A 72,089-nucleotide genomic window follows, 5' to 3' on the forward strand; every position below is an offset into this window, starting at 1 on the left:
TCATTTATCAGACCATCCAATTATAAACATGTTGGGCAGGGTGTGAAATGTTAATGAATGATGTGAACTCTAAAGACGTTTCCGGTGAGACAGAATCTGACAAATGGACAGTTCACCAGCATATGTCCTTTAAGGAAACACTGGAGTGGAAAATGCCACTGATGTTTCTTGCAGCAACAGTGGAAACTTCCTTCAGATCGCAGGCACACTCAGCTGGACGTGGATCCCAGCTCTGCTGCTTATATTCTCTGCAAATGTTCAACTTCTCTGACCCTTAGTTTCCTTGCCTCCCTACACTACTCTCATGGAACTTTGAGGGGAATTTATTCATTCACACATCTACTGGGCACCATGTTAAATGCTTTTCTTATTTTATCTAATGCAGTCTTCAGTAACCTCAATATATTATCTTCATTTGACAGGAGGGGGAATGAAAGTAATTAACCCAAGAACACATGGCTAGCAAGTTGTTGAGCCTGGAGTGAAATCCTAATCTCTCACTCCAAAATCCAAGCTTATATAAACTATGTCGTCATTTGACAAACTGAATACATGGAGGCACTCAAAAATGTTAGTTCTGTTTAGTGATCAATCAATAATTATTTAGCACCTACTGTATTCTAGGCATTCCATCCAAAGCCAAAGATTAAGAAGAACATATCAATAGAGATTTCAGTGAGGTAAAAAAATGATGTAATCTTCTATTTGTCGAGATAGGGAATGATAAAATAAAAGATCAGACCTCATTTCCCATGGAAGTAATTCTTTTTTTCAAAACAAACAAGATTTCATTGAAGTAGTATGGTTGATTTACAATGTTAGTTTCAGGTGTATAGCAAAGTGACTCAGTTATTCTTATATATGTGTGTGTGTGTGTGTGTGTGTGTGTGTGTGTATATATATATATTCTTTTGCAGATTCTTTTCCATTATAGGTTATTACAAGATATTGAATATAGCTCTCTGTGCCATACAGTAATTTCATTGATGGTTATAACCATCAATAAATAACCTTAACAAAGAATTTTCAGACATAAAATCTGTTTATCTTGATACATATCTATCTATCTCTCAAGACAATATCAGAATTATGCAGGAAAAATAGTGATAACCTGATAATTTCTGAGTTTAACAACATCTCATTAAGAAGGACTTTTGAGGTTATAGTTGAAGGATAAATAGAAGTGGGTCAGCTGATTAACGATTGAAAGGGCGGTTTAGCCAGCAAGTGCTGTACAAAAGCATGGAAATGTGAAATTAGCACAAGATGTGCAGGTAATTACAATTTGTTATTACTAGAATATGAAGAACAAGGTAGTGGTTGTTTGGAAGTCAGCTGGAGAGGCAGAGAGGCTATGGTGATTTTATTGGAGGAAATTTGCGCTTCTAGAATTTTCTTCATTGTATAGATTTTTGCAGTAGCAAAAAGGGACAAAAATAGACAGCAGCATAGCTATAGAAGCATTAGCATTGATGTCAGGAATATACTGGAACAGTATAGACCAAAATGGGATGGATAGAGAAAAAGAGATCAGAAGATAATAATAAAAAAAAAAAAAGACAAAAGAAGAGGGTCCAGATCAGCATTAGATTAGTCTCAGAAACTCCTGGTTAAGATATTTGCTCTCTATTGAGGAGGAACTGATGATTAACACACAGTTATGAGTCTATACATTTTAAATTATATAAAGAAAGAGGAGGGCTTCCCTGGTGGCGCAGTGGTTGAGAGTCCGCCTGCCGATGCAGGGGACACGGGTTCGTGCCCCGGTCTGGGAGGATCCCACATGCCGCGGAGCGGCTTGGCCCATGAGCCATGGCCATTGAGCCTGCGTGTCCGGAGCCTGTGCTCCGCAACGGGAGAGGCCACAACAGTGAGAGGCCCACATACCGCAAAAAAAAAAAAAAAAAAAAAAAAAAAAAAAAAAAAAAAAAAAAAAAGAAAGAGGAGACATTATTCAAGTAACTAATTAATGTGTTGAGCATCGACTGTATTTGAGGCACTGTATTAGGAACTTGGTTTACAAAGATGGATGAAACACGAATCCTGGCACTTTAAGCACAGGTGAGGAGCAGTGAATGAACCAGGTGAACCCAAATGACGTTTGTAATTGCCTTTATGGTTCCTAGAGCAAGTGGTCTTACTCCTTACCTTTCTAGATCTTCCCATCCTGGCTCATGGCTTTTCTTGTTTGGTACTGGTAATTCACAGCTGCAGGAGAGAGAAGCATTTCCCCACCAGCCCACCTCTACAGGACCATGCTGGGAAGGTGGTCCCCTGGTCTTCCATTTAAGGAAAGAAGATCAGACAAATAGTCTTGCTTTAAACTTATTTAACACTCCCAAATAATAAGGACATGTGGTTTTGAGAAAAATCCATTTAGCATGAATTCCCTAAGCTCTAACCTTCACAGAAATTATACTGCATTTTCAAGGGTATATAATTATGTGGAATCTGTTTGTACTCAAAGTTAGTACTCAAATCCTAGACTAAATAAATCTAGGAAAAAGATGAAGGCATTTTTCACTTCTACTAATAATTAGCAACATAGCTAATGCGGATCAATTTTAATTAGAGAATTGAAATAATAAACCAGTTACAAACTCAGCTGTTTAAGAATCAGACATATTAGGTTTTTCTGCCTCTAGCCTCTAGCACCATTGATTTTTTTTCTATTTTTTCTTATTTAAAATTTTTTTAACTTTTTTTTTTTTTTTTTTTTTTTGCGGTACACGGGCCTCGGTGGCCATGGCTTATGGGCCAAGCCGCTCCACAGCATGTGGGATCCTCTCGGACCGGGGCACGAACCCGTGTCCCCTGCATCGCATCGGCAGGTGGACTCTCAACCACTGCACCACCAGGGAAGCCCTTTTTAACATCTTTATTGGAGTATAATTGCTTTACATTGGTGTGTTAGTTTCTGCTTTATAACAAAGTGCATCTGCTATACGTATACCTATATCCCCATATCTCCTCCCTCTTGCATCTCCCTCCCACCCTCCCCATCCCACCCCTCTAGGTGGTCAAAAAGCACCAAGCTGATCTCCCTGTGCTATGGGGCTGTTTCCCACTAGCTATCTATTTTACATTTGGTAGTGTATATATGTCCATGCCACTCTCTCACTTCGTCCCAGCTTACCTTTCCCATCCTTGTGTCCTCAAGTGCATTCCCTATATCTGCGTCTTTATTCCTGTCCTGCCCCTAGGTTCTTCAGAACTATTTTCTTTTTTTTTTTTTGGATTCCATATATATGTGTTAGCATACAGTATTAGTTTTTCTCTTTCTGAGTTACTTCACTCTGTATGACAGACTCTAGGTCCATCCACCTCACTACAAATAACTCAGTTTCATTTCTTTTTATGGCTGAGTAATATTCCATTGTACATATGTGCCACATCTTACCATTCATCTGTCGATGGACACTTAGGTTGCTTCCATGTCCTGGCTATTGTAAATAGAACTGCAGTGAACATTGTGGTACATGACTCTTTTTGAATTATGGTTTTCTCAGGGTATATGCCCAGTAGTGAGATTGCTGGGTCGTATGGTAGTTCTATTTATAGCTTTTTAAGGAACCTCCATACTGGTGTCCATAGTGACTGTATAAATTTACATTCCCACCAACAGTGCAAAAGGGTTCCCTTTTCTCCACAACCTCTCCAGCATTTATTGTTTGTAGATTTTTTGATGATGGCTATTCTGAATGGTGTGAGGTGATACCTCATTGTAGTTTTGATTTGCATTTCTCTAATGATTAGTGATGTTGAGCATTTATTGCATTTCTCTAATGATTAGTGATGTTGAGCATTTATTGCATTTGATTTGCATTTATCTCTAATGATTGTTTCATGTGTTTGTTGGAAATTTGTATATCTTCTTTGTAGAAATGTCTATTTAGGTCTTCTGCCCATTTTTGGATTGGGTTGTTTGTTTTTTTGCTATTGACCTGCATGAGCTGCTTATAAATTTTGGAGATTAATCCTTTGTCAGTTGCTTCATTTGCAAATATTTTCTCCCATTCTGAGGGTTGTCCTTTCGTCTTGTTTATGGTTTCCTTTGCTGTGCAAAAGCTTTTTAGTTTCATTAGGTCCCATTTGTTTATTTTTGTTTTTATTTCCATTTCTCTAGGAGGTGGATCAAAAAGGATCTTGCTGTTATTTATGTCATGCAGTGTTCTGCCTGTGTTTTCCTCTAAGAGTTTTACAGCGTCTGGCCTTACATATAGGTCTTTAATCCATTTTGAGTTGATTTTTGTGTATGGTGTTAGGGAGTGTTCTAATTTCATTCTTTTACATGTAGCTGTCGAGTTTTCCCAGCACCAATAATTGAAGAGGCTGTCTTTTCTCCATTGTATATTCTTGCCTCCTTTATCAAAGATAAGGTGACCATATGTGCGTGGGTTTATCTCTGGGCTTTCTATCCTGTTCCATTGATCTATATTTCTGTTTTTGTGTCAGTACCATACTGTCCTGATTACTGTAGCTTTGTAGTAGAGTCTGAAGTCAGGGAGCCTGAATCCTCCAGCTCCGTTTTTCTTTCTCAAGATTGCTTTGGCTATTTGGGGTCTTTTGTGTTTCCATACAAATTGTGAAATATTTTGTTCTAGTTCTGTGAAAAATGCCATTGGTAGTTTGATAGGGATTGCATTGAATCTGTAGATTGCCTTGGATAGTATAGTCATTTTCACAATGTTGATTCTTCCAATCCAAGAACATGGTATATCTCGCCATCTCTTTGTATCATCTTTAATTTCTTTCATCAGTGTATTACAGTTTTCTGCATACAGGTCTCTTGTCTCCTCAGGTAGGTTTATTCCTAGGTATTTTACTCTTTTTGTTGCAATGGTGAATGGGAGTGTTTCTTATTTCTCTTTCAGATTTTTCATCATTAGTGTATAGGAATGCAAAATATTTCTGTGCATTAATATTATATCCTACTACTTTACCAATTCATTGTTTAGCTCTAGTAGTTTTCTGGTAGCATCTTTAGGATTCTCTATGTATAGTATCATGTCATCTGCAAACAGTGACAGCTTTACTTCTTCTTTTCTGATTTGGATTCCTTTTACTTCCTTTTCCTCCCTGATTGCTGTCGCTAGAACTTCCAAAACTCTGTTGAATAAGAGTGGTGAGAGTGGGCAACCTTGTCTTGTTCCTGATCTTAGTGGAAAGGGTTTCAGTTTTTCACCATTGAGGACGATATTGCCTGTGGGTTTCTCATATATGGCCTTTATTATGTTGAGGAAAGTTCCCTCTATGCCTACTTTCTGGAGGGTTTTTATCATAAATGGGTGTTGAAAGCTTTTTCTGCATCTATTGATATGATCATATCGTGTTTCTCCTTCAATTTGTTAATATGGTGTATCATGTTGTTTGATTTGCATATATTGAAGAATCCTTGCATTCCTGGGATAAACCCCACTTGATCATGGTGTATGATCCATTTAATGTGCTGTTGAATTCTGTTTGCTTGTATTTTGTTAAGGATTTTTGCATCTATGATCATCAGTGATATTGGTCTGTAGTTTTCTTTCTTTGTGACATCTTTGTCTGGTCTTGGTATCAGGGTGATGGTGGCCTTGTAGAATGAGTTTGGGAGTGTTCCTCCTTCTGCTGTATTTTGGAAGAGTTTGAGAAGCATAGGCATTAGCTCTTCTCTAAATATTTGATAGAATTCACCTGTGAAGCCATATGGTCCTCGGCTTTTATTGGTTGGAAGAATTTTAATTACAGTCTCAATTACAGAGCTTGTGATTTGTCTGTTCATATTTTCTACTTCTTCCTGGTTCAGTCTTGGAAGGTTGTGCTTTTGTAAGAATTTGTCCATTTCTCCCAGGTTGTCCAATTTATTGGCATATAGTTGCTTGTAGTAATCTCTCATGATACTTTTATTTCTGTGGTGTCAGTTGTTACTTTTCCTTTTTCATTTCTAATCCTATTGATTTGAGTCTTCTCCCTTTTTTTCTTGATGAGTCTGGCTAATGTTTTATCAATTTTGTTTATGGTCTCAAGGAATCAGCTTTTAGTTTTATTGATGTTGCTATTGCTTCCTTCATTTCTTTTTCATTTATTTCTGATCTGATCTTTTTGATTTCTTTCCTTCTTTCAACTTTGGAGCTCTTTTGTTCTTCTTTCTCTAATTGCTTTAGGTGTAACTTGAGCTTGTTTATTTGAGATGTTTCTTGAGGTAGGATTGTATTGCTATAAACTTCCCTCTTAGAATTGCTTTTGCTGCATCCCGTAGGTTTGGAGTCATCATGTTTTCATTGTCCTTTGTTTCTAGGTATTTTTTGATTTCCTCTTTGATTTCTTCAGTGATCTCTTGGTTATTTAGTAGTGTATTGTTTAGCCTCCATGTGTTTGTGTTTTCTCAGATTTTTTTCCTGTAATTGATATCTAGTGTCACAGCATCATGGTTGGAAAAGATGCTTGATATGATTTCAGTTTTCTTAAATTTACCAACATTTGATTTGTGACCCAAGCTATGGTCTATCCTGGAGAGTGTTCCATGAGCATTTGAGAAGAAAGTGTATTCTGTTGTTTTTGGATGGAATGTCCTATAAATATCAATTAAGTCCACATTGTTTAATGTATCATTTAAAGCTTGTGTTTCCTTATTTATTTTCATTTTGGATGATCTGTCCATTGGTGAAAGTGGGGTATTAAAGTCCCCTAGTATGATTGTGTTACTGTCTATTTCCACTTTTATCGCTTTTATCATTTGCCTTATGTATTGAGGTGCTCCTATGTTGGGTTCATAAGTGTTTACAATTGTTATATCTTCTTCTTGGATTGATCCCTTTATCATTATGTAGTGTCGTTCTTTCTCTCTTGTAATAGTCTTTATTTGAAAGTCTATTTTGTCTGATATGAGAATTGCTACTCCAGTTTTCTTTTGATATCTTTTGCATGGCATACCTTTTTCCAACCCCTCACTTTCAATCTGTATGTGTCCCTAGGTCTGAAGTGGGTCTCTTGTAGACAGCATATGTATGGGTCTTGTTTTTGTATCCATTCAGCCAGTCTATGTCTTTTGGTTCTAGCATTTAATCCATTTACATTTATGGTAGTTATCGATATGTATGTTCCTATTACCATTTTCCTAATTGTTTTGGGTTTGTTTTTGTAGATCTTTTGCTTCTCTTATGTTTCCTGCCTAGAGAAGTTCCCTTAGTATTTGTTGTAAAGCCATTTTGGTGGTGCTGAATTCTCTTAGATTTGCTTGTTTGTAAAGGTTTTAATTTCTCTGTCGATTCTGGATGAGATCCTTGGTGGGTAGAGTAATCTTGGTTGTAGGTTTTTCCTTTTTCTCACTTTAAATATGTCGTGTCCCTCCCTTCTGGCTTGCAGAGTTTCTGCTGAAAGATTAGCTGTTAACTTTATGGGGATTCCCTGTGTATTATTTGTTGTTTTTCCCTTGCTGCTTTTAATATGTTTTCTTTGTATTTAATTTTTGATAGTTTGATTAATATGTGTCTTGGCATGTTTCTCCTTGGATTTATCCTGTATGGGAATCTCTGTGCTTCCTAGACTTGATTGACTATTTCCTTTCCCATATTAGGGACATTTTCAACTATAATCTCTTCAAATATTTTCTCAGTCCCTTTTTTTTCTCTTCTTCTTCTCAGACCCATATAATTCGCATGTTGGTGTGTTTAGTGTTGTCCCGGAGGTGTCTGAGAATGTCCTCAATTCTTTTCATTCTCTTTTCTTTATTCTGCTCTTTTGTAGTTATTTCCACTGTTTTTTTCTTCCATGTCACTTATCTGTTCTTCTGCCTCAGTTATTCTGTTATTTATTCCTTCTAGAGACTTTTTAATTTCATTTCTTGTGTTGTTCATAATTGTTTGTTTGCTCTTTAGTTCTTCTAGGTCCTTTTTAAATGTTTCTTGTATTTTCTCCATTCTGTTTGCAAGATTTTGGATCATCTTTTCTATCATTACTCTGAATTCTTTTTCAGGTAGCTGCCTATTTCCACTTCATTTGTTAGGTCTGGTGGATTTTTGCCTTGCTCCTTCATCTGCTGTATGTTTCTCTGTCTTCTCATTTAGCTTAAGTTACTGTGTTTGGGTTCTCCTTATCGCAGGCTGCAGGTGCGTAGTTCCCGTTGTTTTTGGTGTCTGCATCCAGTGGCTAAGGTCGGTTTAGTGGGTTGTTTAGGTTCCTGGTGGAGGGGACTAGTGCCTGTGTTCTGGTGGATGAGGCTGGATCGTGTCTTTGTGGTGTGCAGAACCATGTCTGGTGGTGTGTTTTGGGGTGTCTGTGACCTTATTTTGATTTTAGGCTGCCTGTCTGCTAATAGGTGTTTTTGTGTTCCTGTCTTGTAGTTGTTTGGCATAGGGTGTCGAGCACTGTAGCTTGCTGGTTGTTGAGTGGAGCTGGGTCTTAGGGTTGAGATGGAGATCTCTGGGAGAGCTTTTGCTGTTTGATATTATGTGGAGCTGGGAGGTCCCTGGTGGACCAGTGTCCTGAACTCTGCTTTCCCACCTCAGAGGCACAGGCCTGACACCCATCCGGAGCACCAAGACCCCATCAGCGCACGGCTCAGAAGAAAAGGTAAAAAAAAGAAAGAAAGAAAGAAAAAATAAACAAAATAAAGCTATTAAAATAAAAAATTTAAAAATTAGTAAAAATTAAAAAAATTAAAAAGTAATAAAAAAAAAGAAAGAAAGAAAGAAGAGAGCAACCCAACCAAAAAACAAATCCATCATTGATAAGAAGCACTAAAAACTATACCAAAAATAAAACAAAAAACGGACAGGGCCCTAGGACTAATTGTTAAAGCAAAGCTATACAGACAAAATCACTCAAAGAAGCATACATATACTCAGTCACAAAATAACAAAAAGGCAAAAACAAAATCTATATATAAAAAAAAGGAAGAGAGCAACCACATCAATAAACAAATCTACCAATGATAATAAACTCTGAACACTAAACTAAGATAAACATAAAACCAGAAACAAATTAGATGCAGAAAGCAAACCCCAACTCTACAGTTGCTCCCAGAGTCCACCGCCTCAAGTTTGGGATGATTCGTTGTCTATTCAGGTATTCCAAGATGCAGGGTACATCAAGTTGATTGTAGATATTTAATCCGCTGCTCCTGAGCCTGCTGGGAGAAATTTCCCTTTCTCTTCTTTGTTCTCACAGCTCCTGGGATTCAGCTTTGGATTTGGCCCCGCCTCTGCGCGTAGGTCATCGGAGGGCGTCTGTTCTTCGCTCAGACACGACGTGGTTAAAGGAACAGCTGATTGGGGGCTCTGGCTCACTCAGGCCAGGGGGAGGGAGGGGTACGGATGCGGGGTGAGCCTGCGGCGGCAGAGGCTGACGTGACGTTGCACCAGCCTGAGGCGCGCCATGCGTTCTCCCGGGGAAGTTGTGTCTGGATCATGGGACCCTGGCAGTGGCGGGCTGCACAGCCTTCCGGGAGGGAACATGTGGATAGTGACCTGCGCTTGCACACAGGCTTCTTGGTGGTGGCAGCAGTGGCCTTAGCATCTCACGCTGGTCTCTGGGATCCGCGCTGATAGCCGTGACTCGCGCACGTCTCTGGAGCTCATTTAGGCGGTGCTGTGAGTCCCCTCCCCTCACGCACCCCACAACAATGGTCCCTTGCCTCTTCGGCAGGTCCAGACTTTTCCGTGGACTCCCTCCCAGCTAGCTGTGGAGCACTAGCCCCTTCAGGCTGTGTTCACACAGCCAACCCCAGTCCTCTCCCTGGGGTGTGACCTCTGAAGCCCGAGCCTCAACTCCCAGCCCCGTCCACCCTGCCGGGTGAGCAGACAAGCCTATCAGGCTGGTGAGTGCCAGTCGGCCCCGATCCTCTGTGCGGGAATCTCTCCGCTTTGCCTTCTGCACCCCTGTTGCTGTGCTCTCCCCCGTGGCTCTGAAGCTGCCCCCCTGCCCACCCCCATCTCTGCCAGTGAAGGGGCTTCCTAGTGTGTGGAAACTTTTCCTCCTTCACAGCTGCCTCCCGTCCGTATTCTTTTGTCTCTGTTTTTTCTTTTTTTCTTTTGCCCTACCCAGGTACGTGGGGAGTTTCTTGCCTTTTGGGAGGTCTGAGGTCTTCTGCCACCATTCAGTAGGTTTTCTGTACGAGTTGTTCCACGTGTAGATTGTTTTTGATGTGTCTTTGGGGAGGAAGGTGATCTCCATGTCTTACTCCTCTTCCATCTTCAAGGTCTTCTCAAGGAAGTCTACTCAAAGAAGATTTTCAAATTAGCCCTAAGAAAAAAATCCAGCTCTGTGTGTTATACAAATGACACACTTAAAGTGATTCAGAAAGGCTAAAATAATAATAGTAATAATAACAATAATAGTAATGCAATTAGGCAAAAGTCTATCAGGCAAATAGAAAGAAACAGAAAAGCAGGATTGCTATTGTTTCTTGAAGTATTGGAAGTTTCTATGACTATATTTAAAATTGTGTTTTTTTAAAACAAGACAAACTCCCATATTCAGTTAAAATAATCTAAAAATCTGTGACATGATTTGATTATTTAAACAGAAAATTGATAATTTAGTGTTTTAGATTTTTGCTCATAATGTTAAGAAATACTATGTATATACTGAAAATGTTTCTTAGTTTGAAATCAAAGTAAGGCCCTTTCAGAAGAAAATAGTGTTACATAATATGATTAGAGAAAGCATTCTCTGATACAGGTTGTATTTTTCTTATTCACGGAAAAAAACATTAACACACTTCATCCCAAAGCACAGGAGACAACTTGATTTTTTTATATTGTGATAAAAAAACACACACATGAAATCCACCCTCAACCAACTTTTAAGTGTACAGTACCTTATGACCACCGAAAGTAGAATATGGTGGATCTATTCTAAAACCTTGCTGCAGAATTATATCACTTAATATGGTACACTTCCTCATGACGAAGCCCGATTGATCTATCCTTCTAAAAATATTCTACTTTATTTCAGAAAATATTCCAGATGAGCTTCATTCTCAAATTCTTCCAAATCAATTACGTTTTCATTAGTGATTAATCCCTCCACAAAAAGCTATTTTTTATTTCAACCAAAATAGTAGTATTTTATTTGAAATTTCTCCATAATAACTTAGCAACTTGTCACAGCTAATTCTAAATATTTTTAAACTTTTAATTAAGTACACAAAAAGATGGCCATCATTACAATGGCATATGTCACAGGAAGCAAAGTGGATTCATCTTGTTCAGCTAGGCTGTGTATACCAATTGCAGATGGTATTTTTTAAAACTATAATTAGTTTCCAGATTAACCATGCAAAAATCCTAGTTCTCTGTGCCATTTCTCCACTGAAAATTATGCAAAGACTCTCCTCTGATTATTGGACATATCCAGATTCCTTTAATGTGGCATTCAAGCCTTTCTGAAACCTAGTTCCAACTTAGCTTTCCTGCCAAGCCTCAATACCTAGGGACAAAACAAAAATGTTTGCTTGTAGTCACACATCACAGAAGTCAGTGATTGGAGAGAGTTGTGACATGGATCAGGATTCACACAGCAGGCCAGGAGAGAGGTGGGAGACAGAGCCTGCACTAAGGGATTGCTCTGGCGGTGGGGTCGCCAGTCATCCTCAGGAGATGCCCAGCACCAGACAACATGAGGTGAGACATGAGAACTGGTTCACATTCGTAGTTTGTGAACAATAGCGGGTCCTAGTCTACAGAAGACATAGTGGAGAAGTAGCTGGTCAGAGTAAGAAGAGGCAAGTCATGCTCCCAAAGGAAGTAAAGGACAGACCAGGTGCTGGGTTCCATCTGAAGGGCGGCTCCAGAATCTGGTGGAGACAGAGCAGCAGTAACGTAGGATTCTAGTGCTCATGAAAAGTCACTGGATTTTTAGGTCTATTTTTGAGGATGACTTAACTTTAAGTTACATCAAGTAGCAGGGCTGGGATTGTTGATGTACCTCTTGCCTTAGTCAGGACTGGCTCAATAGAGCCACTCAGGAAAGAAACATCAGAAAACTTCGGTGTGGGCAACCAAGAACATTAAAGGAGGAGGAAATGATCAGAAGTTGACTTCTCCAACCTTGCCTCTCACTCCTCCAAACTGCCACCTGCCTCCCTGAGTTAGCCTTCTCTGCACATGATCTTCTTCCCCCCATTCTTCCAGCCATTGTGCATGGTGTACTGTGCTAAAGTGAAATGTCTTTCCCTGTGACTAGCAACTGAATTTAGTTCCACAAATGTTTATTAAACAAATGCTGCATGACAAGCGCTCTGCTATAGAGATAAAAAGATCCAGTATCTGTTCTCAAGATGCTGTCTAAATCCCATATTTTCCTCCTGAACTTTCACTGTTTCCTCTTTCTCTGCTAATTTCTTAAACCATATGACTCCAGATACTTTACATTTTTAGGTCAATGGTAATATTGTCTATCACCAACCATTACAATTGGATTGCAAATTAATATAGGTATTATGTATTAAAACATCTTTCCTCCTAGCATTGTAGGCAGAGTAAGACCTTAGTAAGTACTAGTTGATTTATTGGCTCTTTTAGTATTAAAGTTTGGTAGTTATAGATTTTGCTTGCCACTAAAGCTTTCGCATTTGCATATCTATGCAATTTTGTCAGATATTTTAAAATCTATTAAATACTTTAAAATTTTAGAGAAAAGGTTTGAACTATGAAAACAGAAGCTCTGTGACAAATGGTTCAACCTTCAAGATGATATTTATTTATATCATTAGAACTTATGTAGGGGATGTCTCAATTTTATGGTCTAATTGGCACAAGTTTGCTTTCAGGCCTAACAAAGCCCATGGCCCTGCAAAGCTGAGGAGAATTACCTAAAGTCTTTGGATGTATAATTGAATAGCTCAATCTTAAGACAATGTTAACTTGATCTTTTTTGTTGTCTTGTTTTATTGCCTGTAACATTATTTATTGCCTGTAATGTTGAATTCATACTTATGAGTTAGATTATATTAAAATTTTAAACAATTATCTTAATTAGATATTATGCAGTCACTAATGAATCATAACAGAATTTGAGAATGAGAGACTCAGATAAACTCCTTGGTCAGTTATGGAGAAAATTATAATTGGGGAAATGTAATCCAAATATAAGCTGGCTGTAAGAGACTCAATACATAATGTAAGAAGCAATTATACTGGCCTTCCAAAAAATTATAGCACTCTGGTTTTTCCCTTCAAATTTAGAATTTTTCCTTAATAATTAATCAGCTTGGTATTTGAGGTTAGACATTTTCCAGTACTATTGAATTTAGGTAGGGTACTCTCCTTGATAACCAAGTATGACTAGATTCTCAGGTGGAATGTAATTCTTTTTTTTTTTTTTTTTTTTTTTTGCGGTACGCGGACCTCTCAGTGTTGTGGCCTCTCCTGTTGCGGAGCACAGGCTCCGGACGCGCAGGCTTAGTGGCCATGGCTCACGGGCCCAGCCGCTCCGCGGCATGTGGGATCTTCTCGGACAGGGGCACGAACCCGTGTCCCCTGCATCGGCAGGCGGACCCTCAACCACTGCGCCACCAGGGAAGCCCAGAATGTAATTCTTGAATAGATTTTCATAGTGTTAAAGCATTATTGAAAAAAGTTTGTATTATACAAGTTGCTCTTATTTGTTGTTTTTATCTGTAGAATATTGGGTAAAACATAAGATCTTTAGTGAAATGATGTTTTTTCAATCCCTTGTACAACAGCTGTGTATATTGCACTTACTACACTTCTCTGCAAACCCCACTAAGGGTCTAGGCATAGACTGAAGGTAATTCATTGCATCTGCTTTGCACAAGGGCTTAGTAAGAATGTCTCCATTTTTTTTTTTTTTTTTTGACGAATCCTACCTAGACCAACACATACATAGCTATATTTCCCTTTTCAGATGAGGTCTCATTTAAAAGGAAAAATACTCCTGTGTTTCTCCTATACTGCTTACACAGAACACTTCTGTGACCACATGTGTCGCAGGAAGCTATTTTCTGACACCACATGGGTGTCCTACCACTCATTTCAATTCTAACACTAACCAGTGTTAGCGCAGACCGACAGGTTAAGGGCTCAGTCCTACAAGACTGTCCCTCACTTCAGTGATCCAGATGCCAATGGCAAGTTCAGGTTGTTACCTGGGCTTCTGATCAATAGGCTATAAATCAGGGTTCCCATAATCCCCTCCTCTGATTCAATAATTTGCTAGGATGGCTCACAGAACTCAGGAAGACACCTAAGTTAACTGGTTTATTATGAAAGATATAATAAAGGATACGGATAAACAGTCAGATGAAGAGGTACATAGGGCAAGGTCTGGAAGGTCCTGGGTGCGGGAGCTTCTGTCCCTGTGGAGTTAGGTGCACCACGCTCTGGGCCTGTGGATGTGTTCACCAACCCAGAAGCTCTCCAAACCCTTTTGGGATTTTTATGGAGGCTTCATCACGTAGGGGCATGATTGATCATTATCACAAAATCGTGACTCTCCAGCCCCTCTCTCTTTCCTGGAGGCAGCTCTTGGTCTTATGACCTGCCCCATCCTAAAGCCACCCAGGAGCCCATCAAGAGTTGCCTCATTAGAACAAAAGACCCTCCTATCACCCATGAAATTTCAGGGGGTTTAGGAACTCTGTGTCAGAGACTGAGGTCCAAGACCAAATATTAGAACAAAGAATGCTCTTAATGCCCTTATTACTTAAGAAACTACAAGGGTTTAAAAAAAAGAAAAAAGAAAGAAACTACAAGGGTTTTAGGAGCTCTGTGCCAGGTACCAGGGGTAGAAACCAATATATAGATTTTCTATTATTTCACAGACTTTCTTCCACAAAGAACTGCCTCAGTTTGCGTTATTTTCTCATGCAGATCAGTACAGCTGCATATAGGTTATAATAATTAGTCTCTTTTTAAAATAAAATTGTTTTTTTCCAGATCCCTCTTCTGTTTCTTTCCCTTTTTTTTCTATCTGTTGACCTGGTAGGTGAGTAGAAGGGACATACCCTTACTCTTCCATTTGGGAGAGGATTTTGCACTTATTGAGTACCTTACATATTGTGGATCACAGGGGTGAGTGACTGCCCTACTTTCTGGTAGAAGCAGCAGCACAAACACCTGAAGCACCTCAAGAGGAGGAAGTACTACAACGTGTCACCATGATTTTAAGTCCCCTGAGTGACACCCTCCTCTGCAGTGACTGGTGAGAGACACATCACTCCTTAGGGAAGAGTTAGGGCTGAAGAAACAGGACCCAGGTGAAGCTCTAATAATAATAGCAATAATATGGCAGTTAGTAATTTTTAAGTGCCTGTTTTGTGCCAGACCTTATCCGAAACACTTTCCATATATTATTTCATTCAATCTTTAGAACAATTCATTGTTAAGTCATCTTATTATACCCATGCTCTTTCTCATGAGAAAAGCCAACCATATTATTAGAGTTAGGTCCTTTTCTAATTTTATTGGTGGAGATTATTTTGTTTGGCTTTCTTTCTGAAAACCTCTAATGAAATGACCATAGATCCAGAATTGAACCTATAGCTATAAAAGTCAGATGCTTTTGAAAATGCTGACAAGACTATTTTCTTCTTTCGAGTACTTTTCCAGATCCCAAAGGGAGGTGCAACTTCACCGAGAAGTCTTGAGTATGATGCTTCCTGTTTTATACCAACTTCTTCTTCCAACTGAGATTGGCTCAAGCTCTCCATTTTTCATTGAACTGTCAAAGAAACTTTCCAATGATTTTTCTGAGACTTCTGCCTCAGAAGTCTATTTTGCTTGCCATCTATTTTTTTCACAGAACCATCTGAGAAACTTTTCTTAAACTCAATCCTGTATATGGTGCCTTTCTTTCAGAGAACTTCATGCACTGCTTACAGAATGAAAAAGAAGATCCTTAGGGTGACATTCAAGGCCCCATCCTCTAGCCCCATCTACCTTTTTAGCATTTTCACCCTTTCATTCATTCTACACTCCACCACCCTGGCTATTTTTCAATCCTAAAGAAATCTTATGTTTGCTACTGAGAGGGGTAAAGGGAGCAGACTTTCTAGCCAGATTCCCAAGGTTCAAATCCTGGTTCGGCTTATTCCCAGCTGCGTGACTTTAAGCAGGTTACTTAACCTCTCTGTGCCTCAGTTTCTTCTTTATAATAGGGGTAATTATAGTAGCTTTCTCCTAGGGTTATTCTGAGGACTAAATGATTGAGCTGGTAGATGTAAAGCACTTAGGACAGTGGTTGGCATAAGGAGAGTGTTAGATAAACGTCATTTAGTATGTTCTACCTCTGCTCATTCATGCCGTCAGACTGACCTGGAATATCTCCCATTTCTACCTCTCACAATTGGTCCTTCAAGAGGCTACTCAGATGCTCTCTTCACTGTTAAGTCTTTCTAGAGTCACCCCCTCCACCTCAGTAGTTTTTTTTTTTCTACCCCCTCCCCATCTATGCCTATATCTTATTAGATTTGCACTTACGCCACCTGTCACATTGTGTTTGCACATAGTATTTTCTTTCCCCCAGGCTTTGCTCTTGTTCCTTGAGGGCAAAGACAATATGCTCAGTGTGTGGCATAACAGACAGACCAATATTTGGATTCCCAGAAAGCTCGGTTCAAATTAATTGAAGCATGTTGAAGGCCCGATTACCTAATGCCTGCAAGCCTTAGTTTACTCATCTTTAAAGTGGATAAATAATAGCAACTTCATATGATTATTTCATTTTTAATAATTGTCGTGATATTAACTCTAGCCCCCTTGATATTTTGACAAGTTTTATAGCCATTTTCTTCACTGTCCTTATATATTACTATCTAGGCAAGCATGGAACTTTAGGAAGATTGTATAAAAAAATGGTAAGGATTTTATCAATAACTAGAAATATTAACATCACGATATACTGCCCCCCACCCCCAAACACTTGAAATCATACAATTTCCTGGAGAACATTTTGTGCTTTTCTTTGTTTCTATGACATGGCCTTGCTCTTTCCTTAGTAATACCATCAGTTATAATCTGAGCATCTTTTACCCCACGTCCTCTCAAAGCAAAACTCTTCATGAACCAACGTTGCAGACAAACAATCGTTGATTATCTTAAATCCTATAAGTTTTTTTTTTTTTTTTTTTTTTTTTGCGGTACGCGGGCCTCTCACTGTTGTGGCCTCTCCCGTTGCGGAGCACAGGCTCCGGATGCGCAGGCTCAGCGGCCATGGCTCACAGGCCCAGCTGCTCTGTGGCACGTGGGATCTTCCCATACCGGGGCACGAACCCGTGTCCCCTGCATCGGCAGGCGGACTCTCAACCGCTGCGCCACCAGGGAAACCCAATCCTAGAAATTCTGAAGTTTCATGGCTTAACAATATTAGAGGACTTCTTTCTAGAGTTAATTTACTTAAAGTCTACTCAATATAATATTTCCCTTTATGCCACTTTCTGTATAGGCTGTTCTCAGAAAATCAATTAACATTTCTGTTCAGTGCAAATATCTTTGAACAGAGCTCAAATGTTCTCTGTACTTTCATCAAGTATCATTCATCTGGGGCAAGACATGGTAGCTTGTATTATTGCTTACAACTTTCAGATAAAAAAATTAAAGATGAAGAAATTTAAGATTAGATTGAGGAAAGAAATACATAGCAACTTCGTATCTGTACCTCTTAGTGTCTATTCATTAGGTTCAAGGTTTTTTCTCAGCATGTATTTTTTCCCTCAAATATTCTTCTCTACCTCCATATATTTTGCAGATAATTCATTGGGAAAATACAAATAAAAAATATTTGGGGGTTATATTTTTCTATTTCAGCCATTGTTTTCCACTAAAAAAACTTTGACAGCTTTGACAACTTTCCTTTAGAAATAACAAAATGGAAGAGTAGCATAAATAAATATGTTTATTGCTGTTGTATTAGTAAAGTTCTCCAGAGAAATAGAACCAATTGGAGATCCATATCTATATCTATATCTATCTATATCTATATCTATCTATCTTTTGGGGGAGATTTATTATAAAAATTGGCTCACGTGATCATGGAGACCGAGAAGTCCCAGTCTGCCATCTGCAAGCTGGAGAACTAAGAAAGCTGGTGATATAATTCAACCTGAGTCCAAAGGCCTACGAACCAAGGGAGCTGATGTCTAAGGGCAGGGAAGATGGATGTCCTAGCCAAAGCAAAGAGCAAATTCATCCTTCCTTTGCCTTTTTGTTCTATCCAGGCCCTCAGCAGACTGAATGGATGCATGCCACACTGGTGGGGACAATCTTCTTTACTCAGTCTACTGATTCAAATGTTAATCTCTTCTGGAAACACCCTCACAGACACATCCAGAAATAATGTTTTACCAGCTATCTGGGCATTCCTTAGTCCAGTTGAATTGACATAAAATTAAGCATCACAACTGTGTAATCTATAATAAAATTGATGAACAAAACTGAAAACTGCATGAATGTTTAGGGTTGGGGAAATGATACTTTTTTAAAGTCACACAATCCTAGGAGTGTCTAGTTCCCCCTCCGTCCCTGTTGTATAATTTTGTAATTTTTTGTAATTTGTAGGACTTTATCAGAGAGAGGATTATGATTAGTGGTGAGAAGGGTGTTTGAGACATTTTTATTGATATAACTTAGAGTTACTGAAGATGTAGCATACCAAGACAGAAAACATCCCTGATAAAGTAACATTCTCAGAGTTGAGTCTAACTCTTTGATTCTGAGTATTACTTTGCTGCAAGTATCCAAACATTCAACACATCTATGCTTCTGGAAATTTTAAAATTTTGAATAAAACCTGTCAAATATAGCAGACATACATACATATACACACAGGTGCACGTGCACATACACACATACACACACACACACACCTGCCAAGAAATACTCAGAATTGAGAGTTATTAATAGGTTATTTTATTTGACTCAAATCTTATTGTAAACATCACACAAAAAGTTGTCTCCTTACGTACTCAACCTTTATGGAGACAACAAAAAACTAATTTAGGCTAATTGAAAATAAATTCTGAACTGACAAATACATATAATCTATGGTAACATATAGCATAGTTATTAACACTTCACTCCAGATGATACACAGTTAAGTTTTGTTATTAATTCCAAGTTAATCTAAATTGAAATTATTGAAAACTTCTGGTCAAATGTTTGGTTTTTTCCTTTCTTTTAAAATTACAAGTCTTTACTTCCATGATTTTTTAGAGATCAATTTAAAAACATTTATTATCATATATATTGTGTAGTTTAAGTTGGCTGTACCACAGTGACTAAGAGAATACCCCCAAATAATAGCTTAAACAAGAAAGAAGATTCTTCCTCATGTAAAAGAAGTCTGGAAGCAGGCAATTCACCATTATCTGATGCCTCCTCTTTTTCACCAGAAATACAAGTTCCTTGTCATGGTCTTCAGCTTCAGCTTCTGGCTTTCATGCTTCAGGTTACCTCGTGGTCTGAGATAGCTTTGGGGGCTATAACCCTCACATCTGCCTCTCAAGCAGCAGGCAATTAAAAAAGAGAACATTGGGCTTCCCTGGTGGCGCAGTGGTTGAGCGTCTGCCTGCCGATGCAGGGGACACGGGTTCATGCCCCGGCCCGGGAGGATCCCACATGCCGCGGAGCGGCTGGGCCCGTGAGCCATGGCCGCTGAGCCTGTGCGTCCAGAGCCTGTGCTCCACAACGGGAGAGGCCACAACAGTGAGAGGCCCGCGTACCGCAAAAAAAAAAAAAAAAAAAAGAGAACATTGCCACTCTGAGTTAAACGTGGGTTTTATAATTAAGGGGGGATGAAGTAATGTATGTTGAGTGGGAACCAACAGGCTTTGTATCCCTCCACATAATCTGCAAAATGCAGGCTGCTAATCAGTTATTATAACCAAAAGCTCACTTCTTTATTTGTATCATGCTGTGGCTCTGAGCAGTGTTTGTGTGTTTTTCACTCAGCTGCCTTTGTGTTTTGCCTCTGAAATGTAAGGATTTTTAACTGATTTGCTTTCTGGTGGAAGAGTAACCTCCTAATTAAATTGGTATTGGAAAGAATACTTCATTATGCAGAAATGTGGATACTGTAATACTTCCTACTTAAAACAATTAAATATCTTCCTTGGCAGGCATATTATTGTAAGTCATCTCATATGTGATAATTTTAAAGACTATACAGTAGTGATATTCAGAAAACAAACACAGACACAGGATAGCTATGTCATATTTTTATTTATTTGACATCATATACCACTATTTGTCAGGTACTCATTTTAAGTCTTTTGCAAATATGAGTTCATCTGCCTTTTTCCCTGTCATTCTCTTGAGAGAACATATAGAGGAGTTTCCCAGAGGCCACACGATTTGTGATGACATCAACTCTCTGATGGCTAATGCAATGTGTGCTTGTGATTCTTGCACTTAAAACATTTCTCAGTTTTAATTTCTTATACCGTAGATATCAATAGATATAATTTACATAAACCATAGCTCTTTAGGGTCCTCAAAAATATTTGAAACTGAAAAAGAATCCTGAAACAAAAAACAATCACTGCTAGAACATTTGACTAGATTAAAAATTTGATTAACACAGTTCTCTATAATCCATCTATCAATCAACATTTTAAAAACCTGTTAACTACATTCAGAGTATAGAGTGCTAAGGTGGAAACTAAGAAGTATGAGATAATAGTTCTGTCGAGATAGCCAAATAAGTGTGTGTGTGTGTGTGTGTGTGTGTGTGCATGAATCAATGAGCTACTAGAATGATGATACTAAGTAATAAACCACACCAAAGCTAGTGGTGTGAAGAAACATGCACTTATTACTCAATATTACACACTAATCTATATAGATTGACTGTCAGTTTCTGCTGATCTTGGCTGGACTCACTCATGTATCTGTAGGCAGCCATGGATTAACTGAGGGCTGGGACTGGGAATGCATCAGATAGGATGAAGGAAGATGCAGCTCTTCTTCCCACATCTCATTCTCGAAGAGGGTAGACCAGATAGGTTCTCATGGTTATGAGAACAAAGGTGCAAGAATGGAGATGCTAGGACAGGCAAGGGGAAGTGTGCAAGGGTTTTCCAAGCCTCTGACTGGTATCATGTCTGCTAATAGTCCATTAGCCAAAGCAAGTCACATAACCATGCTCAGAATCAACACTTCACCCACCATGAGAGAGAAAGAATTGGGCTGGCAGTGTGATCAGTGTACCACAGAGTATATATATATGAGAAAATATAATTCAAAATTACGTTTGAGATGCATTTATCTGTAAAGAAAAATGTGACACTGTAACAATAGGAAGGGTATAGTACATGGCATCATGTTCTTGATTTCTTTGTTCCACAAATTCATAAATCAATCACCTCTAAAGTGAGAAATGGGCATGTCTAGCATAAGCAACTTATGATGGCATTTTATTTTTATAATTTTTATTTTCTTCATGTTTAAAATTACCTTCTCTTTAAAAAGGTCAATTTTTAAAAAAGGAAATGTAATATCTATTTTCACTATGGTGGGATTTGAGGAAGAATTATTAATGTGGTAGCATTACCAAAAATAATTTACAGAATCTCATGACTCAATATTGAGAGACAAGTTTGCTGTATAATAAATGTAAACAAAGCAATGCAGTACTAGATGGGAAATCCAACAGGTATCCCTCTTTACTGAAGGTTGGTCTCTTCATTAAACTCTACCCTCTTTCTAATCTCGAGTCCTTTGCTTCTTTGCCCCATGGTGTCTAGACCCAGCCTTTTTCTGGGGACTTTCACCTGAACTCACCTTCAATATCTTTGCTCACCCGTGAGAACCCTTAAAGCCATGTCAAATTTTCATTCCAAACTTGCATCTTCTACTTTGTCTTTGTTGCTTCTTGCTAAGTTTATAGTTTTTTTACTCTGTGCTTCCTAATTTTAACACCTTCTTTGAAAAATTGTGTCTTTTACACACAGTGATTTTATTAAGATGTTGGGGGAAGCCATGCCAGATTCTAAAATGGCATTTTTCTTCATTTCTCCCATAGTCGTTTTTTAGTATTCCATATGCTCTTTTGAAACCATGCTACCCTAAATCCCTCCTTCTGCTTGGAAGATGGGATTGGTTTAAGGACCCCACACTGTAGTGTTAGTGGCTGGAACTTTTCATTTAATAAAAGACAGATGGAAAGGGTGAAGAATTAATACCTAATGGTAGAATATTAAATTATTTGGAACCCATGTATGAGTTTTCTTCTTGTTCATAATAAAAACAGACATTTACTTAATGCTTTCTATTTACCACGTACCATACTACATTATCTCATTTAATTTTTACATCAATATTTAGTTGTTATCTGTATTTCCCACTTATAGACCTTGAGGCCATGGTCAAACAGCCTAAGGTTATAATGCTAATAAGAGGCAGAATTTCAGGCTTTAGAGATTGCAAGGATATTTCAAAGTTCCTCCCTTAAGGAGGGCCTTTCCTGAACCCTCAAGAGCACACCAGGCAAACTGAGTATTGGACTTTCAGAAAGAGATGCTCTCCTTGATCTTTCATATCAGAGTGTTTCTTTTTATCCTTATGTCTGATTCTCTGCCCTTCTATGAAGTGTAGAAGCTTCACCCTCTTGCTCTTCCTGCGCTGACTGCTCTTGCCCTTAGATTCATGTTCTTCTTTTCCTTCATGACTTTCTCTGCCTTTCTCCTCACTTTTGCCTTCTCCTTTCCCTCTGTTCCTCTCTTCATCTCCTCACTTTAACTCTACTCTAGAGAATTTTTGTTTGCATTCACACTATCCTGTCACAAAGCAGTTCCTTTTTGTTTATATCTAGACCTAAATATTTAAAAATTAATCATGGTTTTGATGCATTGGGCAAAGTCATGATGTGAAAGAATCTAGTGGAACCCTTTTATGCAGAGTAAAGAATGCTTTTGTATTGTGACAAATCACCTTCTAGTTTTGGGGTCTCAAAACGTTGAGATTTCCTTTAGTCGTCTACTTGATAGGAATTAAAAATGGCCTTAAATGTAAGTTTTGTTTTTTGTTTTACATCACTGGTTATTTGCTACTTCATACTCAGCATGCCTCAATCCAAATTCATTACCTTTTTTTTTCAAGGTCCTTTGCTCATCCTGTGCGGATGGTATTACTAGCTTCATATTTGCCTAGATTAAAATCATCAGTCATTGTCACTTTCTCTTTGGTCCTCTTGCTCACATTTAAGGCTCTCTTTCTCAAACTTTTTTGTCATTTTCTTTCTCCCTCCCATTACTACTGCCCTGTCTTGGTTCAGCATTTTTATTTTTTATTATTGTTGTCTTCTAACTGGCTTCCCGGTCTTAAATGCTTTTTTTTTTTTTTTTCAAAATACCCTCCATGGTTACTCATTTGAAAATGCCTGGCTGAAGCATATTACTCTCTTGGAATACTTTCAGTAGCTCACCATTGCCTACAGAACAGTTGAAGTCTATTCTTGAGGGTGACTTGCCAGGCCTTTCTAACCACGCCCCAGCCTCAGCTTTCTTTTTACCCTTCATACACCATATGCTCTGACTCATATTTATGATTTCTGCAATCCCAGCAAGCACATTAATCTCTTCCACTCCCCATTCATCACCCAGCCCCCTGTAACACCCCAGGACACTCACAAGCACAGAAAAGTTTAGAAAACTAATGAGCTCAGAAGCGAGAAGCTCCATAGGGGGACCCTGACCTGGAACAGTGGTCACCAGCACCCTCATTACATAATCGTTTGTGAATTAAATAAACAACTTCCAGTAGTGGACTAGGCCTAAGAGTGCTTACTCTGTATGACATCCCACGTGTTTGAGTCTGAGGAATTTGCCATTCCTGGCCAACTATTTCTCTCCGTGGGCTGAGCTCCACTTTCGTACCCACAGCCAGTCCGCATCGTGGTTACTTCCACCATGGCTGCCACCTGAAGTCCTGCTGTAAACCCGAGGTCAGTTCCCCTCTCGCCACCCCACTTTCTCCTCGCCTTGCTGCTGGGCCTCACCCTCCAGTCAGAACTTGTGGGTGTCTCTACTCACCAAGATGGAGCTCAAGTTCTCTTAGCTTGCAAAGGACATTTGGTTTAAAAGGATACTTAAATCAACTTCCTGTAACTTGAAAGTTTTCTTTATTGTTAAAAGTTATCCTTCACTATACCTTTAATGCTAACTCATCTCTTCTTCCACCACCCCTGCTTGAAACTAGGGCCCTGTCTCTGGCAAAGTAATTGCAGGAACAGAATAGAGCAGTGAAATATCTCCTTACTTCCCTCCCCAGCAGCTTTCCTGTCTAGATAGTTGCAGGAGAACTTGCTGAATGATGCAGATGAAATTGTGTATACGACCCTATTGCAACAATAGCGCTTCAGATGCTTGTCAAACCTGGGCAAGTTCTTCTTATTCCTTTTCGCTGACTTCTGCTTTTATATATATTTGGTAATTTCAATGGAAGTTTGTTTAGGGGTGTTTACAGTCCCTGAATGTCAGCTGTTTCCTTGTTCATGGGCATGGCACAATTCAAAATGCCATTGCTATTTTCTTTACACCTCCAAAAGAAACCAATTATCTCATCTTAACTTTTTTTTTTTTTTTTGAAAAGTGAGAACATGCTATTTTCAGTCACAGGGAGGAATGCAAAAGTCTATGCTAGTGAATATTCTAGTTCAAGCCTTGCTTTCAATCTTTGAAGATTTTGTTCACTGTCAAGGTGTTTATTCCTTTCTTGCTTTGCACCTCTAAAGTGGTTTTCACATCATGCTTTAATGGCACTTTTAATAGTTTATTATAATCGTATACTCTTCCGGATATGGGATTTTAAGGGCAGGGGTCATGGTAGCAAACTTTGCTCTACAGTCTAGTGCATTATCAGATAGAGCTAATGCAGCAAACAATGGCTAACTCATTTATCTTTATACCCGTGGAGCTGAGCACAGAGCTCCTGACAGATGGTGGGCTTTAGGAATCGTGGACGGAATTGGTAAATCAAAGGCCTTTAAATAAAAGTTCTTTGGGGGCTTAGGAGATAATGAATGCCATGGAACTATACTGGCAGTCAGTACCATCTTTTGAGACCTAGGCAACATACTTTACATACAATCTGACTTTAATTCAAATCTCATCCTAATACTATTCATCAAGTATGATGGTCTTTTTTTTTTTCTTTTTAATTATTTGGCTGCGTTGCGCAGCATGTGGGATCTTAGTTCCCTGATCAGGGATTGAGCCCACGTCCCCAGCAGTGAAAAGGCAGAGTCTTAACCATTGGACCTCGAGGGAAGTCCTGATGGTCTTTCATTTACAGTGGAAAACAGAGGCTTAGAAGAGTTAAATAATTTATCCCAAGTCATCAACTATCAGAAAATAGAATAGACCCTCATCCTAGCACTACATGAACTCAAAGCTCATATTCTTTGTTCAAGGGTTACATTGCTTCTCAATATATTTTATGAATGAAAAATTCCAATTTAAGTTTAAAAAAATAGGCTGACATATTGATCTGGTATGGATATTTAAATGACAGCTTTAACTCAGGAGTGCTCTTTCTTGACGCAGAGATGCACTTTCCTCAATCTCTATTCCTACCTTAATAATCTAGGCTTAAGTAAATAGTCTTTTCTTTCCGAAGTTATAACAAGACGGTGTAGTATCTATTCAAGATTCTACATTTCCTGAGCTATGTCTGTGTATTACACTTTTAGTGTGTTTTCATGGATAGGGAAAGCAATGCTTGTTTCTCAAAGATTCAAAGACATATTTATAGGTTCTCTAATTGTCCACCATAGAGATAATCGTAGCTTATTCACCATTTTTCTATTCACTCTATTGTTGGGATATTTGGATAATTTCAGTGTTATAAATCAATGTTGAAAATAAAATCCTTGCATATAATTTTTGCATCTGATTATCATTATTATTTTTTTGGCCACGCCTCGGCTTGTGGGATCTTAGTTCCCTGATCAGGGATTGAACCCGGGCCACGGCACTGAAAGCGCCGAGTCCTAATCACTGGACCACCAGGGAATTCCCTGCACCTAATTATTTTCTTAGAAGTAGAATTATTTAGAGAATACAGGCTCTTTTTAATAGCCTTCTATAGATATTTCCAAATTGATTTCAACAAAGGGTGTACATATTTACATTCACATCAGCAGTTGGTAAGAGCATGGGTTTTAGTGGTTCTTTTTTTCATAATTTTAAAAATTTGCTACTTTGATAGGCAACAAATGACACTTAGATTACTTTATTCCTATAAAGGCAGAACAATTCTTCATATGTTTAATGCCCACATATATTTCTTTTCCTTTAAGCTGTCTGTGCATGTCTTTGTCACATTTTCCATAGAGATTTAATGGTTTTTATGTTTATCTACAAGAGTTCTTTATATTTTAAAATGTATCCCTTTGCTGTATCTGGTATATCCTCCAGTTTCTCCTTCCTCAAGTCTCTAGGCAGTTAGGATGGGAACCATTTCTGCTATCTGGAACTCATTTCCCCTCCAGTTTTCCTCATTTCCTGTACCTTAGATTCTTCTTCTATTAATTTGATTTCCTGCCTTCCCACAGTCTACACCTTCAGCATGTTTATTTCATCTGTTTATAACATAGACAAACATATTTTTGTTGCTTTTATGCAAACATGAACTCAATTTTTGTCGATAACCTTTTATGCAAGACAATACTTCATTAATTGAGATTATACTTCTTGTGGATTTATGTTTTTTCAGTGATTGGACAGGATAGTGGAAGAACGCACATATATGTTCTACTATAACACCAAGAGTTATGCTTTGTTTAACCTTATTTCACAAAAATATAATGAATTAGACATCACTGTTCCCCCTTTTTCAGATGTAAACACTGAGGCTCAGAATGTTAATATTTTACAGAAACCCACAGGACTCCCAAGGCAGGTATCTGTTGTCTTTATTATGTTGCTTCTTTGCACTATATGTGTATAAAATGCCAACTTTCTAAATTAATAGTGTAGAAAAAGATGTTCAAGGTATATTTAAATTAATTTAGACATACAGTTTTCTTTTTTTTATAGAATTATGTTAATACAGACATTTTATTGAATAAATCAAGTTATCCAAGAAATTTGAAAATAGCTTAGTTTCAGGCCTTTGCTATATTAGAATATATTAAGGTTAGTTTGCTTGAAAATACTGCAAATTCCACCTACCCCAACTGAGAGTAGCTAACCTCCCCTTGTCTTAATTTGGGAGCCCTCCCTCTGCCCATGATTGAGTGGGAAGCTCTGTCAAAGCAGTGGTTGAAATATAAGGAAGCCAAGTGTGTTTTGGGGAGAGGATTAAATTCAAATCCCATCTCTCAAGCTGATACAAAATAATTGTAAATTCTGGGGAAAAACACTTAGTGGAATATGTCCCATGACCTTTGAGCTGTATTCAGTTTTTCCTAAACTAGAAGGCCTGGAATCTATACTCCCTGGTAAATGTGTAGATGTTTCCTCGGGCTTTTCTCCACTTTTATTTTTCGATTCACTGAGAGTACAGCCTACAGGGATATAATTTTTCTCCATCTCTGAACCCATCCTCTGTGAAAAGGACACTGAAAATAATCTATGGTATTCCCTTAAACTCATTTGAGCCTTTTGAAACTATGTTCAATCAGCTTAAGCAGGGAACAACTGTATAAACTTAAAGAACATTGCTATATCAATAATAATATATAATTATAGTCCTATTTAGAAATAATCCTCTTTACTAAAATTTATTTCAGCATCCCTAAGGATAAAATAGAATTTAAGGTAAGATAAGATTAGTTTTAGTTAAGTTACTTGGAGTTTTAATACTGCTTAGTCCTAGGCACACAGACACACAAGCATGTTCTAATTTTCTGTAAGGAAGCTTGTTTATATCTAGCTGTTTTTTTCTATTGTTCTTAAAGGCTGTTATGCTTCCTTAGAAAACTAATAAAAAGAATTGATTAGATCCTGGTTTTAGAAATACATTTGATTTTTATTGGGTTATTCTATAACATATGTTTGCTTATTCCATATGTCTTAATACTTATTTTTTCCTTTAATACTGAAATGCAATTGTTATATGAAAATATTTAAATGGTTCACAATATTTCTCTTTTCTCCTTAATACATGCAAATAATGCTGTATCTTAGTAGCCATATAAATAATGCTTATAACTTACAAAATATTTTACAATTAAAGTCTCTTCAAGAACAAAGTAAAACACCCTATTAGATTTTATGGAAACTTAAATTAGAGCTAATAAAGCCCTCAGATTGGGTCTGGATAAATGCTCATAAAATTGTGGCAGTTAATTATGGTTCAAATGCTTGTGTTCCTGGTGGCAACCTTATCTCATTCTAATCTTAACTTCTTTTCTTTCTTTTTTTTTTTTTTTTTTTTGCGATACGCGGGCCTCTCACTGTTCTGGCCTCTCCCGTTGCGGAGCACAGGCTCCGGGCACGCAGGCTCAGCGGCCATGGCTCACGGGCCCAGCCGCTCTGCGGCATGTGGGATCTTCCCCGACCGGGGCATGAACCCATGTCCCCTGCATCAGCAGGCGGACTCTCAACCACTTCGCCAACAGGGAAGCCCTTAACTTCTTTTCTTAATCAACACATGTATCACACGTCAGGAACATTTTGACCTTCAGCATAACTAGCACCTATGAGAATTTAGAGCTTTGGGTTATACCTGAAAAGTTCTATCAAATTGCTCACCTGGCAACTTTGTGCATTCATTTGTGTTCCCAGAGTCTATTTCCTACCCAGACATAGAATGAACTTGGAAAATATAAATCAGAACAAATCCCCAACCTGCTCAAAATTCCTCTAAGTGATTGTAGTTAGAATAAAATGAAAACTCCTTGCCATGGACTATTGGACCACATATGATCTGGTTCCTTCTCATAGCCCACGCTTCTTTCCCAACCACTCCTTTTGATTCATTCTTCTCCAGACACTCTGACCTTCTGGCTCTTCTGCCAAATAGACTGAACTTTAGTCAATTCCTGGCCCTTCACATTGATGGACTTGCCTTTCTGATCTACAGACAGCTCACTCTAGAAGTCTGTGCTCCAGTATTACCCGCTTTGGGATGCTTATCCTGACCACCCATTGGAAACAACCTTTGCTTCTCCATTATACCTTTCCCCTTATGATTTATTTTCCTTCCTAACATTAGTTACTGCCTGAATCTATAATATTATTTATTTGTTTTCTTGCTTATTATTAGCTTCCCTCACTGGAATGTAAGCACCTTGAGGGCAGGATCTTGGTAATCACTGCATGTGCAGAGCCTAGAACAGAGTATGCTGCAGAGTGGACACTCAGGACGTATCTGGTGAATCACTCAATTTGAAGTAAAATGAGCAATGTTTTACTCGCCTGAATCATAAGCTGGTATTCTGAACCCAGTTTCTTATCACTTTAGAGTGCTCCCTCTCCCAAGTTAGATCTTCTATGTGCTCTTTTTCAATATCTACCTCTTTATTATAAACTTCTTTTTTAATGTCAGATAGCCTCAATTAGAATTCTATTTCCAGAACTTAATTTTTAAGGAATTTCTTTCTAAAACTCTTGTTTTCTCAAGTTTATAGTAGAGATAGTAGTAATAATTACCTCAGGGCCATTGTGAAAATTTATTGTGGATATTTCTTTATTCTTATATTACTCAACCACTCAACAGCATTTGGTATACTACATCCCCCTTGAAACACTTTCTTCCCTTAACTTTGACAATAAGCTACAGTAAGTCCCCTAAATATGAATGAGTTCCATTCTGAGAGTGCATTCATACTCCAATTTGTTCGTAAGTCCAACAAAATTAGCCTAGGTACCTAACTAACACAATTGGCTATATAGAACTGTACTGTAATAGGTTTATAATACTTTTCACACAAATAATACATAAAAAGCAAACAAACACAAAAAATAAAGAGGAAAATTTAATACTATAGTACAGTACCTTGAAAAGTACAGTAGTACAGTACAGCAGCTGCTGCTTCTTAGCAGTACCAGCTACATCACCTCTACTTTTACACTTGCTTCCAGATATCCTGGGCTTGAAATAAAGATACTATACTACTATACTCCATACAGTACTGTGCGGTAAAGTACACAAAAGCACAACCCCTTGTAGAGGATGCACACACGTGACAATGTATGCCAGACATGTGAACTAGCTTACGTGATTGAACATGCGAACGTACGTTCATGTCTTTGAAAGTTCACAGCTCGAAGGTTCATATGTAGGGGACTTACTGTACTCACCTGATTTTCTTTCCATTTACCCAGCTCCTGCCTCTCTATTTCTGTCTGTATCCTGAAGCTGAGGTGGGCCCTCTTCTGTTTCCTTCTCCTCCCCTTTCCCCTTCTCATCTCTCCCTTCCTTTCCTCCCTTTCCCTTTTCTCCTCTTCTCTCTAATAGGTCAATCTTTGGTAATCCAAACCATTTTCATTCTTTACATAACATCTATTTCCTGGTATGCTCCAAATGTTTATCTCTTGCTTTGACTCCAGATTAATAAATCTGGCTGCTGACTTGATATATACACTTAGATGTATGTCACTTTACTTGTTCAAAGTTAGATATATATCTTGCTTTACTTGCTCAAAACAGTTGTCTTGATTCTTCACCTCCACCTCCCTCCATCCACAGTTACTTCCTTCTATTTTCTATTCGTAAATGGCACCATCATGTTTTCAGTTGCTCAAACCAAAAACCAAGTCTTATGCTTGCTGTCTGCTTTTCATTACCCACATCCAACTGACCAGTGAGATTTTCATGTTCTACCTCCAAAGTATGTGTTCAGTCATGCATCTACTTTTCTTTATCTTTTTCCACATCACTGGGGAAAGAGTCTTCCAACTGGTCCAACTATGTTCATTATTGAACCACCCTCCAAATCTATTTTCCACCATGCAGCCACAGAATGTTCTTTCAGTCATGCTACTCTCTTGCTTAAAAACATTTCAGTGATTTCGCATTGCAAGTTCAGTAATACCAACTTCTGTACAGGTCTACTAGGCCCTCCACAGCCTGGTCTTCCTTACCTTTCCTAATCCATGTCTTACTCGTCTCTCTTTTCATCCAGATTTTAGCCTAAATGTCATCTGCTCAAAGAGGGCTTTCAGCCTCCCCTGTGCTCCCTGCCTCCAAGTTCTGTTATATCTCCCAACTTATTTCCTTTATTACAGTTGCACAATCTGAATTTTATTTATTTACTGGTTACCTTGTTCACTGTCCATATTTCCTACAACCCTCATATCCATGAGGGCAGAGAACATATCTGTTTTGTTCGCTGTCGTGTCCCTGATGCTTAGAACATTTCCTGGACCATTCATTCAGCAGATGTTTGTCAAATGAATAAAATGGGATAATGGATATAATATACTTAGTATTGTGTTGGCAAATGGAAAGTACTCAATAAATGTTAACTCTTATTATTTAAAGTACTGTTTCTCTTTTACACTATGACTTCAATGTTGTATCCTGTAGTGGTGGTGAGGGAGGATTGATTATAGTTTCAATTCAGTGCTTAGTTCTAAGTCTAAGCACTTAGTCTGTTAGATTTCCTTCTCCCTTTGAATTAAGCAGCACTCTCAGCTGGGGAACTACTGGGTCATATTATGGCCTTCAGCCCTGGTAAACACAGTTTGAGAGACAAGTAGTCATGCATTAATTCATTCATTTATTCAATTTTTGTTGAGTACCTATTATGGTCTCATGTCTACTTTAGCTTTGTGTAAAGTAAAAATGATTCAATTCATCCCAAACGTCTAAGGTCATATTAAAGGGACTAAATAAATCACAAACTGCAGAGCAACAATACATGAATAATGCAGACAAAGAGTGCAGGGAGGAAAAATGTGTTTCCCATGAATAGCGTCTGGCATGAGCCTTGAAGCACAGGTAAAGGGGAAGGTTCCCGTGATGACCATTCCAGATACTTCAGTGGGCCTTTTATGGGAAACTTTTTTCCAAATATTCTTTTTTGTTTGTTTGTTTCCTATACTCCCCTTTCTGGGACAATCGTGGAACTCATCATTCAATTGAGAAATAACATATTTACCCCCAGACAATGACCAGACTGGGTTGACTGTGTCCATTCATTAATTCCCTTTCTTTATATTTCTGTTGTTACCGACTTTTTTCCCCTGGCCCTTGCTCCTCCAGTCCACCTTCCATTTTACTGTCACAGTAAGTTTTTAGAAAGCGGAGACCTGTTATGTCACTGTGCTCCTTAGAATTCTTCAACAACCATTGATTTCTTTTTGGTTTGTGTGTATGTATCTGACTTGGTTAGATTCCGGCTTTGTATTCTTGTGACACTACGTCCTGTGACACTACTTCCTGTGACAGTGGGTCTTTTGGCACAGTCTTTCCCATTGCTCTCTTCCTGTGGAATCTTGGTCTTTCATGCCTGTGTTTTCAGTCCCTAGCACAGTCCATGATGTGCACCAGGCCTCCTCCTTAGAGAAACCTTCACTCTTCACTCTAATGAATGACCCTCCTTACCCCAACCTCTCCCTCACAATTTGATGTTTTGTGATCTTCATAGATACTAGCATCTTGGGAACTATCTTTTATTAATGTTTAATTAAATGAGCTGGACTTGGTGAGGTGAAATTATGAAATAGTATTCATTTAATCCCTTCAAAATCCTCAAACACTGTAGGCTCTTCATGCCCTGTCTCAGGAGATTCCTCAGACAAATCTCATAGATTTTCCCATCTCACTTAGGTATTAGAACTGTCTCATATTTTGTTGTCAAAAATCTTAAATTTCGATTTCTTATCCAATTTAAAAAATTCTCCCCATTTCCTCAGTTCAGAACTGCACTTGACTCAGAAAGGTGCACTTTGAGGGGGTAGGGTTAGGTCGAGGGTCTGCTCTTTGGCTTTGTGCTTATTCTTTTCTTCCCTTCTCAGTGTATGGCGCTGGATGTGTTAGGGCTGAAGCTGGGGCCCTTGTCATTCTCTCTTGCCTGTCTTGGTAGATGTCCTAATCCTGACTTTCCCTGAGGTATATGTTCTACACTAGTTCCCAGAGTTACCCCATAGAACAAAACATCAGTTGCCTGCAGTTGTAGCTGGCTGACCCACACTTTGGTGACTGCCTTCTTTTCCCTGTCATTTTTCCTTACTTCTCTACCAATGTTTCCTGCACTTTGCAAATAAACTACTTATTAAAATATTTGTCTTAGGATCTTCCTCTAGGGCAAAGATTGGTTAACCTTTTCTGTAAAGGACCAAATAGTAAATATTTTAGACTTATTGACCACATCAGCTCTGTCTCAACCACTCAACTCTGCCACTGTAAGCCCCAGAGCCATAGATAATCTGTGAACAAGTAAGTATGCCTGTGTTAAAAATTGTCAGAGAGGGACTTCCCTGGTGGTGCAGTGGTTGAGAGTCCGCCTGCCGATGCAGGGGACGCGGGTTCGTGCCCCGGTCCGGGAAGATCCCACATGCTGCGGAGCGGCTGGGCCCGTGAGCCATGGCCGCTGAGCCTGCGCATCCGGAGCCTGTGCTCCGCAACGGGAGAGGCCACAACAGTGAGAGGCCCGCATACCGCAAAAAAAAAAAAAGAAAAAAAAGAAAAAAAAAATTGTCAGAGAAGTGATAGAACCACTCACTATAATGGTGAATTTGCCCTTTTCTTTCTGTATGTTTATCCGTTTTTGCTTTATATATTTTATTGGACCAGTAGAAGCTTAGAGCTGTAATATCTTCCTGTTGAACTGGACCTCTTGTCATAATGTCCCTATCAATTCCTAATGATGCTTTCTGTGTCAACATCTATATTAGCTGACATTTAAATAGTGACCACAGCTTTATTGTACCCAGTACTGTCCTGATATATAGAAGAAAATCTTCGATCCTTTTATATTCAGCTTTTCCATATCCTTATGTATTGTGGGTGTGTTATGGACTAAATATTTGGGTTTCCCCAAAATCCATTTGTTGAAGGTTTAACCCCCAATGTGTTGGTTTTTGGAGATGAGCCTTTGAAAGGTAATTAGGTTTAAATGAGGTCATGAGGGTGGGGCTCACATGATGGAGTCAGTGTTCTCCATTCTCATGAGAAGAGGAATTGAGACTAGAGCCCTCTCTCTCTCTCTCTCTCTCTCTCTCTCTCTCTCTGCCATGTGAGGATAGTGAGCAGGTGGCCATCTACAAGCCAGGAAGAGAGCCCTCACCAGGAATTGATTCTGCCAGTGCCTTAATCTTAGACTTAGCCTCCAGAACTATGAGATTTAAATGTCTGTTGTTTAAACCAGCCAGTCTATGGTATTCTGTTATAGCACCCTGAGCTGACTGAGACAGTGTGCCTCTTGTACACTGCATATAACTAAATTAAAAAATGTTTGAAATTCTCTGTATTTTACTTGGCAAGGTTTTTTTCCATTTATTTTGATTACTGACATATTTTTACATGTCTCTATCATATTCCTTTTGAAAATTTTCCATTTTATTCCACTTCTTTCTTTTTTCTCTATTCTTGCCTTTTTAATCTTTTGATAGGCTATCTTTGCTCTCTTATTTCATCCTCCTTCTTCTGTTTCATAAGTGTACATATTTATCTTTCCAGTTATTCTTGAAATATTATAATATATATCTGAGTCTGAATATTATATCAAAATTCTTCTCCAAAGAAACATGAACCATAGAATATATAGACTCTAATCACCTTCTCCTGACTTATGTTATTACTGTCCATTGTTATTTTATTAATCCCACAAATTAGATATTTTCCTTTTATTTCTTAATTCAGATGGTGTTTATTGAGAATTATCTACATATTTGCCAATTATTTTGCTCATCATTTCCTCTTGCATCTCATAATATTTTTTTCTGTCATTTTCCTTCTACTTGGAGTACAGCTTGGTAGGTCTTTATGTAGATCTGTTGATAGCAAATACTCTTAGTTTTTGACCATCTTATTCCAAAAACTAGTTTGGCAGGTTCACGATTTTAGGTCAGCTGATTCTCTTGGCATTCCAATAACATCATTCAACTGTCTTCTGATCCTGAGTAAATTCTTTAATCTCTCTAATACTTTATTTCTGCAGTTCAATGAACAAAATAATCCAAGTGTAACTATGCACTGTCGCTCTGGGTCATCTGGACAAAGAGCTTGCTGAGACCCAGGTCTTCATTCTGTCAGTGGGAGCAGCTACTCCTGGGACTGTGTCAGTTTCTATGATACAAGAGGCTGGGATATCCCCTGGGCTTCATGGTTTCTGGGATCTGGGAGCTGGCTTTCCAGACAACTTCTATAAACTGCTGGCAACCAAAACCAGACTGTACCCAAATATAGTCTGATTATTTCCCTCTGACACAACTGCTCTATTCTACATACCCTGTTAAAGGTAAAGAATATGGAATCCCAGTGAGAGTTCAGCCGAGTATCCTGCCCAGCATGTGTCACTATGAGGTAAAGAGCAGGTGGGAACCCATGCCTTCTGGATGCTGACTCTGACCTTTGACTTCTTCCCCTTTCCCCAATAAAGCCTGTTGCTTAGCCAGTGCTGTGTGATTTTTCAGAGCTCATCTTGTACCTGAGACAAGAGATTCCTCATCTATATCATGGTAGTACCAACACCATTTAGTTGATATAAAGGTTAAATGGCATCATACACGTTAAGTACCTGGTACATAGAAAGAGCTCAGTAGTTGTTGGATGCTATTTATGTTGCTAAAAGTATGAAGGGGACTTTACATTTATTGACTGCTTTTTTAAATGTTTCACCTTTAATAGTATATTGGAGTTCTATCCAAGATAGATTTCCCCCCATATATTCATATGTTGCCTAGTAACAGTCACTGGCTTTTTAGAGCAAAAAATATAATCAACAATAGTTTCTAGCCAACAGACTCTTTGCCAACACTTGGATGAAAACACTTGCTTATAAATTAATCCCATCTCGGTTATTAATTATGAAGTGCTTTAACAAACACAAAATGGGTAATGACTGTTTATTGTTTTTCATTTGAGAGAGTACACCCACATCACAGAAGCAGAAAGAATCTGAAATTAATTAGCAGTTGATCATGATAGCGTGTCATCCTATGCAACTTATACAGCACCTGCCCTGATTATTTTTGAATCCATGAAGGAGAACAAGCATAGCAAACTGGCCTTTGACAAACAAGCAACCAAATTAAAAGGCTATCAGGGACAGCAAATTGAACAGAAACAAATCAGAAAAAGTACTGTTTGCTAAAGTCGACAGATTATTACTACAAATCAAAAACACTGGTGCATAAAATAAATTAATCTTTCAAACATATATTATAGGTACAGCTTTTTGTGGAGGGCCCAGTTCAGCAAATTTTACCTACTCTTTTTAGTTGCTTTTGGGTCCATATGGAAGACCAGATGCCATTGCTGTCTCCAATAGATTACAGGTTATTGGGAAGGCAAGACAGGATACTAAACAGTTAACTTTAAGAAAGACATTATAGAAATGACAGGTTTGTTCAACAAAACTTTAACTATTGATGGGCCTTAAGTTGCTTTTTAAAAGTATAGGACAGAGATGAATAGAAAGTCGATGGTGATTTCATATCAGAGTCACTGCATTTTGTAATAGATGTTGTCTGATATTTATGTGTGTGTGTGTGTGTATGGGGTTGCAGAGAAAACCAGAATATTATTAGGCATTTCAAAGCTTTCTGGATTTAAAAATTTTTACTGTTGGGCTTCCCTGGTGGCGCAGTGGTTGAGAGGCCGCCTGCCGATGCAGGGGACACCGGTTCGTGCCCCGGTCCAGGAAGATCCCACATGCTGCGGAGCGGCTGGGCCCGTGAGCCATGGCTGCTGAGCCTGCGCGTCCGGAGCCTGTGCTCCACAACAGGAGAGGCCACAACAGTGAGAGGCCCGCGTAATGCAGAAAAAAAAAAAAAAAAAAATTTTACTGTTGATAAAGCTCTTTATTCTAATTCTTTGCCCCAGGGCTTCTAATGAATTTCTGGTAAAGTAGTGCAAAACTTTAAGTTTATATACTATAGTAGGTGAAGACAAAGCCAGTTTTTCAATATATCTGTGCATTTCTGGAAGTTTACATTTGTTTAGTTTATTAGGCCACTTGTTCCTTATTTTGAACAATGTTCCAAGCTCAGGGTTCAACCATGTTCATGTCTCCCAAAACATCTTGGGTCAAACATGACCTTGACTGGAGTTCAGAAACTGAGGCTCAGAAAAATTGGGAAGAACGCCAGAAGAGACTCAAGTTTCTTATTATTGACAATAGAACAAACAGAAAAAGAATAGATGGGCTACTTGATGTCAATGGTAAAATTTTGATTAATAATAAAGAAACTAGATATTTTGCTTCTGTCTTTTCTATCGAAGTGAATTATTTTCTGAAAGAGAATTCTTAATAACATATCTAGCCTATGTTTGAGCAAGTCTACTGATGGCAAGATCACCCCCTCTTGAAGTGGTACATTCATCTTAGTGCAAAAAAATATCGAAGAAAGTGGCTACAAATGAGGCTGAATATGTATGAAAATGTAAACAACAGTAGGAGGTGCTAGAGGAGAGGAACATTTTTCTATAAACATGAAAATGTCAAGTTCATAACTCTAGACTTGGGAGTTTGGTGTTAATCTTGAAAATCTAGAAAATATTATTTACAGAGATTTACTGGTATGAAATTAAATGTAAGATTCTAAACTTGGATCCACTACAAGCTTCATGAATAAATAAAGGAGGGGATTTAGCAGCATCACATATGAAGGGGAAATTTTTCTAGTTGAAATTGAAAGTTCAGTATGAGTTAATAATAGGGTTGTCCAACAAAAGAGATGGAGCCATTTTCGCTCTTAAAATTTTCTTTCAGGAGATAATTTTCCTTGTTAGAGAAGACAGAAGCATAACAGAATGCATTTTCTTTTATTATTCATCAGAATTATAGCACCGACATCCAGAAGTCACTCCATCCCTTCTCCGTTTGCTTTATTGCTAAACACAGCCATTTTAGGCTACATTAAAAGAAATGTAGTGTCTAGAATGGTGACATGATATTCCCTCTGCTATCTGTTCTAACAGTATTATGTTCAGACCACACTTGGAGCATGGCATTCAATTTTGGAAACCAGATTCTAAAGGCTGCATGAACAAACTGTAAATATTTCAGAGAATAGCCAAGAAGATGGAAGGATGCTTGATGCATGAGTTGCACTGCTTGTTCTCTGTGTCTACAGACAAGCAAACCAGAGGAAATGACTAAATTTAAATTTTGCCTAGACACAGGGAAAACCTCTGTACATCAAAGTGATAAGGTCACTTGTTCATTTATTCATTCAGTCAGTCAACAATATTTATGAGCATTCAAAATGTGCCAGGAAGTGTTCTAAGAATAGGGGATGCAGAAGTGAACGCAGCTGTCAAAATCCCTGAGGGTCCCAAGGCTGGTGTGTGTGTGTGTGTGTGTGTGTGTGTGTGTGTAGGCAACAAAAAAATGCATAGCTAAACAAGAGCAATAATCAGAGAATAATAAGAACTGTGCAGAAAAATAACATCAGGCAACGTCACAGAGAATGACCCAGTGGCTACTGTTGACTAGCTGAGAAAGGCCTCTTTGGAATTGCCATTTATTCTGAGATCTGCATGACAAGGAGATAGCTCTGCAAAAATGGGGGTTGGGGGAGGAGGTAAGGGGACCTCAGTGCAGGGACTCTACCCAGAGAGAACAAGCTTGTTGAGTTTGGGAAACCTAGGGTGTGGGTGCTGGTAAAGTATGAGGATGGTAAATGAGTCACAGAGGAGGGAAAAGGCCAGCTCTTGCTGGGCTTGGCAAGCCACAGTGTGCGGTCAGGATTTGATTCCAGGTGCTATGGGGAACCTCTGGAGGCTTTAAGGCAGGACTCTGAAAGATTGTGATTCGCGGTCTCCTCATCTCTAAGATGGGGTAATAATATATCATCTCAATATACAGTTTCTTTTTCTGAAAATAACAACTTATATTAAATGCTCAATAAATGTTTATTAATGCTAATCACTATTTTTCATAATAGTAGTATACCATAGAAGCTTGTAAAGCAGATATCTTTGAGATTTAGAGAAGAGTAAAAGTGCCAACTACTTTTTGTTGCATGCCAACTGTATGTTTATATTATCTAATTTAATCTGCACTCCAACTTTCTGTAGAAGAAACTAACTTTTAAAGAAGTTAAGAAATTTGCTCAAGGTCACAAAGCTAATAAGGATAGAGCCAGAATTTCAATTTCACTTTGATCTTTCTGACTCTGAAGTTAATACTCTTTTTCTGTGCCAGGCAGCCACATGGAGAATGTGTGCCTTGCATTCTCTTGATGGCCTGTGGTTGTAGCAGATGATCCCTTCTCAAAGGCCTCTGGCTTTTATTCAGCCTGGATTTCATGAGCAGTTTGACACATAAATCACTACACAGTCTGCAGTAATTTATTCTGGGCATCATCATATTTGACTAAATGATCCTATAAAGTAATATTTATAATTCAAGGATTCTGTCCTCTACATCTCTCCATTTTATATGTAAGCATCAAGAGGAAAACCATCAAAGAAATAGTAATCGACTGAGAGAAAGCAGTGGTAAAGGCACTGTTTAAATTCTAGATATTATTATAATTGTTATTTAATGCCTTATTGGGAGATGAATGTAGTGATAAAAAGAACATTTCTTCAGCTAACTAAACTGGTGCATTCTGCATGAAAGGCAGTTGTTTCAAGGCACTAATACAGGAAAGAGGACTGGATGAAGGGCTGCGCAGTGGGAATTGAAAAAAGCCTGGGACAGGGAGGCTGGTACTTAGGTTTCATGGGTTGGAGAAGCCAACAGAAACGGGATGGTCCTGCTGGGTTCCTTCAGGTGCAGGTGACCTGAACTCCTTCCCCTTTTCCCTCCCTCATTGTCTCTTTGTGGACCCTGATGGTACTGGCCTTTGCTTTGTCAGCATTTGGTAGGTTATTGAAATTCTCTTGTCTTCAGAGATGGAGAAATGCTGACAAACAATAAGGCAGACATCTGTAGTTAATACACAGAAAATAAAAGGTCTGCCCTCATCTGCCTTTGCTCCTCTATCATTAAATCAATTATAATAAAGGGCTTTGCTGCAAACATTGCTATTTCTTCTGTTTGAATTCTAAACATCTTTCCACTGAAACAACCGACATTAGTTAATAGGACTATTTCTAGTAAAGCTTAGCCCTGACGACTCTGAATCATCCAGCAGGTGTCATGCAGAATGCAGACATTTAATCTATATGCACAAATGTCTCTCTCTTTTTCCTTTTCTTATTCATATTACTTTCTTACTTCCCATGAGACTAGAATCAGGGGTTTGGATGTAGAAGATTTTACATGGTTTAGGGTTTTTTCTTTTTTTTTTTCTATATACCAAACACTATTCTAAGTTTTTCAGTAAACAACCAGAAAAAAGATCCCTGCCCCTGTTGGGTGGAGGCCCTTCTAGCATGGTGATAAGCAACAAAGTATAAACATAAGAAACCCCTAAATTAGATAGTCTGTTATGATGATGTTAGAAGATGCTACTGGAAAAAGAGAAAGGAGAGTGAACACTCGGAGGAAGTGAGGATGAGCCGTTGGGTATATTTAGACACATCTTTTTTTTTTTTTTTTTTTTTTCGGTACGCGAGCCTCTCACTGTTGTGGGCTCTCCCGTTGCGGAGCACAGGCTCCGGACGCGCAGGCTCAGCGGCCATGGCTCACGGGCCCAGCCGCTCCGCGGCATGTGGGATCTTCCCAGACCGGGGCACGAACCCGCGTCCCCTGCATCGGCAGGCGGACTCCCAACCACTGCGCCACCAGGGAAGCCCCTAGACATATCTTTTTTGTTCAAAAGGATCAAACACCAGTGTTCAGGGTAAAAAGGAAAAGTTAATTATGTCTATGTCATAGAAAATATATGAACTCATATGCCTGTTTGTGCAGAAATGTCTAAAACAGATTTTGCTGGAAGTCGTTTTCCCCTCGGTTAACCACATGCCTCATTTTAATTACCATCATCCATGTCTCAGAAGGGGCGCCATCTCCTCCACTGCTGGATGAGCATGTTGTATTGATATCCCCCCTTTTGTTCTGAGGAGTGTGCATTCAATCTGATTAAAACAAACATTAACTAAAACAAAAAAATCCCCCATACTTGGATGAGAGAAACCAGAACCTGGAATCAAGTCTCCTTAGAGCACAATGAGTCCTTAGAGATTATTCAGTCACACCCATTATGTGACACCTGGGTATTTTGGCTCCAACTCAGTGGATGATGGGACTGTCATGGTCTGAACGTGGGTTGGAAGAGGATTTCCAGACACAAGGCAGAATGTAAAGAAGTTGGGATTTATTACAGGGAATGGTCATTGCCAGAACAGCGGGCCAACTTCCTATTAGTCTGGGAGAGTCGTTTTCTGATTGGCTGAGGCACATATACCTTCCTTCTGTAGGGTGGGATTGGGACAGGACAGAGGCCTTTCCTTATGTGGGACAAGAGAGGAACAGGTCCCATGGCCCTTGTGGGCCCAGGAGTTTTGTAACCATTGCAACATGGCAGGGAGGGCGATGAGAGTCCGGTAGGGTGTGTAACACTGAAACTTTTTTAGGCGGGGTTGACCTTTGTCCTTGAAGCACCATTGTCCTTGGAACACCACAGGGACCACTGGAGCTGATTTAATACCTCTGACCTCTAAAAGAGTGGCAGGATCCCTCAGGAATCTAATTTGTCTGGAAGACACGCCCTAAAGAGCTCTTGAGTCTTAAGTGGGCAGGACACTCAGAAAAATCTTCAGGAAAGCCAAACATTTTATATTCCAGCACACAGCTTCTTGAAGGAATGATAATAATTTACCCACTCTCTAGAGACCAAACCTGGGCAAACCCTTTCAACGTTTAGAGAGGTCCAAAGAGATATAGCAAAATAATAAATGAGCTTGTACCTCTTCTAAAATATCTCAGATTGAGGTCACCCACTGTCTGAACCCTTTCTCTCTGAAGTCTAGACCTCGTTCCACAAAGTATGATCCTCAGAGCAGCAACAGTGGCATCACCTGGGAGCTTGTTGAAATATACAATTTTGGCGCCCCCCCCCCGGGAATCTGTATTCTAGCAAGTTCCCCAGATAAGATAGGTGGAGAGTAAGGCTGAGATTCACTGGACTAGAAAACTTCTCCTGACCAGGGCAGAGCAGCCCCTACTTTGAACTTGACCTTTGAATCCTGAATAAATGCCTGTCAACAGCCAGCCCCATCCTCGTTCTGTAGAAACTTAACTAATTCTGCCTAATACATATTAGACCAGTTTGATTAATTACTGTGTCTGGTGCCCAGTTTTAGTAGGGCTCTTCAGCAGATTCCTGAATGCATTTCCCTCATAGGGAGGGGTGGATGAGGATTCAAATGGGGCAAAGGAAGACGATGCCAGTTTATGTAGACATCTTGGTCTGTGACCAACCCTTCCCTTTGCCCTCTCCCCTGTGGGAAGCCATAATGTCTCAATGATTTTCCCTCCCCTAGAGAGCCTGGCTCTTCTTAAGACAGCATTCAACTATTCCTCCTGTCATACATTTCACATAATTGGAAAGATGAGGGGAAATCGTATGCTGGAGGGAGCTTGGATTGGGGACAAAAATTGGGAAAATTCTCCTATTTGCTCTGCTGAACAATGATTAGTATTTAGGCTGCAAGGAACAAGGTGCTTTATTTGGGGTCTAGGGAGTTGCAATTTGGTAGACAGAGATTCGGGTACAACCGAAAAAAGTGTTCCAGGGAAGAGAGTCAGGGGCTTGTAAAGGCAAAAGCCACAAGGTTGTTAAAATTGTCTTCCAAGAATTGTAATTGCTCTGATGCAAATATTTATTTGCCCTTAAGAGAGGCTCTCACCAGTTACTTAGGGTAAGGGGCCGATAAGTATCTTGAGATTCTGCAACACTGTGCAGATGTTCTGGATGCCTGTGTTAAGATAGTAAGTGGTCAAAAGTTCTGATTCCATCCAGGCTGAGACGTGTATAAGTCCCACTTCCTTAATGGCCTACCAGCTCCATTTTAGAGCACCCTCTTAGCAGCCAACTCTATTTTGATTTTCCTTTCCCAGCTCCAATGTGTTAATTCTTTTTCCTTCTGTATTCTGTTCCTCTCTGAGCTATGTCAACTGACTTCCCAGCCATTCCTGTGTCTGCCTTTCGGAGATCCAAGGCTTGGTCTTGTGCACCTGACCATTAATTCTGTGGCCTTGCCAAAGAGCACCCTTGTCTGCCTCATGTTACCTGACTTCACTTATCAGGCATTATTCTTGCGGCTTCAGAATCTCACCACACAGGTCTGCACTCTCTGCCTCATTTGCTAGACAATAATCCCATGAGATACGCATCACGATTATCTCCATTCTACAGACTAAAACACCAAAACTCAAGAAAAAATTAAAGTGTTTCCTCAAGGTGACACACTTTGAGCTTACTGCTGAGGGAGACATATCAGATGATAGATGACTTCAAGAGAGTGAGGCTGAGGGCAGTCATCAGTTAGATCCCTTAAACCATAACTTGCCTAATAAATAATATTCTGTAACCTTCCTTCACCAATCAAGCTCGCCTTAATTGTGCTTGCAAATTGCACACACCCCCAGCTTCATGTAGCTTAGACAATATATCACAAGACTCCTTTAACCACCCCGTAGAGATAACACTTCTGATTTATAGATGCTATAGGAATGGTTGCTTAAATTGTTTTTCGGAAACGTGGAGCTAGTCTTGCCCAGATCAAACCGGTCAGACCACCAACCATTCAACTGGGCCTGTGCAAGTGTCCAGTGGATGACCTTTTGATGTCAGAGATGCAAAAACTCCACCCTCAGCTCACGCTAACACTGCCGTTTTCTGAACATGCATCCAATGGAGAAGCGTGTAACTCAGATACACCTGCACAGAATGCTGATTACTTCACCTTTTTCTTGCTTCCAATCATCTTTCCCCATGCCTCAGACCACTCTGCTTTTTTATTTCATAAATATCCTTGGGGAGGTGGATCTGAGACTTGGTCTCCCATCTCCTCACACTGGCTGCCTTGTGAATAAACTCTTTCTTTGCTACAATCCTCGGCATCTCAGCCTTTAGCTTGTTTTGCATTGGGCAAACATACCTGGTTCAGTAACAAGAGTGAAAATTCAGTTTAACCTCATTTTGAATTTTTAATGTGTATCATTTTAGACAGATTGTTTCACGAAATCATAGCTAACATTATAGGACCCAAACCTACACCAGTGATTGGTCTAACGCTTTACATATATTAACTCATTCTGCACAACAGTCTTATTATAGAAGCACTATTATATGACCATTTATGGATAAGCAGACTGAGGCACAGAAAGGTATCTAGAAATTACCAGAGCTGGGATTTGAGCCCAGGCCATCTGTCTCCACTCCAATATACCACCTTGTAATACTAAAAAATATGTAGGAAGTACTTAGGAAGAAATAATTATGGGTGTTTTCAGTTATTCCTAAAGCCCTAAAGGAGGTGAAAGTTTTGTAAAGGGCAGGCAGCTCAGTTTTAGAAGGGTCAGATGCAATAATGCCTTGTTTGTACAGAGCTTTCTTTCAAATAGATCAGTAATTTCCTTCATATCCCTGCCTACCTTCTGACCTGAGGCCTTTTTTGTTAATACGGAAAAGGTTAAAGGAGTCAAGAGGAAAAATGCATTCCTCTATTTAAATGAACAAATGAAGTGGTGATTACTTCTGAATACTCAGCTAAAACCCTTAGCAGTTAGATGTGAAACAGCCAGAGATTAGGAGGGTTTAAAACTCTCAAACAAATCTGTGAGAGATGGATCAAGGTCCCTTCTGCCTCAGAGCTGATTGTAGGTGGATGTTTAATGAGCAGATGATACGTCTCCCTGAAACAGATAAAAACACCTTTGAAGTGGAAATTGGCATTTATGTACCTCTTCAAGGCTCAGCCTTTATATGTGGTTGTGTGCTTCCTACTCCTGTGCCAGGAAGAGGAAAAGAGTCTGGTGGTAACAGGAAGGTCGCAGGGCTGTGTGAGATGAGCTGATGTCTTTTTTTTTTTTTTTTTTTTTTTTTTTTGTGGTACGCGGGCCTCTCACTGTTGTGGCCTCTCCCGTTGCGGAGCACAGGCTCCGGATGCACAGGCTCAGCAGCCATGGCTCACGGGCCCAGCCGCTCCGCGGTATATGGGATCCTCCCAGACCGGGGCACGAACCCGTATCCCCTGCATCGGCAGGCGGACTCTCAACCACTGCGCCACCAGGGAGGCCCTGAGCTGATGTCTTGAGCTGCAGTGGAACTGACCCAAACCCGACAGCTCAGCTCACCCCATTCACTTAGACATGCACTGGGAGAGGGCTTCTGGAAAACGCACTGCAACCTGGTGCCCTGCTTCAGGTTGGTACTTACTGAACCACCTTGAGGTGCTTAAAAGTAAGCCGAGGAGGAAGAGTTCTGGTATGTTCCCCAGTAAGGATGGAAAGGCACCTCAGAACCCACCTCCTCCACCCCGGGCAGTCAGAGACCTGGAAGGGCCCCCAGTCCTGCTGATGTTTTGCTGCAGCATCAGTAGATGGATGCATTCTGGGGACTGGGGTACCACCCCCCATGGGAAATCCCCCTTATTATGCTTTGAGGGTTTTACGCTTTGCTCAGGGTTTGGGAGTGGAGGAAGGAATTGGTGCAAGTCATCTCAGGATGACCCGCGTCACTCTGAGCTCCACGCTGAGGGATGTGTGTTAGTTATGATACAAGTACACAGGGCTTGTTCCTGTTCAGTGGAGCTCAGCGTGGTCCTGACTTTCAGTAATCTCTCCAAAGCTGAATGGAAGCTGAGAGGGAAGAAAGCGAGTAGACACAGCACGTGAGCTCATGGGCCAATCTTCCTGGTAGCTTCTGGGTTCCTCTGGTTCTGCTCATCCTCTCCAGACCTGGTGCTCCAGGATGCCCCTGGGGCATGCTCAGTGCTACCAGAGCTGTTTGAGGCAAGGCATTGGCAGGAAGAGGGCTTCTCCCTTCATTTATTGGAAAACGAATGACTACCTGGAATCCTGCTTCTTGTTTGCGTCATTATTCTGGTGTATGTATTTACAGAACACTTTTTGATATTAAAGAAATTGGGAGTGAAAGCTGGGCTATGGGCACTTTAGCTGTAAGAGGTACCAACTAAAACATCTCTTAGTCATTCTTAATGTACTATTACCTTTTTTCCTTTTTTGGGTCCTATTATTCATCTTCTGATTCCTTATGAATAGGATAAAACAATCAACAATGCTTTATTTAACAAGTTCTAAGATTTCTCCATGTGAGCCGCCATGGAAGGCAAGTACAAAGTTCTTGCTCTTAGGATCTTGATGGGAGTACAGGACATATACATATATAAACAAAAAGGAGCAATTATACTCCAATAAAGATGTTAAAAAAAAAAGGAAAAGGCATTCTGTTCCCATTTGATATAAATATGTAAAATATAGCGAGACAGCATACACACAAAAATATCACCTTCCTAAATATCACCTTCTCAATTTTTCTAAATAAAGTAAAATTTCTATCAGAAATATAAGATAAAATAAAACTGGATTGTCCACATGGAAGCACATATCCATTTTAAGCCACTGGCTTAAAAATAATGTTAGTCACCAAAGGTTCCTTGATGACCGATAAAGGGCTATCTACATAGTTATTTTCATGTATTCTACGCTTTAAGATATCTCAAAGTGACCCCTCGTATTTAGGAAGCAGTTGCCAGTAAGAAAACAACTGGAAGGGGCATGCATAACATTTAAAAAAATTTTTATGTTATACTGGAGTATAGTTGATTAACAATGTTGTGTTAGTTTCAGATGTACAGCAAAGTAATTCAGTTATACATATACATGTATCTATTCTTTTTCAAATTCTTTTCCCATCTAGGTTATTACAGAATATTGAGTAGAGTTCCTTGTGCTATACAGTAGGTCCTTGTTGGTTATCTATTTTAAATATAGTAGTGTGTATATGTTATTAGCAGTCTTTTTTTTTTTTTAATTGAAGTATAGTTGATTTACAATGTTGTGTTAATTTCTGCTATACAGCAAAGTGATTCAGTTATACATATATGTATACATATCTATCTATCTATCTATCTATCTATCATCTATACTCTTTTTTATATTCTTTTCCATAATGGTTTATCACAGGATATTGAATATAGTTCCCTGTGCTATACAGTAGGACCTTGTTGTTTATCAGTTCTGTATATAATAGTTTGCATCTGTTAACCCCAAACTCCCAATCCATCCCTCCCTCTCCCACCCTCCCCCTCAGCAACAACAAGTCTGTTCTGTATGTCTGTGTGTCTGTTTTGTAGATAACTTCATTTGTGTCGTATTTTAGATTCTGCATATAAGTGATATCATATGATATTTGTCTTTCCCTTCTGACTTACTTCACTTAGCATGCACACTGTTTTATATCACAAATATAAAACATGTTTCTTTAAGGTACTAGCAGTAGCAATCTAAGAGTCTAAACTCAGGCTGCCTTCCATTCTAACAAGGGGCATTTTGGTGTAAAGCTTAAGGACCTGGATTGCACCACTTTGTAGCTGTAGGAGCTACAAAGTTCCTAAGTTCTAGGATAAGTCATTAATAATTGCTAAACTGTCTCATCTCCTAGAAATGAGGAAAGAATGGATTCTAGGATTATTGTCAGCATATAAAGTATACAGAGTATATAAAATGCTTAGCTCAGGGCCTGGCTCATGATAAAAACTCAATAAAGTGTGCTATCATTGCCATTATCATTGATATATGTGAAGAATCTGAAAAGTTGGAGACTTTTCACTTTAATTTGTGCCATTTTGGTCCAGAACAGTTAAGATTGCATATTTCACACAGGTGTTAATGAATACAATTTAGTTTAGTATCACTACAAATTGGAATACATTTATTTCCTCCTATAAGTGTTGCCCACTGAATAGGCATGTGTGAAGAGCTATCTTATTTGAGTCTTCTTATAGTAGGTCAGAAGAAGACATGATTCTCAGGAAATGGACATTTACTGGTTCTAGTCATAAGTCATGTGATAGATAATTAGAAGTCAATGAGGGCAGTTGCCTTTTGTCAGTTTATTAAAAAGAGCCTGGAGTTTGAATAAGAAAGATGAACATACTTGTAGATTAAGCCTCTAAATAGCATTCTTTCCCAACTACATCACTGGAGTTTGAATTGCACTTATGGCATAACTAATCAAAATATATGTTCTTCTCATCTAGTGCTTCATTAATTGTTACTCGTTGCAGGTATTTGCACAAGGTGCGGGCTTCCTTGGGGCTGTAAGAAAATGGAGGGTCTGACAGCTGCTTAGTAAATTAACAGCTGAAAATACAAAATTTACAAACTGAGAATATAATTTAACTTTCATCATGTTTATTTATTAACATCCACCAAGTTTTCCATACCTTCCCTGGGCAGTAAAAAGCAGTTCATCAAATCTCTTTTCAAGAGGAATTCAAATCTTCCTCCACAAACCATGCTTGGCTAATCTAAGTGAAAATTGTTTTAAAATAAATACATTTAGAAATGCACTAAGGGGATACTTGAGGAAGATTGGTATAATCAGGATTAGTTCAGAAAATTCAAGATGGGAGCCTACTTTTTATTAACTAATTATTTTCTTTCAATATGCTATTCACTCTTGGGGGAGAAATACTTCACTTATACTCTAATATTTTCAAAATTTTATTGGAGTTCTTAGGTTATGTCGTAGAAGAATATTTAGTAGGTTTTATGACTCTGGCCTTTTGGATTCTCCCATAGTCCCAGAGTCACAAAGCAACCCAAAAGGTTTTACTTCTCTTGGGGAAAGACAGATAGATATATAAACTCTAGAGGTGGGTTATCTTAAAAAAATAAACATTGACGTCTCATATTTTCCTCTTTTATGTTTAAAGTTTTAAAGTAATCTTTCAATGGTCAGGAATTGTTACTTTCAGGAAAGCCAATGACTGTACATCAAAGATTAAATAGATTTCCTGAAGAATCTGTTTCTAAGATCTAGAGATGAGCAGAATTTCTAGAAGTGAAAATGTTTGGATTCTTTCCCTTATTATAATTTTAGATATATGGAAACTCACTGGAGAGTTTTCAAATACTTAATGGATTATAATGCTTTTTGCCATTGGAGGTATGCATACTTCCCACATGCCTTACAACCAAAGGATTCTGTGATCCAAGGGTCACAACAAAGAGAGGTGGTCTTTTCACTGCAGTGGATGTAGCAAGTAGTTTGGGATGATATGTGTGAGACTTTCATTGTTGAGGAATACCATCAAGTTATTGAAATACTGTGTAATTATAGATAATAAAGCAAAAAATAATGTTTTCTTTACAATTTCAGGGTGGACATAGAGTCAGATTCATGGGAATGGAGATGGATTGATTCTCTATGATAACTGTAATCATTATACTTGGAAAGCTCTAGTTGCTATTTAGGACAAGCGGTTGTTCTACGGCTCTGTCTGAATATATTTCAGGAGAAATATGTTCCCAAATCTAACTTGGTTGTAAGTTTCACCTTGCCCCCATTTTGAGAGTTCACTTGAGGCAGCCTCTGGGGAGATGCCTCCTCAGAGAGGGAGCTCTATGGGGTTGCACTGTGTCCAAATTGAGAACTATGTTTGTGCATGTCAACAGGCCCATGCACAGAAACAAGCAACAGTGTTATTTTTTGAGATAATGACCTGCGCCATTATTCATTTATTGCGTTTCTGCTCCAAATTCAACCTTCTTTATGTGCCCTGTGATAAGGCGTCTCTTCTTCACAGTGAGTGTGATGTTCACTTTTCTCTGTAAAGGGCTCTGGTGGGACACTGCAGAGAAGGGGCTCTCCTGCTGTTTCCTGCTGCAGCAGATGGAGGGGGGTGGGTGGTGTCAGTGGTGTCAGAGTACAAACGTTTGGTGGAGCTGTGCCCCAGCCATGGGCCTGGAGTCCTCAGCCTCCCTGCAGCCTCCACTTGCTGATAGCCTTTCTACACCCCTCTTGAAATGAGAGCTGGTGTCCCAACAGCTTCCTGCCTGTACCTGTGTCCAAAGGCCTCCCAACTGCACTGGCTCCCAGATTCCTCTGCAGCCTCGAGGGCCCCCACCCCTTCGGCATGCCCACACCCCTGGTGCTCATCAGCTGTTCTTCATCTCCATTCTGGAGGGTTATATCCTGCTCACCCATGAGCCTGTGGACCAACTTCAGGCTGGACAAACCAGCAAACTTTTCTCCCTTCCTTTGGGCTGAAATATACCTTCTCTAATGGGGTCTGATCCCCAGCCTTGGCAAGGGGATCCCCCTCCCAAGTTTGTTCTTCTTTGAGTACTCTCCCTCTGCCCTAGGCTACTTTATAGAGTTTCCTTATATTTTATCTTTTATCATGGTTTATTCTTTATATTAATCTTCCTCTGTTTAACCCATTATGTGACTTCTATTTCCCGATTGAACCCAGGCTGCTACACATCAAACCTCAATTGTTCACATGGGCATACAAAAGCGACTTCTAGATAGCATCCTGATTGAAATGGGAGACACTTTTATGGAAGCCAGCATAGTATGCTGAGTGCGATGTTTATTTTGGGTCAGCAGATGTCTCATGTTGAGACGTTGCTAGAGGTGATCTGTAGATGGGTGCTTCCTGGGACCATCCTGCAGGGTTGATGCCTCCCTGGGTGTGGCCTGTAGAGAAGCCAATGGAATTTCAAAGGCACTACCTGGGACTATGTGGCAAGTGTGAGTAATAAAGAAGAAGACAGTTATTCATCCAATAAGTTTTTACACAGTGCCTAGTATGTGCCGGGTACTGTCCTAGGTAGTGAAGATCCAGGAGGGTAAAAGCTACACAAAACAAAAATCCTTGCATTTGATTTTACTCAGATATTCCCTTCACATTATCTTTTTGCCCACCTAACACTTCAAGTGTGTTTCACATTGTACTGGTTATTCTTACAATCAACAGAATAAATCATTTCACATAAAGTGATTATAGAGGTGCTAGAAGTGTGTGGGGGGGCAGTTTGCAGTCATGGGTTTTGTGCCAATAGCCATTTTGAAGGTAAACTTATGTAAAAAAATCTTACTTCTGGACAAACATTTCAAAGAGATTTTACTGCCTTCAAATGAATGGCAACAGGTGAATGGAAAACTAAACCTAGATGGTGTGTGGAATTGGCTTTGAATTTCTCATTAATTAAGAGTGCTCAGGGACCTGGCTGTTCTAATTACATTTGTTGGGAAACTTGATCATTTGTGAAATGAAACATGAAGCTATACCACTTCCTTAAGAAACCCAAATGAGACTTGGCATGGTCCATGGAAGAATCAATATGAAAATTACCTCTTGCCAATAGGAGGCTCAGTGGGGTAGGTCCTCACTTCTTGGATTCTTGTAGGATTTTCTTTCAGGTGTATTTATTGCATCCATTTGAACTCTGCTTTGTTAGTTATGAGAGGAACTAAATCTGTCATCAGTGGTTTGATGACAGGACATTTTAACAGGGCACCTCAGGATGGCTAATTGTTGATTTTACTTCCAATTAACAGTAACTTTGACTTGTTGGAGGAATTCACATGTGTTCACTGAAGATAATCAGTGCTTTTTTTTAGAGGAAGGAACTGATGAGAGAATATTTTTAGATTCTCTTGTTTTTAGTCCAAATGACCTGAGGTTGGAGGGAAACTGATGTTTTAACCTTTTCATTTCTGTGTTTTCACCTCTCCTGTGTATTCACATTCTCTGGGCAGGTGTGGACCCACAAGTACACTTTTGTAGTCTATCTCTTTCTCTTCTCTTTCCTTAAAGTAGGAAGGAAGAGGGTGGCCAGTGGAGGAGGAAAACTTCTCAGGATATATGATGTGATAGGAAAAAAGATGCAAATTTCTTTTTTTTACTCAGGTAATTTAGTTTTTCTGTAGATAAAACTTAGCTAGAAAAATTACTACCTCTTTCTGAAGTTTAAAGCTACCTGATGTTTGGGGGAAATATTTACAACTCTTTGCACAAGGTAATAATATTTAAAATTGTGTTAAGATTTCATGTTATACACATTACAAATAGCTATTTCCTGGAACTGATATTTTCATGTTTAAATTCCATGATTAGAATTTAATTCAAAATCCCTATTTAAGTGATACTACAGAGCTGGCAAATTAAAACGTGTATAGCATTTAAATGAGTGACAGTATTTCAATAAAGTGCTTATAAGGGTCTTGAACTCTGGAATCATTTTATATTAAGAATTTGATTAATCAGCCTAATATATTTTAATTTACTGTAAATATAATTTTTAAAAAATCTTAGAATATTTCCAAAAATAATTTTATTAAGCCTTTAATGTATGCTTGTTAGAACCATCATAACCTGTAGTAATATTATCTTCCACTTAGATCTTCCTTTTATTGGTCTCTGAGTTCAGACCTTGATACACTATGTAGACTCAGTAAAGGGGAAGCTGCTATTATCTCCATTTTCAAATGACAGTCTTGGTATGGAGAATCAGGAAGGGTACCATGCATGCAGTGTTGTTATTCAGAGAACAGAATAGGATAACTGCCTTTAGAATAGAAGGATTAAAAGATCAGTATTAGAAGAAGTCCTATTTTATTGAGGCAAGATAGCATGGAGAAAAGAAAACTTACCCTAGAGATCTTGATTCTAGTTTCCACTTTGCTAGTAACCTACTGTGTGAACCCGAGAAAGTCAGTTAACCTCTCTGAGCCTTGGTTTCATCAGCTATAAAGTGAAGGGATTGAATTAGATCCCCTCTAAGATGCTTCCAGTGATCACATATCATTACACCACTTGGGAGGATTTAGTTTTCATGTCTGTGAGATTATTAATAGCCAAGTGCAAACCAAGGAAAGCATGTGTTTAAGTGATTTGCTATCCTCAGATTTAGTAGTCAAATTAGTAGTGTTCCAGGCTCTGCAATTTTTATATATCCGTATAGAAGAACTGACTTCACAGTTCTGACATTCAGAGCAGCAGGAAAATAGCATAATCTATTTCTCCAGGAATCAGGAAGGGAAATCTGGTGATTTGGGCAGTTCATCTTGGCTTCTGGTAAAAAGCAATTGTATCCAGGAACTTTGAAAAATCTGCCCTTAATAGCTTTAAGCAGAAAGGAGATTTAGTGGAAACAGCAATGAGAAGATGTTTTCTCCAGTCCAGTTCAATATACACATATTGAGCTTCTATTAAAGGCCTACAACCTTTTATTTATAAATCTGAAATTCAGAAAACTCTAAAAAGCCTGAATTCATTTAGTGGCAAGACCTAAGCCAAATGGATATGAGGCTACGTGCATTTTTTATTTTTCTCACTTTGTGTGAATACTCATTTCTCTCAAGGAAGAAACTGCACTGTATTCGGTTTGGGAGTGTCACCTGAGAACCTGCCAGGAATGTTCTATAAGATGTGGTACATGGTCTGTAATAATATTCCAAGCTTGGGAGATTTTGAGTTCCAAAGCTCATCTGGTTCTAAGGGTTTGAGAAAAGGGTTTTGGACATGTACGTGATTAGGGTGAAGGTGGGCAGAGTATGGCTGGAGAGGAACTGGGTGAAATGCAAAGGTACCCAGGATCAGGTCACTGTTCTCAGAGTTCCCAGACATAGTCACCAATGCAATATGGCACATTTTATAGGAGAGATAGGTACAAAATTTAAGGGCACTCACAGAGCAAGTATTGATATTTCTGCTGGGATTTCAGGGTGTTTCACAGAGGAGGGGAGATTTGAATTAGGTCCTGAAGGATGAGTGGGTGTTTCTCATATGGAAAGGTATTCTAAACAGAAAGAAGAGAAGCATGCCCATTCATGGTGCCTTGGGGGCCCCTTGGCTCCTCTGGGGTTGAATTAGAGAAGCCGTGGAGAGGATGTAATGGGGCTGAGTGTTTGAAAATGAAATTAGGAATATGATCTAGTACCTTGTATATCATTCTCATAACCATTCGTTGACCCCTCTTAGGTTGGGTTGCCCAGAGGCAGGCCCCGAGAGTGGTGTTCCTATGTAAAGGCTTTGTTATAGAAGCATACCCAGGAGACCTCCTGGGGGTAGGGCAGCAACACAGGGAAAGGTGCTATGTCAAGTAGGGAAGTATTCTTCTTGGGCAAGTTCCAGAGGTGGCTTTAGCTTGATCCTGAAGGAGGCAAGATAGTGAAATACTCCTGCACCCATCAGTCAGTCACGGGGTGAGGGCCATTGGACTGCAGTGGGTTGGTGATGTACATTTTCAGGCACTTCATCTGTCTTGGCCTGGGTTCTCCCCAAAGCAAGAGTACGTGCTGATGAAGGGGAGGTGGTGGGTGGCATGGACTAAAATGGTGAATGGAGATTCTAGGAGAGGGGGCAGACTGCCAACATTTTCTGCCGTAATACTGTTCGGTGACCTCTTATTGCAACTTACTGCACTGAGTACTTCAATCATCTCATTCACTTCTCATAACAATTCAGCAAGATAGGTAATATTTTCCATTTTATGGATGAGAATTCTGAAGCTTGGAAGGTCTAGTTAGTGGAGTTGTGTGCTTAGAACCCAGCTCTTTCTGGCCTCCAACTCCTTGTGGACTGCAGGATTCCCTAGGTCACCATGGCTTCCCCCCACTTTCCATCCAAGCAACTCTAATAATCTGTTTTGCACACTGTTTCTCTGCAAACCCTTTTCTCTGAAGGAACTTTTCTGAACTTTAAAAAGTTTCTAAACTGCCACAAATAATGGATAGCCAACAAGTAGATATATATGCACCCAATATAAGAGCATCTCAATATATAAGGCAAATGTTAACAGACATAAAAGGAGAAATAGGCAGTAGCACAATAATTGTGGGGGACTTTAACACCCCACTTACATCATGGACAAATCATCCAGACAGAAAATCAATAAGGAAACACAGGCCTTAAATGATACATTAGATCAGATGGACTTAATTGATATTTATAGAGCATTCCATCCAAAAGCAGCAGAATACACATTCTTTTCAAGTGCACATGGAACATTCTCCAGGATAGATCACATGCTGGGCTACAAAGCAAGCCTTGGTAAATTTCAGAAAATTGAAATCGTATCAAGCATCCTTTCTGACCACAACGTTGTGAGATTAGAAATCAACTACAAGAAAAGTTTTTAAGAGAAATGTGATGAAACACTGCTAGAAAAATACCCTTTCTTTCATTCTGTTTGAACTTTAGTTCTACTTAATGTATTCAAGGGCTCCTGAATCAAGTTTTATGCTACAATAAAGCAGAATAATTTCCTTATTTAAGTTTGGCCCAATTGAGAATGTTATCACATCTGTACTGATGCTTATCTTGTTGTTATTAATTTTGTTTTTCATTTGGAATTTCTTCAAAACTTTTTAGGAACCAAGTTAAGTTTTCAAAAGTCCATAAATACAAAAAAATTAGTTGATACATTCAGTTTCTAAAAGTTCTGTATTGTGTCCAGTCCATCAAGAATTAGAGAAATTCTAATTCTGGTAGTTGGGTAGTTGGGTAGAGGGGAGTAAATTATTATGATTATATCTCATCGCTGTTACTGCAAACAACGCAAACAAAACAAATCCTAAGCTGTGGTATTTGAGAGTCTGAAAAAAGATGTTTCTTTAGAAATTAGTCATTTAATATTACATTTTTAGCTGAAAGCAAGTAAATCTCCTGAGAATTGAACTCAACAAATATTTATGTAGCATCTAGTATATGCCAAGCACTATGAGTGAGCACTGTTAAAATGAGTGACAGTGATTTCTTTGCTGACTACAGTGAGAATGGCAAACTAAATCCCTGTGAAAAATATTTTCATGTGAATGATGAGCTATTAAAATGTCACTAACTGCCAAAATGGAATTCATAGATGAGTCTTCAAAATAGAACAAGTATACATAGACACCATAAGCAGCATAATTAAGAATTTTTTTTTTTTACATTATTACAGAATGGCCTTTTTTTTTCTTACTTAAAAACACTTGGAGAAGAGCATTGACTTTTAGTGACTTCTTTATTCCTGTTAGAGTTATTTCAGAAATATTATTTTATTGTCCACAGGAAACAACAGTACTGCAAGAGTTTTCACTTTAAATGCTTTCAACCTTTTACTCAGCTTCATTTCATCCCATCTCTTCTGGCTTTTCTGTCCTTTCTGGTTGTATTTTATCAGTTGTATCAACATTGATGAGCCAAGAGAAAATAAACATTTCTGAAAAATAAATCTGTTCCTGTATGTTTCTCCCAGACTGCCTTCCAGATTCACTGCCAGCATCAGCACACGGGGTGGGAGAGTCACGCAGCCCAGCCAAGCCAGCTGCAATAGCTCTACCAGGACCCTGAGGAAGAGCTGGGATTTCAAACCTGTGAACGGTCGGTATAAAGTATTTTCACTATGCGTGTTCACCAGAAAAGAATACAGGCTTGAAATATAGTCATAGAGCCTATGTCATCTTGTCCTCCCTCTCCAAGAAGGAGAAGAGCTTTCATCTCGACTGCACTGCCAGTCTCTTCCTGTCCCATCCACCTCGGGCTCCCCTGCCTTTGCCACTGTGCTATGTTGGGCTAATTCTGGCTCCTCCTGCAATTCGGCAATGCCAACACAGGTGTTGAATTTATATCCCCTTCACTTATTTTAAACCAACCCCTTCTCAAAGGGACAAGTAAAATTTTATCTCTTCTACTGAACTTTTCCTGCCAATTCCAGGACACACAGATGTCTAATCTCCATGAATAGTTTTAGAGCCAGAATCAGTGTTAACATTTTCTCCAAACCTTTTCATGTGTGTTAGTTTAATTCTTCTAATTATTCAAAGGCAGAAGCTATTTTTATTCTTTGGGTTTTTGTCTAACTACCTAGTTCACAGTTGGGTGCAAACAATGCTACAAAACATAAATCAGCTCCTGCTCACCAGGATTCTACAGTCTAGACAAGGAAAGAGGAGTGCAAATATGTGTAACAAGACTGGTGTTAGAGATGCATTTATTCATTCATGGTTTCATTACTGAGCACTTCTCAGGTGGTGAGCAACATTTTCACAGCCCGTGCAGGAGCTTGTTTCCTGTGGAGCTGGGCGGGGTGGGTGTCCGGAGGACTGCAGAGGACCGAGCTGACAGAAAGGCAGTCTCTCTCTCTCTCTCTCTCCCTCTGAATGACAAGAAAAGCAAGAAAGAAGGAAAATAAGATGATGAGATGATGAGTAACTATGAAAGAGATTGAGTTCTAATTTCTCCGGCAAAATCTGAGAGGCTTTGGCTGTGGAAATGTCTTTTTTCTGTAGGCAGATAGAATATCTTGTTTGCTGCCTCCCGTAAGGTGGAATGTACAGAACTTATAGTCCAGGTAACTGGAGGTGTGGAGAGTAAAAGTGGAAACAGAAAGACCACAACCACAACCACAACCAAGTGTCTTTACACTTTGCTTCTGCATTGGAGACCCTGGAGTATTGGGTGCTGAACTCAGAAGCAACAAAGCCCCACATCCTCACTCACCAGCAGGAGAAAAGTCATCTTCATTCTTTCACTCTCCATGTACTCTATTCCCAATGCACATTGGTTTCTGCCTACAGCATTTTACAGAAACTGTTCTTTAAAAAGTCAGAAGTTGCTCTTCAGAAAGTCAGCGGTTGCCAAATGGGTGTTTTCTGTACACACACTATCTGGCTTCTCTGTTGAACGGGATTCTGCTGATCTCTGCTGTTCTCCTCAAAGTATCACTTTCAAAACTTGAATTCTGGGATACTACAGAGTGCTCCTTTTCTCCTCTGGACCCTCAGTCCTTTTTTGTGTCTGTCCTCCAAGGCTCTGTTTTCTGCCGTCAGCCAGTATTTCTCACCCATCTACATACTCTCCTAGGCTGATCTCATCAGGCCTCATGGTTTTAAGTACAACCCATATGCTTGCTACTGACAAATCTTTCTTCTGTCCAGATTCTACACCCAGCATCTTCAGCTGTGTGTCTTATATGCCCCTTAAACTCAGCACAGCCTAAATAGAACTCTTCATTTCCCCCTGTAAAGTATTTCTTTTTCTAGTCTTTATTTCAACTGATGAACTGATGATAACACTACCCATTTAGTTCTTCTAACCAAAAACTGTTTTTGAGACTTCTTTCTCTCTCACCAGCCACATCCCATCAATCCCTAAGTGTTCTAAAATTATGTCCCCACCTGTCTGTCTCTATTACCTGTGTTCTCATTTGCTTAAACTCTTGCTGTCTTCCTAGAGGGTCTCTGGGCATTCAATCTTTCTTTCCCTTCAACTCCATTTTCTACACAGCTAGCAGACTAAACTCTTCAAACACAGGTCGATGTTCACTACCCTTCCTAAAGCCTGCAGTATGATTTAATTGTCTACAGCATCAGTTTTCTTACTGTGGAATAAGAGGCCCTCCATCGGCCCCCACCTGCTTCCAGTCCCATCATCTCTCCAGCCCGCACTGCTGTGTGGCATGTGGCTGACCACGTGGTTCCATGCCTCTGTCTTTGTCTGAAACGCTGTCACCCCTTCACCTCCTCGACTAGCTGATTCCTGCTTGTTATGGCTACTAGGAAGTGTCTCCAAGTGTTTCATGGTTGTGACCCTTTGGGGATCTGGAGCAACTTGAAAGAATATGAAAGAATTCAGAGGGCATTTTTTGGCAGATTCTGTGAGATTATAGTAGCCACATGCTATTCTACATGACATGGCCTACATGTCAGCAAAGTCTGGATTTAAGCCTGGTGTAGACAGAGAAGCATTCACAAAAGCTTCATCAGAATGCTTCCCCAGTTTTACCCCAAAGGCTACCCCTTCCCACATTATCATGAAAATTCATTTAGTGAAAACTGGTAGAAGGAGAGGATTTTGTTCCTATCTTTTCCAAGATACTGTTTGTCCCTTTCTATTCCAAATAGGGCATGGCAACATTTTATGGTGCCCCCGTGCCAGACATTTGAGTGATAATTGCTTAAATTTTATGTACTGGAAATGTATATATACTCTTGCTTTTCCACCCTCCATGTTGTTCATAAGGAACTAAGATTAAATAAATGCCTTCAACCCCTAAAAGATCAATTAGTTAAAAATGGAGGAAACATGAAGTCCTCCATTTATGCTTATTCTCCTGTAAGATCCCTGGGAAGAGACTAGGGATAGGTAAAATGCTTCTACCCAATTCTTAGAGTTCTTTATGATTAATCGTATGCCTCAATATGATTCTTTATGTTATACCACTATTCATGCTTGAAGATTCAGTTTATGAATGAAGGTGTCTGGGAAAACGGTCATGGATTTCCAGACTAGGTTTTGTTCACTTATCCTCATCCCTTCCACTATTTTGTGAATACCTCTATCTTTGCACTTAAAACATCTAATTGCATGTCTTTCTTTAATATCTCTACTTCTTCTATTACCATGCGTTACTTGAGGGCAGGAACCATGTCATATTTATTTTTATTGCTCCCAAATTTAGAACAGTGTCTAGTAGGTACTTGATAAAATGCTTATTGAATGAGTATACACATTGTTTTTGGCTGCAATGAAGTTTAGGTTTTAAAGAATCTAGTAATTCTCAGTGCCTGTAGATGTCTATAATAATCAATAAGCTCCCTCTCTATTTCAATATGTTTTTTTTTCTGATAATAAATTTCTTACTGTCACACTGAGGCAAGAGTTTCTGTATTTCCCAGAGGTACTAGGTATAGGGAAATAAATCACCTGGCAGTGTTCCATGGAGCAAATAGCCTAGAAGAATCTGTGTGGGAAGATTGATTATAGATTGCACTGGCTGGGATATCGCACAGGCTGGGATGTATAAGTGACAGTGAGCTGACTTGCAAGCCTGGATAGAGTTGCCCTCAGAAAGTAAAACTGGAAATCAACACCCATTGAACTGGAACAAAAATATACAAGTCAGCTAAGGAGATGGCCGACCTACTCCTGAGGAAGAGGAGCACATGACTGAAACCTACTGAAGATGTTATACCTGAAAGAAGGCGATCAAGCAACTGAGGGGCTGGACTGGAAAGGAAATGTGAAAGCGGTGCGTACTGTCCCACGTCGCTCTTGTGCTCTTCTAACCTCTTCACGGCAAGAGAACTGAGCAACAGGGGTATCCCTTCTGTGGAGACAGCTGTTTCAGGTTGCCTTTGCCAGGGTGGTGGTGTAGATCATTCCCATGGAGGAAATGGCCTGGGCAACACGAAGTCCAGCCTGGCAGGAACATAGCAGTGATGAGGAGGGGGCTGGCGCAAGTGGCCAGGGGATAGACTAGTGTGTGTGGGGGAATGATAATGTCCCATTGATTGTAACTTTTTAGGTTATAGGGGCCACTGAAGGTAACTAAAGCAGAGACTAGTGTTAAGATATAAGATCAGACTTCAGTTTTTTTTTTAATACAGAATAAAATGAGTAATGAATGATTAGGGGAAACTATTAGAGGTTTTTGCAATACAGAACAGGTGGGAAATGATTAAGGCCTAAAGTAAGCTGTGGACATGGGAGAGTGTGGAGTATGATCTATGTGGCAAAGTAAACACCAGACAAAAAACATAAAGCACTTCTAACATCGATGACTAACAACCAATCTTTCACATCACTCAGCTACCTCAACTTCACTTTGGATAAGTAGAACACCTGTGAATGATGCTGTCTAAAACTACGAAGCACTCTTTTTTAAAATTAGTTTTCACTGTGGTAAATGTGCATAACATGAAGTTTACCATCTTAATCCTTTTTAACTGTACAGTACAGTTGCACTGAATACATTCACAATGTTGTGTAACTATCACCCCTATCCATTTCCAGGACTTTTTTTGTCACCCCAAACTGAAACTCTGTACCCATTCAGCGATCGATAACTCCCTGGTCTTTTCTCCCCACAATGTGACGCCCGGCAACCTCTATTCTACTTTCTGTCTCTATAAATTTGCCTATACTAAATACCTTGTATAAGTGGAATCATACAATCTTTGTCCTCTTGTATCTGCTTATTTCACTTAGCATAATACTTTTAAGATCCATCTATGCTGTAGCCTGTGTCGGAACTTTATTCCTTTTTGTGGCTGAAAAATATTCCATTGTATGCCTGTACCTCAATTTGTTTATCCATTCATCCATCGATGGACATTTGGGTTGTTTCTGCCTTTTGGCTACTGTGAATAATGCTGCTATAAACACTGGCACACAAGCAAGTTTAAGTCCCTCTTCTCAATTATTTTGGATATATACCTGGAAGTTTTAAAGCCTTCCTTCACTGGGATAGTGTGTAGGAAGGAAGTGCCGGATGTGTGGACCATGCCATCGAGAGCTCTGAGTCCCCATTGCTGTTCTCACTGCTCAGAAGAGAGTCAGATCATCAGCTCATTCATTCTGGGACGTGACAATGCCTTGCATTGCAAGGAAATGACACTTCTGTCTCTCCAAGTTCAGGACAACAACTGCGTGTAACGTTTTTCCTCACTCAGCAGGCTACACATCCAACAGAGTCCTTCACACAAACACCTGGGCTTTTCTCCAGCAGGACACAAGCATGCAAATATGTAAAAGGTTCTGGGCTGTGGAGGCTGACTCCCTGCTGTGAGAGCCTGGAGAGCATAGAGACTAAACATCTGTTTTTCAAATTGAGTTGCTTTGTCTGTTAATCTAGCACAATCAGCTCCTGGTGCTGTGGCAGTTCTATAGATAGATGGAATTAATCAGAGCTCTACCTAACAATCAGAACCTCAGCTGCACACTCCAGTTCAGAAACCATGTAACCAGCAACCCCTTTGGGCATGTAGAATTTGCCAAAAGGCAGCCCAGAGTGAGATTGAAGTGAAACTAGCCCCTGGTAGGTCCAGTAGTTTTTTTTTTAAGAAAACTTCAAATCTGTATAAGTTTTGAAGCTAAGATGCAGGAAGAAATGTTGAAGGTAAGAAAATGTATCAGAAGTAGTTTCTCCATTATAGAGTCCCTGAGGATAAAAACAGAAAGAAGATTTTTAATCCTGCATGTTTATAAGTCATTAGCAGAAAGCTAATTTTGGTAACTCCCTTACCTGTTTCATGTATGTCTTCCATCTCCTCAATGAGGGTCACAGCCATTTACATCATTTTTGGAGATAAAGTTTAACCCCCAAATCCCTAGGAGAAGTTGCACAGTGACTTGAGTTCATATGAAGATATAAATGAGTGGGTTTGGATGGGGGGGTGTGGGCAGTGGGCAGAGGAAGAGACAAGTGTTACTGAGTCCAGTTAGGGAGAGCTGTGCTGGGAACGCTGGGAAAGGGGAGACTTAGGACAATGGGAATAAAAACAGCTGACTTTAAAACTGCTCAGAGCTAACTCTGCATGCACATTATTATTAATTTTCTTTGACATTAATGATTTTTAAAGTAAGCCCTTGGGACTTAGACATAGTGGAAACAATTGAGAAGAGCACTTTTTCTCATCTGAGCCTCTTCTTGCAGTGTGTGTGTGTGTGTGTGTGTGTGTGTGTGTGTGTGTCTGTGTGTGTGCGCGCGCGCGCGTGCTGTTTGGACACTGTTGTCAGGCAAGGAGACAGAAGCACAGATTCAATATCTGTTTTTGCAAATTTGTCCTTAATGGTTTTGAGGCTTCATTCAGGCAGAATTTCGTATTGAGTTTTTCCTGTCTTCACTTAGGAAACACTGGACCTTGGGACTTAAAATTGCTCCATTTGCTGAAGCTCTCCATCCCTCACTTCCCCTTAGGAAACAGAATCACTTACTGTCACAGGGAGTTGCTGGTTTGGCGACTCCCTTTCCTGTCACTGTGTCATTCTCTTATTGTACCAATTTGGTATGAAGAAGAAAATGTGGACCCTAAAAATTACTAACCTTGTTCTTGGTTTGGCATGGCTTTAAGACCCAAAGGTTTTGTGGGCCCCCCTTAACCTTACAGGACAGTAATACTCTAAGAGGAGTGAAAAGGGAATAGGTTTGTTCAGACTTTCAGAGGGAATGATATTTTCCTTTATAATGTTTTTCATTGTAAATTATAATATAATACTTTAGTGACTTTGAATTTGTCCCATGGATCCAACAAGGTACTGCTCTGCTTATTGGGGTTTGAAAACTACATATATTCATTGTCAAGCCAAAACAGGACCTCCTTATACAAAAGCTCTGAGTCTCTCATTTGTTTCTTTGTTTTGTAAATGAAGGATCAGTTTGGAGGCAACTCTCCATTTGTCTGAGTTTGTTACAAGGAAAATAGAACATATAGACAGAGCAATTTGGAGCCTCCATGAAGACATTAAACTTTTTGCATCTTTACTAGGCTATTATTAATTGATAAAATGTAGTTCTCTGTAAACTTGAAAAAATATTTCCTGAATTTTTTGGGAGGTGGGAAAAACAAAATTGAGAGTATATTAAGAAGATAATTCAGAACATTCTAATATTAAAGGTAATTTGAACTTGTATCCAGGAGGCTCTTAGAAAAAGAAAATTTGAGCTACAGCAAGAAAGTATTAGCTTAACTTAGAGAACAGATCATCACTTGGTCCTGATAGAAGAGCTGGACGACCCAGAGCCGATTCCATGAAAGAAATGCATCATTTTGATGAAAACTCTTGGAATGCGTATGAAGTGAAGCAAGAAAATGAAAATAGGACTGGTCATTCACGTGTATGTTTCTTTCAAAGCCGGAAAAACACATTTGAAAGTTTCATAACTAACCCCAGTTCTGGCCTAAATTTAATGTGAACAGAATAGGTGGTATGTCTGTATCTCTTGGCTGAAAATTCTGCTATTTACTTGGATTAGATACCCAATTTAGAAATTATGATCATTCCAGTGTGCATTTATTCTGGAAAACCTTTAGCCAATTACAAATGAGCTTCCAAGGTTTTAGGACTATTAATAAGTTCGCTAACCCATGTGTCTCCAGTCTAGAACTATGCTTAACTTCTATCTGCTATTCAGCAAATATTTGTTGAATGAAAAAACTAAGTTGACAGAGAGAAGCAACTCCATCTCTACAGTGTATACATTTAATCTCCCTGATAATCAGAATGGGAACTTTACTTGGGGTGTAGGGGAAATTCTGGGCATCTAGGCATTCATATGAGGACGTTTGAGGAAAGGAGAAACCCATGGAAAGACTGGTAGGTTTGAAGGTTGGAGAGAGCCTCAAAGGCAATTTACCCTGGATTTAGGTTTTTCTTTAAATTCTGTCCAGTCACAGTTGCACAGAGACTAGGTTAGAGCAGACGTTCCTAAACTTTCTTCACTCCCAGTGTCTTGGTGAGCTTTTCTTATGATACGCCCAGACCAAAAGAAAAAACACACAGTTCCATTTATGAAGTAGATAGGAATAAACAACTTAATAAATATTTAAGTCCTAACAACTTAATAGCCATTTGAATACATAATGCACATACATTAAACGAAAAAAATTTTTTATTTCACTCCAAAATAGCCATAACTACTTACTAATGAGACGTGTATGCCTGTTGAGTGCCGCACCACTTCTCAAATTTTGATATCACCGTCAGCCTCATTTTTCTTTTCACACTACCATGTAGTACTTGATTTTTATCAAAGCACCATTGTAAATCCAGTTTCACAAAGATATGATATCTCAAAAGGAACATAACAATCTAATGTTAAAATTGCCTATACGGTGTCTGATGGATGTCAGGGATTGCAGTGTTTTCCTCAAAAATTCACATGTCCCACTGCACCATGTGAGTTCACTTCAGTGTCTCAGAGCCCCTTGGGCAATATTTGGAAAACACATGATTATAGAGATGAAAGATATACAAGATAATAATAATAATAATAATAATAATAATAATAATAATAATAATAATAATGTTAACTGCTGACTCACCAAAAAGAGCACCATCATAAAGCTAAACTACATTTATTCTTAACCCAGTAAGGAAGATCAGTGTCTTGTTGAAATCTTATGAATATTTCTGAGGGGGCAGGTGAGGGCCAGGATATTTGTGAGGTTTCTGGAGTCAGTGTAAGGTCTTTCCATGCAGTAAACTGATGGGGATTTGACAAAGTTCATGACGTAATAGTTTAGAATCTGTGGCCACAGTGAAGCAAGGATTTCTGAGGGAGTGTGGAAGCATAAGTAATCGTTTGACAAGTCCGATTGCGTGGTCTGCTATCCTGAGAAGGGAGGTAATTAGGGCTTGCTGAAAGTTCTAGATATATGGATTTGGAGGAAGTTCCTGAAGTTAAAAATAGTCATTTGTACTTTCATCCTCTTGAGCAAGAGTTTTTTGGAAGAGTCAAGTTAATGTAGACATCGGGCTGTGTGGTTTTGGTTCTTAATAAAAATGATAAAAATAACAATAGTTATTGAGCCTTTTTCTTGCTACCCATGGTTCTCAGCACTTTACATGCATTCTATTTTAAACTGTTCTCAACAATTTCATGAGGTAGGAATTGCTATCCCTATTTCTACAGAACAAGGATATGAAAGGAAGGCACTTGCCTATGGTCAGGGAATGAGGACAAGAAGAGCATGTGTCTGTTTTTGTTTTTGTAAACAGTGAAAAGACAAGGGCAAGTATGATAAGAGTAATTCAGGGGGTTGTGTATTTATTTTCAAAGTTGTTATTTCAGTTTCATATTACTCCTGCTATGGCTTTATAATGGCCTATGGGCCTCCCTACACAGTGACAGAGGGGCTCCTCTGTTTTGACCGGACTGTGGATACTGCTTGTTGTAGCTTTCTTGTTTGCTAATCCTGGTTGCCAGTGACCAACTACCCAGAGCTGATCTCATGCCTCACACTGCTACTGACTCTGGGAGAACTCCTAAAGAGCAGCAAAACCTTTGGACATGGAGAACAGGCCTTCATCTGGGCAGCACAGAGGGTAGTACACAGTCTCCTTCTTTATGGTGTATTGATTGCTTAGTTATTGAGCCATATTACAGATTGTGACTTCATTCTGAAAAAAAATGCAGCGTTAAAGTGATTTGCATCCTTGCTAGATTAAATTTTTTTTTTTAACTTTAGATGGCAATAGCATGTAGTAAAAGAACAACAAATTCTGATATAAGAATTTTAGGGTTGAATTCAGGCTCTTCCATTTCCAAACTGTGTTACTTAATCAAGTGACTTAGCATCTCTTAACTTCAGGTTCTTCTTTAGGAAATAATAGTGACTATGTACTTCACAGGGTTGGTGGGAAGTTCCAATAAGGTAACGTTAAAGTATTATAAAGAGGCTTTTAACACAGTAGAGTATTATACATATATTAATTATTATTATTGTTGTTGTTATTACATGATTCTGTGAAAGTATGTTACATACACTCAGTTATCAGATAGTACTGTAATTCTATTTCATGTTCCTTTGTGCTAATATGCTTATTCCTTGAGGCACAGGAGTTCATATAAATCATTCTGTAATTCTGGGCATGTTGTAATATAACACCCTGGTGGCTCATTTACAATAGACTAAACATTTCTCAGCATAAATGCACACTGGATTGATAATTATTTCTTCAAGATATATTTTAACTTGGTAATTTAATTTTCATGCAGGCTCTTAACTGCAGGATTTATATGTGGCAGCTTAAATACATGCCCACTGACACACATCATGACATCATTGTCCACACTCATAAATTCATCTTTAGAAAGCTTCCTCACTCTAAGGGCAAAACTCAAAGGAACTTTCAGCAGGACCATATGTTCTCTGAGGGAAAGTTGTACTCTTTGATTTTCTTTTAGTTCTTTGAGAGGTACAGCTCTCATTTACATCAAAATAAATTCAGGAAGTGGAGGAGGATATGAAGAAATACAACACTAATTGTAACATTTATTTGGCAGTTGTCAGGTGTATCTTGGCATCAATAAAATAGTAATCATGCCTTTGCACATAGTGATTTATTTTGTTTTTATAGAAAAAGGGCTTAAGTAGGAGGGTACAGGATTTTTCCATGGATCCAAGGATAGGAAGGTAGTGGGGGCATCATGACAGGAACTTGAACTGTTACTCACCAGGATCCAGGACAGATTTCCTTAGCATGTGCTGGTAATACATGGGACCATTTCAAGGCATCTCTCATTGTCCTTTTCTTCTCAAAGAATGGTTTTTTTTTTTTACTCTGTTTGCATAGTTCTCTATCACAGCTTCCTCAGAGTGGGATCTTTCGACCTAGGAGCCTACATCTGTGACAAAGAAGCAGCCACCATTGACTGACTTTTCTGCTCTTTGATCCTATTACAAATTGCTGAAGAGAAGCCCTCAATAGTTCAGCCCAGTCTTTTCATTACTAGTCCTTACGTAAACTGCCCAGTGGGTTATAGCCATGGATTGCAGACCAGAAGTACAAACATGACTCCAGGGGCAGGTGGTGGCAGCTCTCAGAGAAGGGAACTTGGGCAGGATAATCACTGCCAAATCTCAAGAACATAAAATATTTGAATCATAGAAACACTGTACTATTATCACAGAAATATTAGCATGCAAAAACTCAGGTTTACAGAAATCTGGATTTCGTTTACATCCTTAGTTTTATGTAATGACCACATTTGTGAACATTGTTTTAGCCAATCCTTTATAGTGCTTGGAATAGTTATTTAAAGGAATTCTACAGGTGAATCCTTTTAAAAACATCCAATCAATCAACATGTCTTCGTGGAACATCCATTTTTAAGCACACTATATTACATATATGATTTCCTATGGTCAAAAAGAATTGATTTACCTTATGTTATTTGAATAGATATGTTATAAAGTTTTATGGTTCCTTAGACGATGGGGTTCTATTTGGTCATAAGTTTGGGGGTTGCTCCTTTAGTCTGTACCTGCTGTATACAGTCTATATACAGAAGTATTGTCTTAATTCTAAAATAAGCATTTGAAAGAAGATGGATGTGACTGGGGTCTAGTGAGCAAGGGGAGAGTGACACACATGCACAAACACCAAGAAAGAATCAAGGCAGATGTCAAGAAAGCTCTTTGTGAGTGCTGTGATTTTTATTTCCAGTATGTGAATTTGCTCGCTATAGCAGCCCTCACTGAAGACCAGTGCAGCTCGCAAAACTCACTCTCAAGTTGTTCCCTGACTCATTAAGTTAGTAATGGTTCTTGGAGTGGAGAAAAATCTGTACCATGTGTAGTTAGACCCTTAGGTCTCCTGGATACTAGGTTTCTCTCTCCCAAGTAGGAGACTCGCCATTAATGTTCAGAGGAAACAGAACCTGTGAAGCTCTGAACTTCTGTACACAAGTCACAGCAACTTATGTGTGTGACAATTTTTTTAAAGGAAAACCAGAAGAAACAAAGACAATGCAGGGAGAAATAGGAAACACTTAAACAAAAGCAATGGTTGTAATTGAAATCCTCAGAAAGACAAGAAATAGTGCATCCACTACAAACAAAAAAATAAAAGCAAAAATATGATGCTTATATAAATAAACAGACTCAGAAAGTGTTCTCGGAAATTAAAATAAAATCATTTAGAAAAACCAAATAGATGTTGAGAGAATCCCTAGGAAAATAGAATCAAAAGATAAAGAAATGGAAAAATAGAAGAAAAGAGGTAAGAAATTAAATGATCAATCTAGGAGTTCCAGCATTCAGCTCATAGATATTGCATAAAGAGAGAGGGAAGAAAACAGACATTAGGAAATTGCTCAAGAGATAGAAGACAAAAAATATTTCCAGAACTGACATACAAGGGTCTCCGAATTAGAAGAACCCAGCAGGAGCCCAACAAAAAAGGATTCACATCAAAGCACATTTTAATGAATTTTCAGAAGTTCTAGAAAAAGTAGAGGCTCCCAAAACTTTCCAAAGAGAGAATTAAAACCAAAAAAGAAAAAAGATGCACATTTACCTCCAAAGACTCTAGAACCAAAATAACATTAGAATTGTCGAAAGCAACATTGGGGTAAGAATATTATGGAGAGATAACTTAAAATTCAAAAGGAACATAGTTTTCAACTTACAATTATATACCCAGACAAACTATTATACAAATATCTGTGTAGAATAAATATATTTCAAGAATGAAAACAATCATTATTGATTCTTGTGCTCTTTTTTCTCCAACTTTATAGAGGTATGATTGACAAATAAAAGTTATACATATTTAGGTTGTACAGTGTGATTTTTTTAAAGATGTACAATGTGATGATTTAATATACATATACATTAGTTACTGCAGAATGAGCTATAGCAAAATGAGAGAGAACATGAAGATAAACGACAACATGGAACCCAGGGAAAGGAGGTCCAGTTCTTGAAAGGAATCCTTTCTTCCTGCCTGCCTGTGTGCCTTATTTCTTTTTCTTCTTTCCTTTCTCATTTTCCTTTTATTTTTAAATTGGAGTATAGTTGCTTTACCATGTTGTGTTAGTTTCTCTTGTACAATGAAGTGAATCAGCTATATGTACACATATATACCCTCCCTCTTGGACCTCCCTCCCACCCCCCCAATCCTACACATCTAGGTCATCGAAGAGCACCAAGCTGAGCTCCCTGTGCTACACAGCAGGTTCCCGCTAGCTACCTGTTTTACACATGGTAGTGTATATATGTCAATCCTAATCTCCCACTTAGTCCCACCATCCCCTTACCCTGCTGTGTCCACATGTCTGTTCTCTATGTCTGAGTCTCTATTCCTGCCCTGCAAATAGGTTAATCTGTGCCATTTTTCTAGATTGCACATATATGTGTTAATATACGATATTTCTTTTTCTCCTTCTGACTTACTTCACTCTGTATGACAGTCTCTAGATCCATCCACATCTCTACAAGTGACCCAGTTTCATTCCTTTTATGGCCAAGTAATATTCAATTGTATATATGTACCACATCTTTATCCATTCATCTGTCGACGGACACTTAGGTTGTTTCCATGTCCTGGCTATTGTAAATAGTGCTGCAGTGAATATTGGGGTACATGACTCTTTTTGAATTATGGTTTTCTCAGGGTATATGCCCAGTAGTGGGATTGCTGGGTCATATGGTAGTTCTGTTTTTTAGGGGACCTCCGTACTGTTCTCCATAGTGGCTGTAACAAGTTACATTCCCACCAACAGTGTTTGAGGGTTCCCTTTTCTCCACACCCTCTCCAGCATTTATTTTTTGTAGATTTTTTGATAATGGCCATTCAGGCCAGCGTGAAGTGATACCTCATCGTGGTTTTGATTTGCACTTCTCTAATAATCACTGATTTGAGCATCTTTTCATGTGTTTGTTGACCATCTGTATGTCTTCTTTGGAGAAATGTCTATTTATGAGCTGTTTGTATATTTTGGAGATTAATCCTTTGTCAGTTGCTTCATTTGTAAATATTTTCTCCCATTCTGAGGGTTGTCTTTTTGTCTTGTTTATGGTTTCCTTTGCTGTGCAAAAGCTTTTATCATTTTCCTATTTTTAACTTGAAAAATGGTACCAAAATTTAAATTCTATCACCTGGAATCTGTAGATATTTACAACTCTTAATGCCACGTCTATTCCCTTTGTCCAAAATAACTTTTGGCATCCTCTTTCTTTAATGAGTCCTGTGGTTATTGACAGAGTGGTGAAGGGATGATCACAAAAGTGGAGTGGCTAGGGCGAGAAACATGGTGGAGAACACTGAACTAGTGAAGAATATGAGGAAAGCCAACTGAGAACTTCAGGAAGCAGAATGAAAATCAGAATAATATGTTTTCCTCTGGACAGATAGAAATGGAATTAAAGCTTGGTGGGAAAGTTTGAAGACTTAGCTTGTAAAAGAACCTCAGAGCTATCAGAATATTTCATGCTTTCATTAGAATTTCTGCATCATCTCTTTAGAACCATGAGTACAAATTATTTACTACAAATATACTGAGAAGCAGTTGAGGGAAATTTGTTGTAACAAACAACTTTACTGCATACCAGAGAAATAATTTTAGAAGGAAACTGGCAATTAATTATTTTGTCAAATATTGCACTCAGATCTATGGTTAGTCTGTTTTTATATCTGTGCATTGTTCTGTAGTTCATACTGAATGAAGAATAAAGTAAATCAGTTCTTTAGCACATTGTACCTGATACTATGTTTTGGTCAATAAGCTTTCCCCTGGGGAAACATCACTTAAAAGAAACCATTTATTCCATTTCACTGTATATTTATTCCAAAACTTTAATGAAAAGGAAATGGAAGAAATTGGTTTGTACTATAAGAAACTGAAAGCAGTGGGTCTGTGACCTGAGTAACTGTTTTCCCTACGATAATATTATGATATATATTATCTGTCTCTATAGATATAATTGAGTAGATGAGCATTAACTGTTAGTGATATATTTCTTAAATACACTTAGAAAGTTAGGTGTTTGAGAGACATGGTACTTGTGTCAGACCTTGCCAGCACTACCCACAGCTCCTCAGAAGGGGGTAGAGCTATGTTTGGTTCCTTGGCATCATCTGAGTGGGTTGGAAGAATTCTGAAATCTTTTGATTCTCTTCCTTCTGCATCTGTCCTGATATCCTTGTCTTCCTTTTCCTCTCTTCTCTCTTTTTTCCCCTCAAGTTTAACACCTAGAGTATGTCTAGGTGTCTGTGGTGTCTGTGCACCATATTTAATACTCAGCTAAAATTTTCCTTCACCAAAAACTGCAAGGAAATTGACACTTGCAAGATTGTTGGTTTTGAGCCAGATTACACAGTGAGTTCCACTTCTTAAAGAAACAAAGCTTGAGAGGTTTATGTGAGTAAATCTCTCTGAGCGCCAATAGCTAAACAGTTATTTGGAGTGCTCTGAAAAATCTTGCTTCTTTTTTTGTTCAAGGAACAGGCTATTAAAGAGATTAATAAACAGTGATGAATGTTAGCCTATTCAGAAGATTTGTGCGATTATATTCCATTTTTCTTCTCTTTCCACCTGGCTGAGCTGGCAGTTTTTGTATTTATTTTTCTGAGCATAAGTGTGCAGTGCACAAGAAGGCATAAGCCAGTAGAGGAAGAGATGAGAAATATCTAAAGGGTATTTATGAATATGGACACAAAGTTAAAACTGAGTTAATAGTTTTGAGTGTTGAAAATTCTGTAATTTTTGTCTGTGACTGTATTTTTAGAAGAAATGTCATGTGATTTTTCTTTCATAGGTTGGGTTTGTAAATGGATTATTTATGTATGATGTGAGGTGCGGTATGGGCCTGGATGTTGTGTCTCTACCTATGAATAAAGAGATGGGCCCACTTGAATGTTAACTCTCCCATTGGCTATGTA

Source organism: Hyperoodon ampullatus, assembly GCF_949752795.1.
Source record: "Hyperoodon ampullatus genome assembly, chromosome: 12".
Lineage (NCBI taxonomy): Eukaryota > Metazoa > Chordata > Mammalia > Artiodactyla > Ziphiidae > Hyperoodon > Hyperoodon ampullatus.